Raw genomic sequence first — 72,089 nt, forward strand, 5'->3', positions numbered from 1 at the left:
AAAGAGAAGAGCGAAAAAGGTGGCTTAAATCTCAACATTCAGAAAATGAAGATCATGGCATCTGGTCCCATCACTCCATGGAAAATAGATGGGGAAACAGTGGAAACAGTGTCAGACTTTATTTGGGGGGGCTCCAGAATCACTGCAGATGGTGATTGCAGCCATGAAATTAAAAGATGCTTACTCCTTGGAAGAAAAGTTATGACCAACCTAGATAGTATATTCAAAAGCAGAGACATTACTTTGCCAGCTAAGGTCTGTCTAGTCAAGGCTGTGGTTTTTCCTGTGGTCATGTATGGATGTGAGAGTTGGACTGTGATGAAGGCTGAGTGCTGAAGAATTGATGCTTTTGAACTTTGGTGTTGGAGAAGACTCTTGAGAGTCCCTTGGACTGCAAGGAAATCCAACCAGTCCATTCTGAAGGAGATCAACCCTGGGATTTCTTTGGAAGGAATGATGCTAAAGCTGAAACTCCAGTACTTTGGCTACCTCATGAGAAGAATTGATTCATCGGAAAAGACTCTGATGCTGGGAGGGATTGGGGGCAGGAGGAGAAGGGAACGACAGAGGATGAGATGGCTGGATGGCATCACGGACTCGATGGACATGAGTCTGAGTGAACTCTGGGAGTTGGTGATGGACAGGGAGGCCTGGCGTGCTGCGATTCATGGGGTCACAAAGAGTCGGACATGACTGAGCAACTGAACTGAACTGATACATGTGTATATATATATATATATATATATATTTTAAGCCATTGCTTAAAATTTTTTTAAGCATTTTTGTTTCTTTTTTTCAGCATGATTTTATTTTTAAATAATTGAGAAGCTAGTTCAAAGAGTTCCATGTACCACCTCCACCTTCACAATTCCTCTGTTATTTATACCATGCATTAGTGTGGTGTATTTGTTACAATTAATGAACGACACCAATGTATCATTAGTTTACATTAGGACCCACTCTGTGTTGTACTGTTTCGTGGGTTCTGACAAATGCATGTCATGTATCTGTCATTGCACTATCATACAGAAGAGTTTTGAAGCCCTAAACCCCTGTGCTTCAGTTATTTATCCTACCTCCCTTCCCCTCAACGGTCTTTGACATTAAAAAAAACTGCTTACTGGTTTATTTGGTTTCTCTGGGCCTTTCTTTGTGGCACACAGGCATATTTGTCACAGGATCTTCATCATATCCTGTGTACTCAGTGGTCTTGGAATGGGGTCTTAATTGCCCTGAGTCATGTGGGATTTTAACTCCCTGACCAGGGCTTGAACCCCTCCAGCCCCTGCGTTGGAAGGTAGGTTCTTAACCACTGGACTCCAGGGGAAGTCCCAAGTCCTTGATTTTTTTTTAATGTCTTTGTAGTTTTTCCTTTTTCAGAATGTATAGAGTTGAATTCATACAGTATGTGGCCCTTTCAGACTAGCTTTTTTCACTTAGCACTATGCATCTAACTTTCCTTCATATTTTTTCATGACTTTGTAGCTCACTTATTTCTTTTATCACTGAGTAATATTTCATCATATGGAATGCAGTTTGTTTATCCATGCAAATATGGAAGGACATTGTGGTTGCTTTCAGTTTTTGGCTATTGTAAATAAAGCTTCTATAATCATTCTTGCACAGGTCTTATGTGGACATAAGTTTTCAGTTCAACTGGGTAAATACCTGGGAGTGCAGTTGCTGGATCACATGGTAAAACTATATTTGGCTTTGTCAAAAATAAGAAATTGCTAATCTGTCAATCAGATTGGTTGCACTATTTTTGTTGGTGGGGAGGGGGAAGGGTGGATAAGCAAATGAACATTTGTTTCAGTTCAGTTCAGTTCAGTTCAGTCGCTCAGTCGTGTCCGACTCTTTGTGACCCCATGAATTGCAGCACGCCAGGCCTCCCTGTCCATCACCAACTCCCAGAGTTCACTCAAACTCACATCCATCGAGTCGGTGATGCCATCCAGCCATCTCATCCTCTGTCGTCCCCTTCTCCTGCTGCCCCCAATCCCTCCCAGCATCAGTCTTTTCCAATGAGTCAACTCTTTGCATGAAGTGGCCAAAGTACTGGAGATTCAGCTTTAGCATCATTCCTTCAAAGAAATCCCAGGGTTGATCCCCTTTAGAATGGACTGGTTGGATCTCCTTGCAGTCCAAGGGACTCTCAAGAGCCTTCTCCAACACCACAATTCAAAAGCATCAATTCTTCGGTGCTCAGCTTTCTTCACAGTCCAATTTATTTTCTTTAGTAATTTACATTGTGGTTTAAAAAATTTACTAAAGTATAGTTGATTTACAATTTTAGTTTCTGGTGTACAGAACAGTGATTCAATTATATATATATTCAACTATATATCTGTAATTTCAGATTTCTTTTTCATTATACTTTATTACAAGATGTTGAATATAGTTCCCTGTTCAGGTTTCTTTTCTTTTTTTATTTGATTGCTCCAGGTCTTAGCTGCGATACGTGGGATCTTTGTTGTCAAGTGTGTGATCTTTAATTGTGGCTTGTAGGCTCTCAGTTGTGGCTTGCAGAATCTAGTACCCTGACCAGGGATCAAACCTGGGCCCTCTGCATTGGGATCCCAGAATCTTAACCACAGGACCACCAGGGAAGTCCGCAGGGTTCTTTTAGACTTTAGCGATTTCTAATAGGTGTATACTGGGATCTCACCATTGTTTTAACTTGCAGTTCCCTAATGACATATGTGAGAGTTGGACTGTGAAGAAAGCTGAGCACTGAAGAATTGATGCTTTTGAACTGTGGTGTTGGAGAAGACTCTTGAGAGTCCCTTGGACTGCAAGGAGATCCAACCAGTCCATTCTAAAGGAGATCAGCCCTGGGTGTTCTTTGGAAGGACTGATACTAAAGCTGAAACTCCAGTACTTCGGCCACGTCATGTGAAGAGTTGACTCATTGGAAAAGACTGTGATGCTGGGAGGGATTGGGGGCAGGAGGAGAAGGGGACGACAGAGGATGAGATGGCTGGATGGCATCATTGGCTTGACGGATGTGAGTCTGAGTGAACTCCGGGAGGTGGTGATGGACAGGAAAGCCTGGCGTGCTGCGATTCATGGGGTCGCAAAGAGTCGGACACGACTGAGCGACTGAACTGAACTGAACTGAATGACATATGATGTTGAACATCTGTTCATATGTTTGTTTGTCATCTGTGTGTCTTCTTTGGTGAGATGTCTGTTTACATCTTTCGCCCATTTTTAAAATGGGTTGTTTGTTTTCTTACTGTTGAGCTTTAAGAGCTTTTCTTCCATTTGGGATTCAAGGCCTTTATCAGATGGTGTTTTGCAAATATATTCTCCCCATCTGTGGCTTGTCTTTCCATTTCTTAACAGTGTCTTTTGCAGATCAGTAACTCTTAATATTAATAAGGTCCAACATCAATTTTTTTCTTTAATGCATTATACATTTGGTATTGTATCTGAAAGCTCTTTTCCAAACACAAGATCACCTAAATTATCTTCCATGTTACCGTCCAGAAGTTTTATAGTTTTTCCTTTTGTATTTAGGTCTGTGATGCATTTTGAGTTAATTTTTTGTGAAAGGTAGAAAGTGTATCAGATTAAATTTTTGCATTGTTATTGTTGTTCAGTCACCCACTTGGATTTGACTTTGGTGACCCCATGGACTGCAGCATTCCTGGTTTCCCTGTCCTTCACTGTCTCCTGGAGTTTGCTAAAATTCGTGTCTATTGAGCCAGTGAGGCTATCTGACCTTCTCATCCTCTGTTGCCCTCTTCTACTTTTTCCTTCAATCTTTCCCAGCATCAGGGTCTTTTCCAATCAGTAGGGTTTTTTTCCAGTCAGTTGGCTCTTCCCATTAGGTGGTCAAAATATTAGCCCTTCAGCTTCAGCATCAACCCTTCCAATAAATATTCAGGGTTGATTTCCTTTAGGATTGACTGATTGAATCTCCTTGCTGTCTAAGGGACTCTCAAGAGTCTTCTCTAGGACCACAGTTTGAGAGCATCAGTTCTTCAGTGCTCAGCCTTCTTTATGGTTCAACTCTCAAGTTCCATACATGGCTACTGGAAAAACCATAGCTTTGACAATATGGACCTTTGTTGGCAAAGTGATGTCTCTGCTTTTTAAATTTTTACAAAAGGATGTCTAGTTGTTCCAGGACCATTTGTTGAAGAGACTATCATTCATTTTAACTCCTTTGGTCCTTTGCCAAAGACCATTGGCCTATATATGTGTGGGCCTGTTTCCGAACTCTGTTACATTTCATTGATTTAATTGTCTATTTTTCTTCCAGAACTACATTTTCTTGATTACTGTAACTTTAGAGTAGTCTTGAAGTCAGAAAACATTAGTCTTTTGACTTTGTTCTTCAATATTGTGTTGACTAGTCTGTGTCTTTTGTTTTCTTTTTTTAAAAAATATTTACTTATTTATTTGGTTGCATCAGGCATTAGTTGCAGGATCTTCATTGCAGCATGAGAGATATTTTGTTGCAGTGCTTGAGTGTCTCTCTATTTGTGGCGAGTGGGCTCAGTGGTTTCGGTGTGCATGGTGGCATGTGGGATCTTAGTTCCCCTCAGTTCAGTTCAGTTCAGTTCAGTCGCTCAGTCATGTCTGACTCCTTGTGACCCCATGAACTGCAGCACGCCAGGCCTCCCTGTCCATCACCAACTCCCGGAGTTCACTCAGACTCAAGTCCATTGAGTCGGTGATGCCATCCAGCCATCTCATCCTCTGTCATCCCCTTCTGCTCCTGCCCCCAATCCCTTCCAGCATCAGAGTCTTTTCCAATGAGTCAGCTCTTCACATGAGGTGGCCAAAGTATTGGAGTTTCAGCTTTAGTATCAGTCCTTCCAGAGAACATGCAGGACTGATTTCTTTTAGAATGGACTGGTTGGATCTCCTTGCAGTCCAAGGGACTCTCAAGAATCTTCTCCAACACCAAAGTTCAAAAGCATCAATTCTTCAGCGCTCAGCTTTCTTCACAGTCCAACTCTCACATCCATACATGACCACAGGAAGAACCATAGCCTTGACTAGACGGACCTTAGTTGGCAAAGTAATGTCTCTGCTTTTGAATATGCTATCTAGATTGATCATAACTTTTCTTCCAAGGAGTAAGCGTCTTCTAATTTCATGGCTGCAATCACCATCTGCAGTGTCTTTGGAGCCCCCCAAAATAAAGTCTGACACTATTTCCACTGTTTCCCCATCTAGTTCCCATGAAGTGATGGGACAAGATGCTATGATCCTAGTTTTCTGAATGTTGAGCTTTAAGCCAACTTTTTCACTCTCCTCTTTCACTTTCATCAAGAGGCTTTTTAGTTCCTCTTCACTTTCTGCCATAAGGATGGTGTCATCTTCATATCTGAGGTGACTGATATTTCTCCTGGCAATCTTGATTCCAGCTTGTGCTTCTTCCAGCCCAGAGTTTCTCATGATGTACTCTGCATAGAAGTTAAATAAGCAGGGTGACAATATACAGCCTTGACATACTCCTTTTCCTATTTGGAACCAGTCTGTTGTTCCATGTTCAGTTCTAACTGTGCTTCCTGACTTGCATATAGGTTTCTCAAGAGGCAGGTCAGGTGCTCTGGTATTCCCATCTCTTTCAGAATTTTCCACAGTTTATTGTGATCCACACAGTCAAAGGCTTTGGCATAGTCAATAAAGCAGAAATAGATGTGTTTCTGGAACTCTTTTGCTTTTTCCATGATCCAGCGGATGTTGGCAATTTGATCTCTGGTTCCTCTGCCTTTTCTAAATCCAGCTTGAACATCTGGAAGTTCACGGTTCATGTACTGCTGAAGCCTGACTTGGAGAATTTTGAGCATTACTTTACTAGCGTGTGAGATGAGTGGAGTTGTGCGATAGTTTGAGCATTCTTTGGCATTGCCTTTCTTTGGGATTGGAATGAAAACTGACCTTTTCCAGTCCTGTGGCCACTGCTGAGTTTTCCACCTTTGCTGGCATTTTGAGTGCAACACTTTCACAGCATCATCTTTCAGGATTTAAAATAGTTCAACTGGAATTTCATCACCTCCACTAGCTTTGTTCATAGTGATGCTTTCTAAGGCCCTCTTGACTTCACCTTCCAGGATGTCTGGCTCTAGGTGAGTGATCACACCATCGTGATTATGTTGGTTGTGAAGATCTTTTTTACACAGTTCTTCTGTGTATTCTTGCCACCTCTTCTTAATATCTTCTGCTTCTGTTAGGTCCATACCATTTTTGTCTTTATCGAGCCCATCTTTGCATGAAATGGGTATCTCTAGTTTTCTTGAAGAGATCTCTAGTCTTTCCCATTCTGTTGTTTTCCTCTTTCTTTGATTTGATTGCTGAGGAAGGCTTTCTTATCTCTTCTTGCTATTCTTTGGAACTTTGCATTCAGATGCTTATATCTTTCCTTTTCTCCTTTGCTTTTCGCCTCTCTTCTTTTCACAGCTATTTGTAAGGCCTCCTCAGGCAGCTATTTTGCTTTTTTGCATTTTTTTTTCCCATGGGGATGGTCTTGATCCCTGTCTCCTGTACAATGTCATGAACCTCATTCCATAGTTCATCAGGCACTCTATCTATCAAATCTAGTGCCTTAAATCTATTTCTCACTTCCACTGTATAATCATAAGGGATTTGGTTTAGGTCATACCTGAATGGTCTAGTGGTTTTCCCTACTTTCTTCAATTTAAGTCTGATATTGGCAATAAGGAGCTCATGATCTGAGCCACAGTCAGCACCCAGCCTTGTGTTCCCTTACCAGGGATCAAACCTGCATCCCCTGAATTGGAAGGTGGATTCTTAATCATTGGACCACCAGGGAGGTCCCTCCTTTGCTTTCTGTATAAACTTTATAATCATTTTGTTGATAATTATTTTATTGATATCCACAAAATAGCTGGCTAGAATTTTGAGTAGGACTGCATAAAAACTGTGGTCACGTTGGGAAGAACTGACATCTTAACAATATTGACTCATTCCAATTTGTGAACATGGAGTATTTCTCTCTTTATTTAGATCTTTGATTTATTTCATCAGGATTTTATAGTCCCCCCCGCCCCCCGGTTGCTCAAATGGTAAATAATCTACCAGCAATGTGGGAGACCCTGGATTGGGAAGACCACCCAGAGGAGAGCCTGGCAACCCACTCCAGTATTCTTACCTGAAGAATCCCCATGGATGGAGGAGCCTGGCAGGCTATAGTCCATGGGTTGCAAAGAATCGGACACAATGGAGTGACTGAGCACAGCACATATAGGTTCTGTGCTTGTTTTGTTAGATTTATACCTAAGTATTTAAACTTTTCTGCTTTGAATTTCAAATTTCAGTTCTTCCTTCTTGGTATATAGGAAAACAACTTTTGTATATTAGCCTGCTATCCTGAACCCTTGCTATGATTGCTTACTAGTTTCAGAGATAGTTTTTTTGTTGTTGTTTTTTGGATTTTTTCAAGTTCTTTGGAATTTTCTACATGGACAATTATGTCATCTCCAAACAATGACAGTTTTATTTCTTCCTTTTCTCTCCCTATAAATCTGGTGTCCTTTTATTGACTTATTTTATTAGCCGAGACTTCTAATATGATGCTGAATAGAGTGGTGAGAAGAGACATCCTTTTCTTGCCCCTAATCTTAGGGGAAAGGCTTCTAGTTTCTTACTGTTAAGTACAATATTAATTGTAGGCATTTGTAGATATTCTTTATCAAGTTAAGGAAGTTATCCTCTCTTCTTACTTTGCTGAGGCTTTCTATTCTGAATGGGTGTTGGATTTTTGTCAAATGCATATTTTGCTTTTATTGATATGATCGTATAATTTTTCTTCTTTAGCCTGTTTATGTTTACGTTTGTTGATTGCATTGATTGATTTTCAAATGTTGAACCAGGCTTGCCTATCTGGAACAAGTTGCATTTGATTATGTGTATAATTCTTTCTTATAGTTTTGGATTTGGTTTTTGAATATTTTTGCATCTATTTTCATGAGTCATATTTGTCTTAAGTTTTCCTTTCTTATGCATATATGTTCAGTCATTTAGTCGTGTCCAACTCTTTGTGACCCAAGGACTGCAGCAAGCCAGGCTTCTCTATCCTTCACCATCTCCCGGAGCTTGCTCAGACTCATCTGCATTGAATCAGAGATGTCATCCAACCATTGCACCTCCCTTTCTTATGATGTTTATATTTGGGTTTGCTATTAGAGCAATGCTGATCTCATAGCATGAGTTAGAAAATATTCCTTCTGTTTTTATTTTCTGGAAGAGATTATAGAGAGCTGATACCTTTTCTTCCTTAAATGTTTGGTAGAATTCACCAGTGAGACCATCTGGCCCTGGTGCTTTCCTTTTTGGAAGGTTATTAATTATTCATTCAATATATTTCATTTATATGTAAGTCTGTTCATAGTATCTATTTCTCCTTGTGTGAGTTTTGGTAGTTTATATCTCTGAAGAAATTGGTCCATTTTGTATAAGTTGTAAAATTTGTGGGCATAGAGTTTTTCATAATATCTGTGTACTGCTGCTGCTAAGTCGCTTCAGTTGTGTCCAACTCTGTGTGACCCCATAGACGGCAGCCCACCAGGCTCCCCCGTCCCTGGGATTCTCCAGGCAAGAACACTGGAGTGGGTTGCCATTTCCTTCTCCAGTGCATGAAAGTGAAAAGTAAAAGTGAAGTCACTTAGTCATGTCCGACTCTTAGTGACCCCATGGACTGCAGCCTTAGTGACCCCATGGACTGATCCTCCATCCATGGAATTTTCTAGGTAAGAGTACTGGAGTGGGTTGCCATTTCCTTCTCCAGGTATCATTCTAGACCTCTGTATAAAAATCAACTTCTCACATGGGTCTTCCCTGAACATTTAAAGTGGTCACTAGCACCTTTCCATCATAAAACTACATTTAAAAATTATTTATTTTATTTATCACTTATTGGGCTGGCTGCACCAGGTCTTAGGTGCAACATAGCAGATCTTCGATCTTCATTGCAGCAGGAGGAATTTTTAAGTTGTGGCATGTGGGATCTAGTTCCCTGACTAGGGATTGAACCCAGACCCCCTGCATTGGGAGCACAGAGTCTTAGCCTTTGGACCAGCAGGGAAGCCCCATAAGACTACATCTTAATGATCTGCTTATTATTACCACTATTTCACATACCTCAGTTCAGTCACTTGGGTTGCTCAGTCATGTCCGACTCTTTGCAACCCCATGGACTGCAGCATGCCAGGCTTCCCTGTTCATCATCAACTCCTGGAGAGTGCTCAAACTCATGTTCATCGAGTCGGTGATGCCATCCAACCTTCTCATCCTCTGTCGTCCCCCTCTCCTCCCACCTTCAATCTTTGCCAGCATCAGGGTCTTTTCCAATGTGTCACCTCTTCACACCAGGTGGCCAAAGTATTGGAGTTTCAGCTTCAGCATCAGTCCTTCCAATGAATATTCAGGACTGATATGCTTTAGGATGGACTGGTTGGATCTCCTTGCAGTCCAAGGGACTCTCAAGAGTCTTCTCTAACACCACATTCAAAAGCATCAATTCTTTGGTGCTCAACTTTCTTTATAGTCCAACTCACATCCATACATAACCACTGGAAAAACTATAGCCTTGACTAGACGGACCTTTGTTGGCAAAGTAATGTCTCTTCTTTTTAATATGCTATCTAGGTTGGTCATAACTTTCCTTCCAAGGAGTAAGTGTCTTTTAATTTCATGGCTGCAGTCACCATGAGCAGTGATTTTGGAGCCCAAAATAAAGTCTCTCACTGTTTCCATTGTTTCCCCATCTATCTGCCATGAAGTGATGGGACCAGATTCCATGAACTTAGTTTTCTGAATGTTGAGTTTAAGCCAACTATTTCACTCTCCTCTTTCACTTTCATCAAGAGGCTCTTTAGTTCCTCTTTGCTTTCTTCCATAAGGGTGGTATCATCTGCATATCTGAGGTTATTGATATTTCTCCCAGCAATCTTGATTCCAGCTTGTGCTTCATCCAGCCCAGCATTTCCCATGATGTACTTTACATAGAAGTTAAATAACTAGGGTGACAATATACAGCCTTGACGTACTCCTTTCCCTATTTGGAACCAGTCTGTTGTTCCATGCCTAGTTCTAACTGTTGCTTCCTGGCCTGCATACAGATTTCTCAAGAGGTGGGTAAAGTGGTCTGGTATTCCCATCTCTTTCAGAATCTCCTACAATTTGTTGTGATTCACACAGTCAAAGGCTTTGTCATAGTCAATAAAGCAGAAGTAGATGTTTTTCTGGAATTATCTTGCTTTTTCTATGATCTAGCAGATGTTGGCAATTTGATCTCTGGTTCCTCTGCCTTTTCTAAATCCAGCTTAAACATCTGGAAGTTCATAGTTCACGTATTGCTGAAGCCTGGCTTGGAGAATTTTGAGCATTACTTTGCTAGCATGTGAGATGAGTGCAATTGTGTGGTAGTTTGAGCATTCTTTGGCATTGCCTTTCTTTGGGATTGGAATGAAAACTGACTTTTTCCAGTCCTGTGGCCACTGCTGAGTTTTCCAAATTTGTTGGCATATTGACTGCAGCACATTCACAGTGTCATCTTTTAGGATTTGAAATAGTTCAACTGGAATTCCATCACCTCCGCTAGCTTTGTTCATAGTGATGCTTTCTAAGGCCCACTTGACTTTGCACTCCTGGATGTCTGGCTCTAGGTGAGTGATCACACCATCGTGGTTATCTGGGTCATGAAGATCTTTTTTATACAGTTCTTCTGTGTATTCTTGCCACCTCTTCTTAATATCTTCTGCTTCTGTTAGGTCTATACTGTCTCTGTCCTTTATTGTGCTCATCTTTGCATGAAATGCTCCCTTGGTATCTCTAGTTTTCTTGAAGAGATCTCTAGTCTTTCCCATTCTATTGTATTCCTCTATTTCTTTGCATTGATCACTTAGAAAAGCGTTCTTGTCTCTCCTTGCTATTTTTTGGAACTCTGCATTCAAACGGGTATATCTTTTCTTTTCTCCTTTACCTTTCACTTCTCTTCTTTTCTCAGCTATTTGTAAGGCCTCCTCAGACAACCATTTTGCCTTTTTTAATTTCTTTTTCTTAAGGATGGTGTGATACCTTCCTCCTGTACAGTGTTACAAACCTCCACCCATAGTTCTTCAGGTACTCTATTCTCTTGAACCTATTTGTCACTTCCACTGTATAAATATAAGGGATTTGATTTAGGTCATATCTGAATGCTGCTGCTGCTGCTAAGTCACGTCAGTTGTGTCTGACTCTGTGCAGCCCCACAGACGGCAGCCCACCAGGCTCCTCTGTTCCCGGGATTCTCCAGGCAAGAATACTGGAGTGGATTGCCATTTCCTTCTCCAATGCAGGCATGCATGCACGCACGCATGATAAAATGGTCTAGTGGTTTTCCCTACTTTTTTCAATTTAAGTCTGAATTTGATGACAAGGAGTTCATGATCTGAGCCACAGTCATCTCCCAGTCTTGTTTTTGCTGACTGTACAGAGTTTATACAAAGAATATAATCAATCTGATTTCAGTATTGACCATCTGGTGATGTCCATGTGGAGACTCTTTTCTTGTGTTGCTAGAAGAGGGTGTTTGCTATGACCAATGTGTTCTCTTGGCAAAAGAGAGCATCATATACCTGTTTATTCATTTATTGGTCATCTAGCTGATGAACAGTACCTGCCACATATCAGGAGCTCAATACCAATGTTGAATGAATGAATCCACTCAAGTTTCTCTGGAAACTGAGCCTAGAGGAGTAAAGTTACCCTAAAAAGGTCATGGAGTTCATCGTGGAAAAATAAGGGACTGGAAACCATGGCTCCTGACTCATCCGGTGCTTTTCCACCATACCTTCGCAGTGATAAAGTTAATAAGAGCAAATGCATCGTGAGTCCTCACTGTGTGTCAGCCACCATGCCGATTGCTCTCTACCTGCCCATCCATCCTTGCTATAGCCCTACAAGGTTGATTGAATTCACATTTTCATATATAAGAATAGAGGGTCTTTTGGACTCTAAGCAATTTGCCAGGTATCACACTGCTATAGAGAGAGCTGGGATCTAAACCCAGCTTGATCTCATTCTCAACTTTTCATACCATCTCAGCCGCATGACTCCCTTCAGATAAAATCTGCACTCCATTAGTATTTCTGTACAGTAAACCTTAGCAGTGAATAAGGAAATTTCAGGCACTGTGGCAGGCTTCCAGAAGGCTTGGGGCAGGGAGTCCCTGCAGCCTTCCCCTTGCCCTTCAAATCACACGACAGAGGTGACATCCGTCTCTTTTTCTCACAAGTGAGGTTCATGGGCTCTAGGGTGTTGGAAAGCCACTGTCACACCACATAAGCAGCCTCCAAATGTGCATAATGTCAATGGAAGCTCTGCTCAACTCTATTCCTTGGGAGGACAAAAAGTTGGGTGTATGTAACTGATGCCAAGATGGCTAGAAAATAAACGATCCCATCCAAGATTTGTGTGAGTGTGTGAGTGTATTAGTCGCTCAGTCGTGTCCGACTCTTTGCAGCCCTGTGGACTGTGGCCCACCAGGCTCCTCTTTCATAGAATTCTTCAGGCAAGAATACTGGCATGGGCTGCCATTCCTTTCTCCAGGGGATCTTCCTGACCCAGGGATTGAATCTGGGTCTCCTGCATTGCAGGCAAATTCTTTACTGTCTGAGCTAACAGGGAAGCCCAAGATTTGTACAACCTCAAAACTTGTGGACCAAAAGATATCAGATGTCATGAGACCTTGGTTTCTGCCTGCTCTGTGCAGCCTGGACCTATGATCAATCAGACTTCACCCACTCCTTGTCCTCTTGACCCTATGTTGCAGTTATTTGGCTAACTCTTGACTTTGGACAAACTCAGCCATCCCCTTTCTCTTGCTCTTTCTCCAGGCAGCAGGATATTTCTGGAGAAATCCCACAATCCATATCCTCTTGCTTCATCTGGGCCTCTGATATAGCTCTATGATCCTTTTGCTCCTTCTCGTCTTCACTGTTGTGGTAAAGATATCCATGATGTGTTCAGAAATGCTGGTCCAAATATAACACACAAGCCTGCTTTGAGAGGTTAGAGGGAGCTGTACACTAGGGGGAAGGCGTAGGTTCTGAGCATCTGTAGGTTCTTAGGTGGTGGCAGCTAAGGAGGTGCTGGCATCTTGCTCCCTGGGCCTCTATCATAAAAATCTGAAACTTGCCTTATGGGCCCAAACTCTTGTCCCCACCTCTCTGATAAAGGGCTTGAGGGTCTTCGTATTACAGAGTGTGGTCTTCTTGGTCTCTGTTCCTTTGTTATCTTCTCTTCTTTCTTTCAACAAAAGTCAGATACCCACTGTGTGCCAAGCACTGTTCTATGCTCTGAAGAGGGAAGGCTAAAACCTTTGCTATCCTGAAACTTCCATGTAAGTCAGGGTTGACATCCCTGGCACACCTTCTAAGGATGGAGTGGCTCCCGGGTCCCATCCACCCCTAGTACACATGAATGTATCTACATGCTCATTAAGCTTAGTTATATTCTTGGGCTGAACCAACCTCGTGAGGCTCCCACCTAATTCACTAGATTTCTCTTTCTGAGACTGAGAAGAACAAAGGCAAAGGCAATAAGGATGTAAGGAAGAGATACACCTGTTCAAGACAGAGACCCTCAAAGCAGCTCTTGGAGCAAACCAAACATTAAAACTAATTTTGGTTGGGCTGAGATCTCCCTGAACTCGATAGCACAGGTGTAATGAGATGAGAGGGAAGAATTATCTTGGAGACATGGTAATACGCTAATACAGTGTGCATGGCAACTCAGGGACTGAGGATTCATAAATATATTCATGTTTTCTTCCCAGTAAGGTTGATTAAATACTCAAAGTTAGACTAGACGAGAGATGGAAAGAGCAAGAAAGAGAAAGGGGGAGTGAGCTATAGAAGGTCTGGTAAAACATATCAGCTCTGGACGAAGCATACTTTGTCAAACACATAAACAGCCACTGCCTGATACACTAGAATCTGCAAGGATCATAAATTAACCTGCCAAGAAACTTTGCAAAAGGTCATATTTAACATTAATCAGGCTCTGGGAAGCAGTGTGTACTTTCAAGGTGAGAAGGAAGAAAAAAAAACTGCCCTCCTTGTATTGCATTTTCAAAATCACTTCCAAATTACTCAGTGCGAAAGGAAAAGACCATTTCCAGCTGTTTTTAGGGACAGAGAATTGTTTCTGTTGTCACCTGGACATCCCTTCATTGTGGGTGTTGGGGCATGTATGGCAAGGGAACATTGCCTGGACCTGACCGTTTACTTTCATATTATGTCTTCTCCTGCTTTCAGCAGCATGTGCTTAGATGCTCAGTCATGTCTGCCTCTTTGCAACCCCATGGATTATAGCCTGCCAGGCTCCTCTGTCCCTGGAATTCTCCAGGCCAGAAAACTGGAGTGGGTAGCCTTGCCCTCCTCGAGGGGATCTTCCCAACCCAGGGATTGAACCTGGGTCTCCCACATTGCAGGCAGATTCTTTACCAGCTAAGCTACCAGAGAAGCCCCCTTCAACAGCATGGTGGTCTTATTTTGAAAAGGGCCTACCCATAGGTTAAAGATTACTTTGAAAACTGCACAGCAAAAAAGGAGCTAAAGAACCCAGTCAATAGCAAGTTGTAGGTGGAAGAATATAGGCTATCACCACAGTGGTGGTTGGTTTGGAAAGCAAGCCTTCTTTTTTTTTTTGCTGCTGGACTTTGAGCTGCAGCCAAGTTCTACGTCATTTAGGAAGGACCACATGAGATATCGGACTCACCATTCCTGGGAGTTAGTTTCCCCACCCACTGAATGGGATGGTAACACTTACCTCCAGAGCAGGTAGAGAGTGCAACTACTCATCTGGCTGGGAAATGTGTAGCTTGAATTTATACCATTCATTTTCTCTCCTCTCTCAAAATTTCCGTTTTCTTGATCCGACTTGACACCAGTGCTTCAGGCTTTCCTGCTGGTTGCTTTGGACTCTCATCCTATTCCTTTCCTGTCAACTGCCTTTTCTAATTGGCAAGTCTAATTTGCCCCAAGATAGGACTACATCAACATGTACATTTAGTCAACAAATATTTATGAGGCATTTGCTATGTGGTCAGGCACTGTTCTAGGTGCTGACGGTATAACTGTGAAAAAAACAGACCCAAAGTCCCTGCCCTCCCCATGTACATAAACAGGTGAACACAAGAAATCAGTGAATAGTGCAGTGATGTGATAGACATAATAAATAAATGAAGTGCACGGTGAGAAGACGATGAGCACTAGGTGGGGCTGGAAAAGGGTGACGGTTGGAGTGCCAAGCTGTGTACCGTTGTAAATGGAGTGGTCAGTACAGGCTTTGTTGAGAGAATAATATTTTAAACAAAGCCTTGCAGGAAGTGAGGGAGGAGCCAGTTGGCTATCCGAGGAAAGAGGGGTCCAGATAAGAGGACAGCAGTGCAAAGACCCTGAGGTAGAGACGAGCCTGGCGTGTTTGAACAGCACCAAGGGGGCTGTCGTGGTAGGAATAGAGTTGAGTGCAGGGGATGGGGAGAAGGCAAGGGAAGCTAGAGTCTCGGGCCTCACAGTTCAGCAGGAAAGACTTTGGCTTTTCTTGTGCAAGAAATGGACCATCTTTGGAGGGTCTGGAGCAACAGAGACACAATTTCATTTGCACATTGGTTCACAAAGTTGACACCTGTGTTGCTCAGGTCTGCTCTAATCAGAGAGAGGAAAAGGAATTTAATCTCTAAACCCATGTGTGTGCTAAGTCGCTTCAGTCGTGTCTGACTCTTTGTGACCCCATGGACTGTAGCCCGTCAGGCATCTCTGTTCATGGAATTTTCTGGGCAAGGATACTGGAGTAGGTTGCCACTTCCTCCTCCAGAGGATCTTCCTGACCCAAGGATCGAACCCATGTCTCTTAAGTCCCCTGCTTTGGCAGGTGGGTTCTTTACCACTAGCACCACCTGGGAAGCTCCAGGCCCCAAGGTAAGTGATGGGTGGTGCAGAGCCCACTCAGAGTAGCTCTTCCTTCATTCACTCTTTCCCTCTACAAAGTCCTTGTTGTAATTTAAGCTTTCATCTTCTCTGTCCACCTTGAGGAGAGCATCTCAGACAGCTGAGGAAGCAGCCTGAGACAGGGAGCATAGAGTATTGAGACCCATTCTGCAGGGGCCCCCCTGTCCCAGCCCACCCCTGCCGGCTGGAGAACCTTCTGTCAGCAGCAGAACCTTCTGTCAGCAGCAGAGATGGCCCGCTGGGGGAGGCGGCATCTCCACACAGCCAGACTGTCTGTCTGTTCTGATGGTCCAGGAGGGATGTGGGCAGAGCAGCAGCCAAGAGCCTTCCCGGGGGCACTCAGGAGAGGAGGGCTCCTGGCAAAACGTGAAGAGCAAGTGCTGTGCTGTGTAAATACATTTGCGGGGATGGAGCTGTTCCTGGGCCCACAGGGGCCCATTTCTTGACTGTGTAGCAGGAACTGTCTCCGTTGGGATGATTGACAGGGCCAGTGGGGAAAGCTAAGCAGCTCTTGATTTCTTTTCTTGTGTTGGCACATTTAACTAATGAGCGGGAGGAACAGGCCTGGAGAGGCACTGAAGCTGCGGCCACAGGTGGTCTTGGAGCGGAAAACTTGCTCTTCTCGTTGAGTGGAAAACCCTGTGTGGTCCACCTCCACGTTCTAGTTCTCTGGTCCAAGTCCTGTAGGATCTTCATTTCCTTTCTTGAGGCAGACAGGAAACTCCCTTCGGGACCTACCTGGGTTGGGGTCTTGTTGTTTGACCGCCGCAGTTAAGAAGCTCTGTCCAGGGGCTTCCCTGGTGGTCCAGTGGCTAAGACCGCATGCTTCTGATACAGGGTTCGATCCCTGGTCAGGAAACTAGCTCCCACATCCCGCAACTAAGAGTTCACACGCTGCAACTAAAAATCCTGCATGCTGTCACTAAGATCCAGCACAGCCAAATAAATGAATGAATATTTAAAAAAGTAAAAATAAAAAAGAAGCGCTGTCTGTCCGGCTCTTCTGGGAGAAGCTACAGTCGGGTCCAGGGTGACGGGTGTGAGGCGGCAGTGCTGATGATGCAGGCCTGGTGGCAGCTCCATTCCTGTGGCCCAGAACCAGCCTCTCTGGTTTAGATGGTGGGATTCTGGGGGCTCTTAACAGGTGCAGCTCAGCCGCTAAGCCTCTCTCAGCAGGTCTCAAAGGAAGAACGTGGCCCCTTAGCAATGGGTGTCGAGGGCACTCAACCAGCCCAGCATACTGAAATATGTCAGATTCAGTCCATGTGTCTGGGAGGTGTGCAAACATCCCTCCAGTCCAGCTCAGAGAAGGAAGAGGACTCAGGACCCGGTGCTCCCAGGAGCCAAAGTTGTCACAGTGTGAGGGTCTCTGAGTCCTATTCTTGCCTCCTCTGGGGATGGGAATGGTGTTTTGTGCTTCCCAGGTGGTCCTAGTGGTAAAGAACCCACCTGCCAATGCAGGAGATGCAAGAGATACGGGCTTGATCCCTAGGTTGGAGAGATTCCCTGGAGAAGGGAATGGCAACCCACTCCAGTATTCTTGCCTGGAGAATCCCATGGACAGAGGAGCCTGGTGGGCTACATAGGGTTGCAAAGAGTCAGATGTGACTGAAGCAACTTTGCACACATGCACACGCTGCCCTTGGATTGTGCTTGACTCCCTACTCATGGGTGGGCCTGTGACCCCCACTTCTTTGGTGTCTCTCTTGCCGATGTGGGAGAATGCAGCTCTCAGCAAACCTATAGGAACAGCTGGCTGGAAACCGCTGCTCGGCAGGAGGGCTGTGCTTTGGTTGATGTGCTTCTTTCTCTGAGGTGAGCAGCCCTTCTCTTTGGTATCCTGGGAAGGAAGGATTTCTGGTACCGAGACGTTTAGGCTGCAGATTTCTGCCCCCGGGAAAAGTAGGAGAGGTGCCAGCCTCCGAGTCCCTCCAAGAGGGGTTGGCATGATCCCTGGAGAGGAGAGTGGGGATGCACCCTCCCCTGCCAGTTTCCCTGGGGAGAAGGTGCCTGACCTACTGGGCTGTTTCTACCTTGAATTTCTAAAACTCATCAGTTTGGTCTCTAGGGGAAAGAAGCCAGACAGCTAGGATTCTCTGAGCAGCGGCCCTTGGGACAGCTACTGCTATGATTTTGGCATCTTCATTCACAGCTTTTCAAGTGTTTGGCCTTTTGACTACCCAGCTTCCCAATCATCTCTCAGCCCCAAGGACAGCTGGTGTGCAAAGCTTTGGAGGTCACCATCCCCTAGGGGATTCTCTTCTCTTAGCTGATGCTGGAGGCACTTGAGAAAAGATGGATTTTACTCCAAACCTCAAGCCCAGCTTGAATTTCTTCTAGTTTAGAGGTTCACATTGCTGAGGGATTGTAACTGGGCACGTGGTAAATCCATGGAGGACACCTTGTGAGCGTGTGGAGTGTGTCCAGGGAGTGAGTCAGCATGAGCCCAGAATGGAGGGAGCAAGTTCTACCCCTGATGACAAAAGAGCTGGCGAGTCCTTCCACCTGCTTCCCCCTTCCCCTACCCACAAGCCATAGGCATATTTTACAAGCCTCCTCTATAGAGACAGGCTGGACTTGATTCCCTCGCTAGTGCCTGCTTCTGAACTGATGCTCAGAGACCAGACACAGTGTTGGATTCCCAGCCCAGTCTACATTAAGCAACATAGCAGGAAAGGATTGCAATATCCTCTTTCTCCAACATCCTTATTTTACAGATTAGGAAACTGAGTCCCAGTGAAAATATTAATAAAAACAAAAATAATAGCTGGTGTCGTTGCATTGTTTACTCTCTGCCTATCCCTGTTAGTTACAAGGACTTCCACGTTTCACCCTCACAAACTCTACGAGGTAGGTATTGTCGCTCTATCTGTGTTACAGACGAGAAAACTGGGGCAACAGAGGCTAAGTTTCTTGCCCAAGGACATGTAGCTGGCTTGTGGTGCAACTGGCATTCAAAGCCAGGACAGTTTGTTTCCAGGGTCTAGGTTCTCAACCATTAAAGTGGCCTTGGTAGGTTTTCAGAATTAGGACCTCAATCCAAGCATTCCAAGCCTCCATCTGTGCAATTTTCTTCTAGACCCATGCTGTCCTGTATGGTAGCCACTAACCACATGTGTGTCTTGAGCATTTGAAATGTGGCTTCTCCAAACTGGGGATGTGTTCCAAGTGTAAAATACACTATAGATTTCAGGGACCTAACAACAGAAAAAGATATGTGCTGTATCATTATTCTTTTTATATTGGTTACATGTTGAAATGATAATTTATCAGATGTATTGCTTTAGATGAAACATATTTAACTAACAGCAACAATCTTTTTTTTTAACTCAGTTTTTGTAATTGCCGGAACTTTAGGATTACCTCTGTGACTTGCATCCATGACTGCAGTGCCTCGCAAAGAAGGCATCTCACCTGTACTTGGCCTTGTCTGCATCTGTGACTTGCATTTTGCTCCAGTGATGAGCTGGAACCTTCCTAGCTACCATTGCGATTATGTCATCAGGGGAAGGGCACAACATCAAACTCCTCAGAGACTGTTGTTGTTTGGTTGCTAAGCTGTGTCTGACTCTCTTGCGACCCCATGGACAGGCTCCTCTGTCCATGGGATTTTCCAGGCAAAGTTAGTGAGGCTTAATGGAAAGGGCAGGAGCTCACAGGTACACATTTGAAATCCAGGTTTTGTTATGTATTTGCTCTGCTATTTAAACTCTGAGCTTCTCTTTCCTTATCTGTAGAATGGGGGTAAGAATGCCTATGCCTTTGAGTTGTGGGGATAAATGAGATGATGCATATGAAGTATGCAAAGCAGAGTAAGGTACCCACTAAAGCCACTGGTCCTCTTTCTTCCAACCCCTATTACCAGAGGCTGGATTTTTTTTCTACCACTTGTAATATCTTGTTCTAGGGACCAAAACCTACATTAGAAAAAACATCAGAGAAAATGGTCCTTAGTACTTTTTTACTTTCTGATTTCCTCGGTAACTTGGGACAAGTCTGAACCTTGGTTTCTCTCTGTGTGAAGAATGTCAGGCCCCTGAAAGACAGGCCCTACTCATGCTGCCCAGTGATGGTCAGAACTCTCAAATGCCAAAGAGCAGTGCTCAGAGTGGGTGGGAAAAGGGTGCACTGGGGCAGCCTCCAGGCTATCACCTTCCCATTCTTCCCCTGCTCATAGAACTCAGCCTGCTCTGCTACTAGCTCAGGCCTGGGGCAGACACAGGTGGGAATCTGGCACCAAGGAGACCTCAACGATCCTGGACACACAGTGACTTGACAGCTCAGCCATTTCCAGTGGGTCTGTCCAGGGAGAACGGAGTGACATCAGCACTCACCCTGGTCTGCTATTTGGAATCTCTGTGGGAGGGGGCGGAGCCCCAGGTTGGCTCTAGCTTTCTGAAATGTCTCTAGGCTATGACTCTAAGACCCCTGTCGTGTGCCTGCCTAGTGAAGTCTTGTCAGTGTGACAAAGTGGGAGTGCACAGCTGTTGAAAGGAGTACAACCATACTCAGATCCAGAGCCTGAACTTGTTAGAGGACCATGGGCAAGCCATCCCATCTCTCTGAGCCTCTTTCATCTTTATAAGGAAATAATGCCTCACATAGTAGTTGTAAGATAAGTGGCAAAATGCATTGAAGTGGACATTAAACTGTGCATTGTGGGCAGTCATTCCGTGTCAGCTGTTGTGGAGCCCCGACAGCAGGAAAGTTTTCCCCTCTTTGTTGCTGACAGCCCTGGATCTGTCCTTAAGAACACTACCAGCAGCAGGCCACTGAAGGGAAAAAGAGAAATGCCACAAGCTTACTAACCTCTTCCCTTCCACAGTTCATCCCCCACTGTCCTGAATTGCAAACATAAGGCTGAGAAACAGAATCATTTCCTTTTCAGAATTTTATAGGAAAAATCAGCAAGCACAAGGACAATTTGGGACTAATTTCAGTCCCTACATGGTTCTGAGCAAACAAATGAGTCATAGTATGCCCTTGGCCAGCTCATGTATCCTCTTGGGACATCTGCTTCCTCTTTAATAAAATGGGATGAGTGATCCTCGCCTCTCCTTCATTTTACAACCGTGTAACAAGGATGAATCCAGTAGCTGCTGCAGAATCCTTTGAGGTCCTTGGAGAAATAGTTGCTATATAAATGCAAAGTATGATGTCCATTTCTATTACATTGTGTTTTGCAAATAAATATGTAAGCCTGCATCATATGCATCTCAATGCCAGTCTGGCCAGCTATGCACCATGTGCATTTTTTCAGTGAGATAATCACCTCTACGTGTTATTCCTTGAAAACATAACTCCAAATTTATAAAGTGTGAGATTGTTATTACTATTTTTCTTTTTGGAAGCCCACCTATTCTGCCCCTGTCAGCTTCTGGTGTTTCTGACAGATCAGTCATGGTGATGGGTGCGTGAGGGTTTCTCAGTACCTTCAAGGACCTGGGTCAGGACCAAGGAGGGTTTCCAGTTCACTGCTTTTCCCGTTCATTCCCCTGACCCTCTTAATTGAGTTGTTCGGAAGAGAAGCCCTGTCATTCATTTGAAAAATGGCCTGCTAGTCCCTTCCTAAAAACTTTAACCAGGTTGCTCTCTGATTCAGGAAATAAAATAACAGATTGCAGGACGCACTTTGAATTGTATTAACACTTTACAGGCCTTCAGGTGTCATCACTGGTCTCGATAATGCTGACTCTGCGTGGCCTTGGTGAATGAGCTGAAAGATGTGTGAGGTGGCAGTTTCCTAGTCATAATTCCAAAGCTTCAGAGCTCACACTTAGGTGAATCACAATTCTCAGGGCTGAGTTTTCCTTCTTTTTAATACAAATACACAGAAATCTGGCCCATGAGGAAAAGTGAGTATTGATCCTGAATCGAAGGGGAAACACTTCTGTGTTTAAGAGTCTCCTGGGTCTTGTCCTGAAATGTAGACAGTTGGGAGTCCTCTGGGTTTCTGTCTCCCAGCATCACTCATATCCATCGCTTGTCGGCCCTTCTCCAAAAAGATTCGTGAAACTTGATTCATGTTCACAAAATCCCTATGGCAGCTGACGAATTGGAACTTCTGAATCTTCTACCTTTACAGAAAGTATAAAGGAAATTCTAGTTCACTGTTTCCCAGAAAGGCTTGGCCTCAAGTGTCCTGCTGCTCAATCCACGGTGTAATTGTTTTGACTAGATGTTGGCACACGTTGGGTGAGCACTTGACCATTCAAATTCAAAGTCTCCCTTATTGGGGGCCTCATCTTCCTCCCTCTTCCCTGTTTTAAATGTAGGTTCTTTTCTCAGCTTTCCTTTCTCTTCATTCAAACCAGCCTCTGCCAGTAGCTTACACTCTTTCACTACCAATGTTATTTTTCTGATTTATTTTTCTTTCCTTAGCTCCAGATCTGTGTTTCTAACTGCCCATTGTGCATCTCTCCCTGTATGTCCTGTATGACCAAAGGATCAAAATCAGTCTCTCCATCTTTTCTTCACATCAGTTCCACTGCCTATGTTCTTTGTCTTGGCTTGTGGCAGCTAGTAAACAAACTAAGCCAGAAATGCATGCATTGTTTTATATTCTCCCCTTTATTCCATTCTGTTATGAAATCCTGTCCATTTCTCTCGAATTCTTTTTTCTACCCTCTCAACTGCTCTTGGAAGAGTTCCAGGTCTTGGATCATCTTCCTTGGACTCTTGCAGTGGTTTTAAATTCACCACCTTTTCCAAGTCTCACTGCCACCTCCTATCCTCCTCAGTGCACCCTGTTTAAGATCTGTATAAGTCCAATCTGATCATTGGATTGTGCGCTTTAACAGATCCACTGTATTTTTAGGATTCGGCTCCCTCAAGGTTGTGGCATCGTTTGTTTTTTTTTCCCCTTTGGATATCTTTGTTTTATTTGTTTGTTTTGGTGCCTCACTTACTTTGTGTGTGTGTGTGTGTGGCCTTTGTTTTTTATCTCTACAACTTGATCGTGAGATCCCTGAGGACAGGGACTCTGGGTTATGCTAACCCAGATTTCAGTACAGAGTTAGCACTCAAGAATCAAAGGGTTTAGCTCAAAATACTGTGACAAAGGCCTCGGGGCTGCTGCTAATGGTGTTCATTCCTTGATACTTTCACCCTTACCTTGGCCTCCATGTCAGAAGGAGAATTCTATCTGATATATGTTTGTACTATTTAACTCTGCAGAGTAAAGTGAAAAAAGTGAGTGTTAGTTGCTCAGTCATCTCTGACTCTTGTGGGTAGCCATTCTCTTTTCCAGGGGATCTTCCCAATCCAGGGATTGAACCTGGGTCTCCTGTATTGCAGGCTGATTCCTTACCATTTGAGCCACCAGGGAAACCCAACTCTGCAGAGTAAAAATTGCATATTGTCTATATTCTGCCTTCCATCCCCACCTCTCCAAATCTCATGAAATCTTCTTGTAAAATGAACCTGTGTTCTCTGCACCAAAGGACACAATCAACAGAGTGAAAAAGTAACCTATGAAATGGGAGAAAATATTTGTGAATCATATATTTGATGGGGTTAGTATTCAGAATATATAAAGAACTCCGACAACTCAACAATAAACAACAGCAACAACAAAATGCAACTCCAAACCACCTCACACACATTAGAATGGCTACCATACAACCAAAAATAACAAGTGTTGGTGAGAATGTAGAGAAACTAAACCCACGTGCCGTTTGTGGGAATGTAAAATGCCACTGCAGAAAACAGCGTAGAAGTTGCTCAAAAGTGCCCAGAAGTGGAATTTATGGATCACATGGTAATCTATTTTTTAATTTTTTTGTACCCATATTCACAGCAACATTATACACAATAGCCAAAACATGGTAGCAGCCCAAGGGTCCATCAATAAGGGGATGTATAAACAAAATGTGTACTCTACTTATGAAATGGAATATCATTCATCCCTGAAAAGGCAGGCAATCCTGACACATGCTACAATATAGATGAACCCTACAGACATTATGCTAAGTGAACTAAGTGAACCAAGGAGAAATATTGTGTGATTCCTTTTATATGAGGACTTAGAGCACTCGGATCCATAGAGACAGAGAGCTGAACTATACTTGCTAGGGACCCAGGGGTAAGGAGTCCGTAGTTTCGTTTTACAAGATGAAGCAGATTCTGGAAACGGATGGTGGTGATAATGTGTGATAATGTTGGGATAATTCACAACAATGTGAATGCACTTAATACCACTGAACTGTGCATTTACAAATGGTTAAGACGGTAAATTTTATGTTATGTGTATTTTACTGCAGTTAAAGAATGTTAAAAAAGAATTCAGATATTCTGGTGAAACAGTAATGGGCCAGAATTTAGGAGCCTTGTTTTCAAGTACCGGTTTTACTTTCAATGAACTCTAGGTCTCAGGATTCTAATTTAGCAGACAGTTGGGTTAGATGATGGCCCATGTTCCCTCTGAAATTCTGTGATTTGGAGTGTGGATCACTGGCCTCAGGAAGAGCCAGATGGAGGGCTATGGAAATTTACTGAGAAAATGGCCATGAGCACACACACACCAAATATTTTCTTCTGTAGCTTGCCTCGTCATTTTCTTAGCTGTGTCAAAGAACAGAAGTTAAAAATCTTGATAATGTTTAATTTGCCAATTTTTTGAGAGTCATGCTTTCTGTGTCACATGGAATCTTTACCCCCCAAACAAAGGTTTTTGTCCTAAATTTTCTTCCAGCTGTTTTGTAGTTTAACTTTTATGCTTAGGTCTGTGATCAGTTCCAAGTCAAAGTTGTATACGGCATGAGGAACAGGCCATGGTTTATTTTTTTCTATGAACATTCAATTATCCCAAACCATTTATGAAAAGACTATCCTTTCTCTATTAAATTATGTTTTTACCTTTGTTAAAAAAATCAGCTGACCATATATTCCTGGGTCTCTTTCTGGATTTGCCCTTTCGGTCCATTGACCTATATACCTATGAATTGAAGTGAAGTGAAGTCACTCAGTCGTGTCTGACTTTGCAACCCCATGGACTGTAGCCTACAAGGCTCCTCTATCCATGGAATTTTCCAGGCAAGAGTACTGGAGTGGGTTGCCATTTCCTTTTCCAGGGGATCTTCCTGACCCAGGGATTGAACCCCGGTCTCCCGCACTGCAGGCAGATGCCTTACTGTCTGAGCCACCAGGGAGGCCCCTGTATACCTATACATAGGCTAATAAACGTGGCTTTGATTATTGTAGTCTTATGGAAAATCTTGAAATCAGTCAGCATGAAACCTCTAAGTTTATTCTTTTTCAAAATTGTTTCAGCTTTTTTAGATCCTTTGCATTTCCATATGAATTTTAGAATCAGCTTGTCAATTTCCACAGAATAAGCCTGCTGAGATTTTTTATTGAGAATGCATTGACACTACAGATTAATTTGGGGAGAATTGATACATTAACAACATTGAGTATTCCAAACTGAATATGGGTCAGCTCCATTTATTTAGGTCTTATTTACTTTATTTCACAGTGTTTTGTAATTTTCAAGGGGGTGGCTTAGATGACTTTTACTAGATTTATTCCCAGTATTTTATGTTTTTGGTGCTATTTACATAGGATTATTTTAAAATTTCATTTTCCAATTGACTGCTGCTAATACAGACGAATACAGCTGATTTTTAATACCAACCTTGAATTTTATGGCTTTGTTAAACTCGCATAATATTTCCATTACCTGACGTGAGATTTCTATGTTTCTCACAATAGTGAGAAATTTATAGCTTTCAAGATACAGATCTTTGCACATATTTTAGATTTATCCCTGAGTATATTTTTTGATAAACTACTGTAAATAATCTTTTAAAATCACTTTCTTTTCCAATTATTTTTTTGCCCAGGCACCAGTGGTTTTCTTTTTTTTTTAGCTTCTCAGCTACTCCTTTTTTTTTAAAAGCTTTTCTTGATCTTTGTGTAGCTGAGGCTCAGAACCACTGGTCCTGAGACTCTGATCATGGTCCCTGCTGGAGGTGGGACCACAAGTGATATTTGGTTTCCTTCCTTTGTTGTGATGCACATGGATGCCTCAGATCACTTAAGTAACTGAGAGTCCCTTCAACAAGCAGAATCATTTCCACCTGTGGCAGAGTGGCATCCTTGTGATGCCTCTTAATGGAAAGCACTATTGGGCTCTAAAGATAACAGGCTCTTAAAAGGGACTTAATGGATCTCCAAGTATGTTATTGACCTAGTGTGGACCTGACTGTGCTGATGGGCTAGATTTGAACATCACCACCCCACCATATGTGCTGGGCATGAGTGTTAGGAGGCGAATTTTGTAGCTCTGTGGGCGGCCTGTTTTCCCTGAAGTTATTTATATGTGTTGTAGGAAGTGGGGATAGATTGGGGAGGACATGCGGGTTTGTTTTGTTTTGGTAGTTTTTTTCCCTTCATTAGAAGAAACGAGATGGACGCTGGGAAGTGAGACTGCAACCCATTCTTCATTTTTCCCAGTGCTCCAGGTAATGGTATTTAACAGGAAGAAAATCCATTCATCTTGCCAGCTTCCTGGCACATGGAGGCCATGAGGGCTGCAGTCAGACGAGATACGAGGGGCTATAAAGAGCCATTCGATCTCCTCCCCTCCTTATTCCCCCTTTGTAACCCCTTTCCCAGGGAGATTGGTATTGTGCTTGCTGACTCTCCATCACCTGGAAGTCTTAGGCCTCATGGGCGTTTTATCGAGATTTAGATTGGCTTTACCATCCCATTCTTCTTTCTTTTATCTTCATCATTTCTCTGCCAGGGGTAGTAGCAACACCATGGAAGGATTTGTCTTTTCTGCTTTATTCTGCTGATTTTTAAAAGAGCTGGTTGGTATGCCACTGGGCATAGGGGAGCAAACTCGCCCCTCAAGACAGGTGGGAGCTGAAGTGATGCGTCTAGCCTCAGGGCCCAGGTGTTTCAGAGCCAGGCTTAGGGAAACAGGAATCCCTTGCCTCTCTCCTGTGCTTTTGTTTTCAGCTTTGGCATCTGTACCTCATCTCATCTCCCATTAGTTCTTGTGCCAGGGTGGAGCTAGATTAGTTGGGCAGCATTTGTCCCCTTTGATCATAAAATTGTCCTGGAGGAGAGATACATTTCCAAAGGATGTTCTCCCCCTGCTCCTGTTCTTTCATTCTCTCAGATTGCTGTGTCCCCCTACGCTTCTGCTTACACCTCTCCTCTCCCATTTTCATTTGTTTTTCACTGCAGGTTTAGAAAATTCAATTCCACACCCATTTACTGAGCACTGATTCCATGCCAGGGACTGTGGTGGGCAGGAAGTTTACAGTAGGAAACAAGTCTGGTCTCTGCTCACAAGAAGCAAGTCTACTGGAAGAGACAGACATACATAGATGCAAATAGCTGTCCCTCCAGGTCAGGAATTACACACTCACAACAGAAGAATGAGTAAAGCACTTTGCATGATGACCTCCAGGAAGGGCAAGCTTCATATACATGCTGCCTTCTATCTGGGTTTTGAAGATCAGGTGAGGTTTCAACTATCACAGAAGATGTGAGGACAGGCAGGCTGTGGTAGGACATTTAAACAAAGGGAACTGAGTTAGCAAAGGCCCAGAGGGGTGAATTTGCATGTTGGGAGCCTGTGAGTGTCATGTTCAATTGGAAGGCAGCACATATTACTTGGGAGGAATAAAGAGCCTGAGCTGAGACTAGAAAGGCAAGTTGAAGCTGTTGAGAATGGCCTTGTGGCATACTAAGGAGCCTACATGCATGTTCTAGAATATGATGGGGAGCTGGCAAGGTTGATGAACAGGAAATGGCTTGGTCAGAGCTGGACTTTAGGAAGCTCTGTCTAACAGAACTATGAATGATGATTTGGAGAGGTCGAGGATGGGATGGGGAGCAGAGAGGACCCTTCATCAGGTTAGCTCAGATTAGCAATGACAGGGGCCCAGATGTGGGCATCAGTCTCAAGACCTGGAAAGGAGAGAACCTTTCTCTGAGAAAAGTTTCAGGTATGGGTCAGACAAGATTCAGTGGAAACAGAGAAGAAACCAAGTTGACAACTAGGTAAACAAGAAGAGGACAAAGTCATGAATAAATCATGAGAACAGGGTGCTAGAGAGGACAGGGTGGGCTTCAGGAAGGGCATATAGTTAAATTCTTGGGTTGCAAGCAACAGGAAATGGCATTAGCTAGTTGAAATACAACCTAGACAGCATATTAAAAAGCAGAGACATTACTTTGCCAACAAAGGTCCGTCTAGTCAAGGCTATGGTTTTTCCAGTGGTCACGTATGGATGTGAGAGTTGGACCATAAAGAAAGCTGAGCCCTAAAGAATTGATGCTTTTGAACTGTAGTGTTGGAGAAGACTCTTGAGAGTCCGTTGGATTGCAAGATCCAACCAGTCCATCCTAAAGGAGATCAGTCCTGACTGTTCATTGGAAGGATTGATGTTGAAGCTGAAACTCCAATACTTTGGCTACCTGATGTGAAGAACTGACTCATTGGAAAAGACCCTGATGCTGGGAAAGATTGAAGGCAGAAGGAGAAGGGAACGACAGAGGATGAGATGGTTGGATGGCATCACTGACTCAATGGACATGAGTTTGGGTAAACTCCAGGAGTTGATGATGGACAGGGAGGCCTGGTGTGCTGAGGTCCATGGGGTTGCAAAGAGTTGCAAGTGACTAAGTGACTGAACTGAACTGAACTGAAATACAAAATGACATTTAATGCAAGAATATAGAGTAGAGGGAGTTACCTGGTGGTTCAGGAGTTAAGATTTTGCCTTCCAACGCAGGGGGGATATGAGTCCAATCCCTGCTCAGGGATATAAGATCCCACATGCCAAGGCCAAAAAAACAAAACATGGTTGATTCAAATTCAATAAAGACTCTAAAAACAGTGCAAGTCCAAAAAGAAAATCTTAAAACAAAAAAGGAATATTGAGTAGGAATCCTTCCAACCATAAGGAACTGAATACCCAAGGGGACCACTGAAGGAAATTTCTGATGCTTGAGTGAAGAGGACTTGTGGATCTTTCTTCTGTGACATTATCTTCAGTGCCTTAGGAACTCCTAGGCTCTCAGTGCAAATTTTAAATTCACAGGAGAGAGAATCTGGCCCAGCTTAGCGGAGGTGCCTCCTCCTGTGTCAGGAGCTGTGGGGTGGGTTAGATTCGTGGCTACAGACTTATTCTCTAGAGACTCAGTCCTGAGCATTAGAGGCGTTCCCAGAGAAGGGGAAACAGTGTTGTTGCAGAAACCAGTGCTCGAGAGACCAAGCACCACCCTTGGAGAGTTGGAGGACTCAGGTTTTAGCCAGCGGGCCCAGAGGAGTTAATGCTCCAAGCTCTGAGCCCTGAACAAAGGGATTACAGAGTTTTTATAGACAGACTGTACAGCAGTCAAGATGGAGAGGCGGATGCCTGGCCTGGACAGGCATGATTAAGCAGGTTTGCAGGGGCTGGACGATTGCAAAGAGCAGGACAAGGGTCAGTGAGACAAACTCCAGTTCCTAGTATTGCAAGTCCCCACTTTCTGAGACTACGTGACCTATGTGATCTAGACTTTGTAAGGGACAAGCTGAGCTACAGAGGCAGAATGAGAAGGAGGTTATGTAACATTTAAAATTTTCCTCTTTGGTGTGAGCCAGGGAGCCACACTGCTCGATGCCTGCTCTGAAGAGTGCTGAGGGGGAGGATGAGGCTGTGTTTTGTTTGGGATAAGTTGTGGTGTGGGTGAGATGCAGGACATGTACATCCTGATGGAATGAACTTGACTGAGCTCTTCTAGAGAGTTGCAAATGCTTGGGCTCCCCAGATGGGGTGATAGTTGAAGCTTTTAGAGTAGGGGAGCTTGAGAAAGTGAAGCAAAGAGGCAAAGAGAACAAGATGTGAAGGAAGAGCCCCTACAAGGTTGGGAAAGCCTTAACTATCATCTAGTCCAATGCTTTCATTGTATTTAATTTGCATTCATTTATTTTTTATGGAGCTTGCTGGTTGTTGTTGTCCTCAACTCTTTGTGACCCCATGGACTGTATAGCTCACCAGGCTCCTCTGTCCCTGGGATTTCCCAGGTATAAATACTGGAGTGGGTTGCCATGCCCTCCTCCAGGGGATCTTCCCAACCCAGGGATCAAGCGTGCATTTCCTTTTTTTGTTGTTATTATATATTACTGCTGCTGCTGCTGCTAAGTCACTTCAGTCATGTCCTACTCTGTGCAACCCCATAGACGGCAGCCCACCAGGCTCCCCCGGCCCTGGGATTCTCCAGGCAAGAACACTGGAGTGGGTTGCCATTTCCTTCTCCAATGCATGAAAGTGAAAGGGAAGTCACTCAGTCGTGTCCGACTCTTCACGACCCCATGGACCGCAGCCTACCAGGCTCCTCTGTCCATGGGATTTTCCAGGCAAGAGTACTGGAGTGGGGTGCCATTGCCTTCTCCAATTATATATTACTACAGTTTATTAAATAATGAAACAAGGCTTATGCCACATTTTCCAGCAATGTTTAAATAAAGAGCTCCAAATATAAAGGCTTATGAAAACTTTTATAGTCTTTATGTAATAATATATACTATTTCTAGTCCATGAATAAATACAGAAAACAGAAGCTGTTCTTTATATCACAATCAGCCAATACTTAGCCATCAATGATTACACAAATCCACAAGCAAACAAAAAAATCCACTTTCTTCATTTGGGTTATAAAAGCTAAAAATCCCTTTGCTACATTTAACAATACCCAAGGGGGTGGGGGGAGGGAATTTATAGTCACAGCCCTGAAGACAAAGGGACCAAGTCTCCCAGTCCTTCAAATTCTTTCTTGGTTAGAAGCTTCAACAACTGCATTACTCTTTCAGGAAACAGAAAAAAAAAAATTAAAACAGGTTAAGACTCGTTCTATAAGGTATTTAATAAGTCTGCACTGAAGAGAAACAACATTTTTGTCTTAAAAATATGCTAACCTTTTACAAGGAGGTTTGGTTTTCTTTTCTTCCTGGTATGAACATGTACATATTTGAATAAACTTATATAATGAATATTGCATGACATTCAATCTTTTCATGGTCTTCAAAATGAACTTTCTTCTACTGTTGTAGGAATTATATGTACACTTACAACATTTTCTACATTAAGGGGAAAAAAACAAAGAGTGGCTCACGAAAAGTCATCCTTTACACTCAAGGAACTCAAAAGTGAAAGTCTTTCTGTAGAAAGCCCTTACATCAATGGAATGTTCTGGTAAGAAGAGAAGTCTCCTCTCTAAAGATCTGGTTCAGTATGAGGAACGAGGCCTGAAGGGGCTCAGCTCTCTACTGTCACATCTGGAACTGCTCAGTGAGAACCAGACTCCATCTGAGTCTTGAAGCAATCAACACCTCTGACCTCTGTTCCTGCCTTAGCTCTTTTTTTCAGAATGGAAATCCTGCTCCACAAAATCTTATTTTCAAAGTCAGCATTAATAAAGAAGGCAAGCTGAGGGAGACCGGGAGGAAAACTGCCCAACCCCCAAGAAAAATCTGTGTGCCTTCTATTTTGCTTCAAAGGAGGAAGCAGTCCAGGGGCTGGACAGACTGGGAACATGCGTATACCACAAAGGTGACTGTCCTGGAGCCCCAATGAACAGGTATTTAATTTACTATCACAGGGCTTCCCAGCTGGCTCAGTGGTCAAGAATCTGCCAGCTAAAGCAGGAGACACAAGAGACATGGGTTCAAATCCTGGGTCAGGGAGATCCCCTGGAGAAGGAAATGGCAGCCTACTCCAGTATTCTTGCCTGGGGAATCCCATAGACCGAGGAGCCTGGTGGGCTACAGTCCATGGGGTGGCTAAGAACTGGACACGACTGAGTGACTGAGCACACTCTAAGGCTTGAGCCAAAGTTACCCAAGTGAATGTTAAATATATTTCCTTTCCTAGGGATGTCTTCTAGAAGTATAAAGGTCCTGGGACTCTCTCAGAGTCACTTTCTATTCTGCAAGAGTAAGATGAAGATGAGAAAGAAGAATGATATCCTGTCTTTGAAAGAAAAGAAAGAAGATATTTTATACCTCTTATCAGACTCTAGGTATACAAAAATATTGCTTTTCAAATTTCAAGCAAGTATTTTCCATCCAAACTGATAAGGAAGTCCAAGACAGGAAATATTTTAACAAACGTGACCAGAACTAAAGTAAAACCCAGAAAATCTGGAAAAATCAACTCTTCGATTCACTTGCCACATTTCACTAAGGGAAACAGAACGTTAGCCTCTTTCTTTCACAAGAGTTTTATCACAGGACCCCGCTTGGGAGAAGTCCATGATAAAATGACTCTTTATACTCAGGGTCTATTCTGGAATTACGGCTGTATGACACCATGATGTAAAGACACTTATCCTACAAGTCTAGCAGTAGGAACTACTGTTTTCCTCACCTGACACTCAGTATCAATAGATTTCATTATCCCCATTTTACAGATTGGGAGATAGAAACTTTGTTAATATCACAGAACAAATTATTGACTTGGCCAAAGAGTTTGTTCAGAATTTTCCTAAGCTTCTACAACCTGAACAAACTTTTTGGCTAACCCAGTACTACCATTAGGTAGGACAGAACTGAAGTTGCTTAAACACCCCCCCCCACAACACAGACTTTGCTACCTTCCAAGCCAACCTCTCACACCATCATAAGTTTAGATAGTAATACTTTGTAACAAGTCCTCACAAAGGTCGAGTGGTCAAAGGCTTAAAAGTCACTTATTATAAAGTGAAAGAATCCTGCCAAAATAGGAAATTACAAAGCAGTGCAATGTTCCAGGGATCTCTATCCTGCCCTGTTTATACTTGGGATACACCAGGTCTCCATGTGTGAATTTCTTCAGCGGACATGAAGCCAAAGCTCCCCCAAAAGCTCAGGAACAGTAACACCGTCTCAGGTTCTATTCCAGGGTTCCAAAGAGCTTCTTTAGAACAGTCTGGGAGTCTTGGCTATGAACTGAGACGCACCAGGAGTTACTCTTCTCCCGAAGGAAATGGTGCACAGTTCCTGATCTTCAGGCAATTTTTCTTTAACAAGAAACATGCATTTCCTATTATCTTTGGTGTCAAAGGGCACTTGAATGGTAAGGACTAGTGTCTGCATGTTACAGTTAAACGTTTGGTGCAGAGCGTCCGATGCCAGGACACAGTGATCTGAGCTAACCCTGTCCTCACCTGTTGCTCACACCTCAATCTGTGGTGGGCCAAGCAGTGAGAAGCAGTGGGAAAGACAGGAAGCTTCACTATTTCAGAAGTGAGCATTTTCAGTAGATGTCTCATGCAGTCTTGACTTGTCACAAATCCAGTTTCTTCAACTGCTCATATGTCACAAAGAAAATAAGATTCCAAGGACCAACTCCCAACCAATTTAGCCAAAACCGTTTATATAGAGCAAAAACCTCTTCATTCTTCCATGTCTATAACAAGCAGTCCAGGGTATCTTTGTAGCCAGGGCATCTGTCATCGCAGAGGACTCTGATTCATTCTACATGTTCTCACCACATTGACAGGGTTTGAGGCCAGGGCTCCCGCCAGTCCACAGGTGAAGCTTGAGAGGAAATGGGTATACACGGTGTCTCCCATCAGGTCTGAGAGAATCAGATGCTTCTTGGTGAGGTCGTAGACCGGCAGCTCCATGACGCCCACAATAGCTGCCCTTTGAGTGGTAAGGGATACACCCTTCCACAGTCCTCTCTTTCCCTCTTGCTGGTAAATGTTAATGAAGTTGCCTGTCTTTCTTCCTTGCAGGGTGCTGCTTTAAGCTTGCATCCATATCTTCAAAACATCCGTTGGATTAGCAATGCTTAAGGATATGACTCCAGAGAACCCCACAGACCACATTTATCAGAAGGGTTTCATCTTCTGGACGCTCAACAAATAACCGCTTCAAGCTCTGATAGGTGCCTTATCTTGATGGTGCCATAGGAAGCCTGGTGTAACATCGCTGGGGCAATCCCCGAATACAGCGCTTTCAGGCCTTCCTCTCTGCCCATCCTCACTAATGCATGCAACATTCCTTCATACCTGATTTCTTTAAAGTTTGCATCGTTCTTCTGGCCTTGAATCTGGAGCTGTGTCTTGGTTAAATCAATTGGAAAGGTACTGCACTCTGCCGTGATGGAGGCCAGGTCTCCATATACAAAGGGCTTCAGGCCAGGCCTTCATACACGATATGCTCACCACTGTCCCTTCTTTTCGTTCACAGAAGCATAGCTTCTAACAGGGTTTTCTGGGGTGGTGGTGGCCCTGTGTCTTCTCTAGTTCTGGGTCAGCAGCAGATGGAACCGGCAGCTTTGAGAAAACTGAAAAAGAGGCTGAACCCACATTTCTTGCATTTCCTGCATTGGCAGATGAATTGTTTACTGCTGAAGCACCTGGGAAGCACATGGAGCTTATAACATGCTTATAGGGAAGTGCACACACCTTAGGTAGATAGCTCAGTGAAGTTTTTCGTGTTTCCACCTTTGTAACAACCAGCAGGAGCAGGACACAGAGCATGAACTGACCCCAGAAGCTTCTTTCCTCACGCCCCTTCTTAGTCCCTGCCATCAACATCCTTACCAGAAGTAACTACTGTTCTGACTTTACCACCAGAGGTTCGTTTTGCCTGTTGAACTTTATACAAATCTCATCTGTCAGTATGTGTCCCTTGGAGTCTCGCTTCTTTTCATTGACTTTGTGTCTGAGAGCTTTACCCATGCATTAAGCACAACTGATTTGTTATCCTATTGGTACACATATGAGTTTCTCAAATTTTTGGCTATTAGGAATAAAACTGCTATGAAATTTCTTGTATGCGCCTTTTAATGATATACTATTTACTGATTTTTTTTCTAGAGTATATGTGTCCCTAGGGTTAGGATTGCTGAGTCCAAGTCCATTGCATTTTAACAGATACTTCTGATTTCCCAAAGTGACTGTTCCATTTTACACTTCCTCTGGCAATGGAAAAGAGTGCTTGTTGCTCCACCTTCTCACAAACATTGTCAGTCTTATTTATTTTATCCATTTTGTTAGATGTATAGTGGTATCTTGTGTACTGTTAGTTTGCTTTCCTGTATGACTAACAGTATTGAGCACATTTTTGTCTGCATGATGGCGATTTGAATATTTATCTCTGTGTGTGTGTGTGTGTATGAAGTGAATGTTCATATCTTTCGTCTGCTTTATTGCTTGTTTTCTTCTTATTTTTAGGAATTCTGGATACAAGTCCTTAGTTGAATACATGTTTTATGATTACCTTCTTTCAGTCTGTGGTTTGTCTTCTTTCTTAACAATGTCTTTTAACGAACACAGGTTTTTATTTTCAATTATCTATTGTTTATTTTATGGTTAGTGCCTCTTTTTCTCTGTGCAGAAAATATTTACCTACTATAAGTCACTACTCTCATTTTGGAGATTAAACAGTATTTAAAGAGGGAAAGTGACTCAAGGTTACACATCAAGTGACTGGACCAGGACAAGGACCCATGACTTCTTTAGTCCTCTGTTCCTTTCAGTGGGAATTCATATAAACTTCTCTTCACTAACAAAGGAGCTGTGGAAAAAGTGACCACCCTCCTTCAATCACTGTGACTTCCTACCCCCACAGTTAAGGGAATCAGATTTAAGAAGACGTTCTTCCAAATGTATTGAAAATACCCGTACTCTTTGACCCAACAGTTGCTTCTCTAGGAATCGAAAACACAAAGTTTCCAGCACACAGATGTTTGTTGCAATGTTGTTTTCAGTAGCAAAAAACAAAACAAAGCAAAACTTAAATATCCAGCTACCATGGACTGGCTAATTAAGTTGTAGCACATCTCTAACACTGAATAGTACAGCTACATAATACTCAAACTAAGGTACTTTTGAAAAGTATTTAATGGCCCACAAAAATGTGCACAGTACAATATATATATATTTCCATTTTAAAAGCTCAACTTAATTGAGTCACAATTTACATAGAAAAAAAGTGCACCTACTTTAAGTGTATGGTTTGATGAGTTTTCTCTTTTTGCAAAAAAATTAGGCTCATTGAAAAGGTAAAATTTAACAATTTTAAGTATACAATATGATGAGCTTAGAAAAACGTGTACGTTGTGTAACCACAACCACAATCAATATTTCCATTACTCCCCCAATGTCCTCATGCTTCTTTTCCTTCCATTGCTTTCCCCCCACCCTCAGGTCCAGGTGGTCATTGATCTTTTTTCTGTTGTGATAGATTCGATTTCCTTTTTCTAGGATTTCATATAAATGGAACAATACAGTCTTATCTGTAGAGCTTCTTTCAGGCAGCATAATGGTTTTGAGATTCAAGTCTGCTGTTGCTGCTATTGGTAATTCTTTTACGTTGCTACAAAGTATTCTACTGAATAAGCATTCCAATTGGTTTATCTCTTGTCCTGTTGATGAACTTTCCTGTTCTTGCCAGTTTGGGGTTAATATGAATGAAGCTGTTATGAACATTTGTGTGCAGGTTTTTGTGTGGCTGTTTTGTGTCATTTCTTCTGGGTAAATACCTAGGAGTAGGCTTGTCAGGTACTACAGGAAGCACACGTTTAACTTTGTAAGAAACTGTCAAATCCTTTTCTAAACTGGCTGCACCATTTTGTATTCCCACCAAGATTCTCATTGTTCCACATCCTTACTAGTATTTGGAATTTTCAGGGTTTAAAAAAACCATTTATTTTTTGTTTTTAATACTACCCATTCTAAAAGATATATAGTGGTAACTCATTATGATTTTTTAAAAAGCAGCTTTATTGGCCTGTAGTTTACATACTGTGGAGTTCACCTGTTTAGAATATATGCATGCATGCATGCTAAGTCACTTCAGCCGTGTTCCACTCTTTGTGACCCTATGAACTGTAGCCTGCCAGGTTCCTTTGTCCATGGGATTCTCCGGGCAAGAATACTGGAGTGGATTTCTTTCTCCAGCTGATCTTCTTGACCTAGGGATGGAACTGGCATCTCTTACGTCTCTTGCATTGGCAGGCGTGTCCTTTACCAGCAGCGCCATCTGGAAAGCTAGCGTTTCTCCTCATACTTCTCATGCTATATAATACTAGGTAGAAAAAACATTATTCAAATATATATTTCATATATGTATGAAAAAAGACTAGAAAGAAATACATAAAAAACAGGCCTTAGTTGTCTCTTGGTGGTTGCATTTATAAACGTCGTTATTTTCTCTTCTGTACCTTTTAGAATTTTGAGATTCCTCATGGTGAGCACATATTAGTTTTGTAATTTAAAAAGAGTCATGATTTGTATGAAAAATGTAACAGAATTTTTTTCAGGCTACATCGATGAAGAGGGTGCAGTACCATACCAGCTTCTAACACTCTGTGTTTTCAGTCTGATTTCCTTTGGGAAGAGAATGTGTAAAATCTTATTCTTCTGGGTTTCCACAGTGAGTTGGCGGTATAAACTCGCTGTGTGCAATATTTACGTGCATTGCCTGGGGGAGTCCTGTAAACTACTCTATGAGTGGGTTTCTCTATTGACAGACTGTTGAATGCTTCGGAAATGTGCTCTGGAAAGTGAATCCATAAGGGAGCTGACTCAAGGGGTACACATGTCTTGTGATAGATTGCAAGAAGTGAAAAGAAGTTGCTATATACTTGGGAATCATTTCCTAGTTTGTAAAGTATGGTGTGGCCACTTATGTGTGAGAGCTCATGAATGCATATTTGTGTGAGTGTGTGGCACACATTTACACGATATGGTACTCTGGGTGTGAAGGGCTAAGTGCATCGACTCTCTAGTTCTAGTTTTTAAAATTTGATTAATTAATTAAATTAAGCTGTGCCAGTGTATGTGTGTGTGTGTATAGGAGGACTAGGAGGAAATATGTAAGATGTTTGTTATTTTGCACGTGAGATCCTTACTTGTCAGCATGCGGCAGTTTTTGCTATAACATGTGGGATCTAGTTCCCCGACCAGGGATTGAACCTGGACTCTTGCACTGGGAGCCCAGAGTCTTAGCCACTGGACCACCGGGGAAGTCCCTCTAGTTCTAGTTTAGCGGCCTCTGTGCAGTTTGCTGGAGAAGTCAAATTCCCATTTCCATAATTTCATTTCCCTCTTAGTTCGCTTAGACAACTCTGAAAGTGGAAGTGTTAGTCACTCAGTCACGTCTGACCCTTTGTGACCCCGTGGACTGTAGCCCGCCAGGCTCCTCTGTCCATGAAATTCTCCAGGCAAGACTACTGGAGTGGGTAGCCATTCCCTTCTCTAGGGGATCTTCCTGACTCAGGGATTGAACCCAGGTCTCTTGCATTGCAGGCAGATAGATTCTTTTATCATCTGAGCCACCAGGGAAGCCAACTCTAACCCCATCTCAATACAGGCCTACAGAAATGCATTGAATGGCACCTGTGCTTTGAAAAAAAAAAATGTGCCTTGCTCTGCACACAGTTTGCTATCTCAAAGGTCAATTTCTGGGGTGAGATTGAACTGATTATATTAGTTATTTTCCAGAAGAAGAAACAGACTGGGAAGGACTTGGCTGAGGCAGACTTTGATGGCTCAGAAACAAAGTCCACTCAGGCTGACCCAGTGGAGGGTGGGAGGGCGCCCTGCAGAGATGGAATAAACAGGTAAGGGTGAAAGGAGGCCAGGCTCCCTGCTTCTGTCTCTGCTGGGCCTCACGACCTCTCGTCCTTGCCCATCTGCACGCAAGTCTTTCTGGCCTCTCTCCTGCAGGCCGGCTCCTTCTGCTCACGCCTGGCTCCCATCCTCTGGTAATTGCAGTCTGAGGGGGGCTTTGTTCGGTTTGTCCTCCGGCTCTGGCCTTGCTTCTGCTTGACCATTCAATTTAACTTTGTTTTGTATCCTAAATTAGGGGTCCCCAACCCCTGGGACCTAATGCCTGGTGATCTGAGGTGGAGCTGATGTAATAGTATTAGAAAAAAAGTGCACGATAAGTGTGATGCAGCTGAATCATCCTGAAACCACCCCCCTTCACTGTCCATGGAAGTATTTTCTCCCATGGAACAGGTTCCTGGTACCAAAAATGCTGGGGACTGCTTTCCTAGTTGATTCATTCCCTGGAGAGGAATATGATTGGCCCATCTTTGGTTAGATTTCCCAGCAGATGTGGTGTGAAGGGAGGTCAAATATACAGACATGGCCACTGGGGCCTACCTACCCCTTGAGCACAAGCTTAGTGGGGGCGGTTGACTACTGCAAAGATAGACAGAATCTGATTAAAGAGTTTTTGTTTTTTTCTTACTTTGGACAATCACCGTAGCAGAGACATGTAAATGAAGATGATATTAGGTAAGGTGGTCTGTGGTAAGCCCCCTCCACTGCGGCCCCCAAATGACCTCCATCTGCTGGATTCATGTCCTTCTGAATTCCCTCCCTTAGAGCATGGGAGCGCTTAGCCCTTTACTTCTTCTATTTGCTTTTTAAAAAAGTTTTATTTATTTATTTGACAGCATCAAGTTTTAGTTGTGGCATGCAAGATCTTTTTTTAAGTTGTGGCATATGAATCCTTAATTGTGGCATGTGGGATCTAGTTTCTTGATCAGGGATTGAACCTGGGCGCCCTGCATTGGGCGTGTGGAGTCTTAGCCACTGGACCACCAATTTGCTTCTAGTGAGCAGATCGCAACACAGCTAATGGGATGTCACTTCTGAGTTAAGTCACCAAAGGCTGTGGTTTCCAGCTCCTGAATTTTCTTTAAGGCTGTCATTTGCTCACTCTGACGGAAACAATGCTGTGTTGTAAGCGGCTCTCTGGTGGGGCCCCTGGGGCCAGAAACTAGGGGAGGCTTCTGGCCAATAGCCAACCAGGAACGCACTCCAATAGTCTCAAGGAAGGAGTCTAGCCAACAACCACATGAGTCAACTTGGGAAGCAGGGCACACTCCCTGGCTGGGCCCTGAGATGCTGCAACCCTGGTGATACCCCAACTGTACCCTGTGGACATCTTGAGGCAGAAACACCCAGCAAAGCCATGCCTGGATTATTGACCCACACAAACTGAGATACTGTTTAAAGCTGCTAAGTTGGGGGGTAATTTGGAAATAGTAGGTAACAGATAGGTAGATGGTCTCCTAAATAATGCTGTTTTTGAAGCACAGAACGCAGACTCACTTCAAAACAAATTGTAAGAGGTGATGTGACCCAAGGAGCCCTTCTGGAGAACTTGTTTAGGCCAAACTTCCTCCAGCATGGTGGGCAAGTTCAAGTTAGGCAGTGGCATGTCTCCCATGGGGCCAGCTAGACAGAAATTAGGTTCTAACAGTGACAGCCTAACTGTATAAAATGCAAACATTGTGGAGAACAATAGGTTACAGCCAAATGTTTCAACCTGTGCTATTATATATAGGATATGTAGAGGGTTGCATTTGGAGAATCTGGTGGCCTTTTCAACTCCAAATGGTGATAAATCTGAGCATGTGCCTGTGGACACCAAGCCCCTATGGTTGGTTCCCCATGTGATGGTGTGGACCAGAAGAATATCCTAAGATTATCTCGGTCTTCTGGAATGTCCCTGGGATGAGAGATCAGACATGGGAGACTGTTGCATCTCAGTCTCTCTGCTGGCGTGACGAGGCTCAGAGGCTGGAGACCATTCATGTGGTCCAGCTACTTCCTGAAGCCATTTCACAGGGAGGGCCTCTCAGCAGGTCTCCACGAACCAGGACTCCTCAAAATTGTGTATTTCCCAATAGATCTGTTGTTCAGTTGCTCAGTCATGTCTGACTCTTTGTGACCCCATGGACTACAGCACACCAGGCTTCCCTGTCCTTTACTATCTCTCAGAGCTTGCTCAAACTCATATCCATTGAGCCAGTGATGGCATCCAACCATCTCACCCTCTGTCATCCCCTTTTCCTCCCACCTTCAATCTTCCCCAGCATTAGGGTCTTTTCAAATGACTCAGCTCTTTGCATCAGGTGGCCAAAGTATTGGAGCTTCAGCTTCAGCATCAGTCCTTCCAATGAATATTCAGGACTGATTTCCTTTAGGGTGGACTGGTTGAATCGCCTTGCGGTCCAAGGAACTCTCAAGAGTCTTCTCTAGCACCACAGTTCAAAAGCATGAATTTTGGGCCACTCAGCCTTCTTTATGGTTCAACTCTAACATCTGTATATGACAACTGGAAAAATCATAGCTTTGACTCGACGGACCTTTGTTGGCAAAGTGGTATCTCTCCTTTTTAATATGCTGTCTAGGTTTGTCATAGCTTTTCTTCCAAGGAGCAAGTATCTTTTAATTTCATGGCTGCCCAACAGATGCCACAGAATTATTTGGAAGTTCTACTGGAGAGGAAGTCCACAGTCAGAGAACATGTCCTGAGGGGATAGCTTCTTGCTGTAGCAGCCCCCAGGGTGGAATTTTCCCTCAGCATCCTTGAGTTCCAAGAACATGCTTGCTGGGCTCTTCATCCTTCCCTTCCTCAAACTTTGGCCTCAGCTTCTATGAAGCCCACATACCCAGTGCCTTCCTCTTAGACACCCTCATCTGCCTCATACCAGATGTTCCCTTCTTCTCCACCTGTGTCCATCTATAGGTCTACAGGTTGACAATGTAGATTTGAAATATTTAAGTACAGTTTTATTGACACCAACATCCTGTCCCCACAGAAAGAATTGTGAAGAAATGATGTAACACAGGAAGGGCTTTTCCTTTCTGGTTTTAAAAGCAGAATTCCTTAAGCTGCTATAGGTAAACTTTAGCTCGGGAGGCGGGTCTTTGTGAAAGGACAGATGAGAATGCTGCCTTTCTCTGCCTCGCGTGCTTCCCCCAGAAGCCAGCAGCAGCGTGGGTCAGGCAGTGATGGGTGCTGAGCTGACAGCTGGGCAGGGTCCAGCCCCGCTGGCAGCCATGACTCTGTGTGCAGAGGAGGAGGTGTTATCAGTCTCATTACAGGAAAAACGTATTAATGGAGAAGTGTGCTTTTGGAGGGATGGTGGGTTAGGGGAGAAAAACTCAGCAAAGGGACAGTTATTGTGTCTGATTTTCAAGGTTACCTGTTGAGATACGGCTGCAGCTCTCTTGTGGCTTGGAAAAGCAATTCCTTTCCGATGGCTTTATAATAAAGAAGAAAGACCCTTTTGTGAACGATAACTTGTATTTATCTCACGTCTTTCTCTAGAGAAACTGCAAGTGCTTCAGAGATTTTTATCTTTGTAAAAAGCTGATGAGGAAGTGTGAAGACCTTCTGGTGAACTCAGCCCCTCAGTCCCTAATCTGATCCTGTTGCCCATTGTCCTCTGACTTCCTTCCCGTGATGATGAAGGCCATGAGTCCGTCTGTGATCACCCGTGTCGTGGGCACTGTAGACCAGGGGGCAGGGCAGCCCACTTCTTCCCAGGACTGTGCAGTGTCTCTTGCTCACCGGTGCCCTGTCCACAATCCCCCTCCCACAGCCTTAAATTAAAAGGACTTTATTCAAAAGAATTGAGAATATTTTACAGAATTCAAGACCCATAAGAATGGTTGAATTTCACAAAGTTCTAGAACTGGGTCCTAGAAAGACAGCATTGTCTCTCTCTCTTTCTTTGAGATCACACAGTACCCTGGGGCTCCCTGCCTCTATGCACTCATTCTCACTTGCTTCTCTTTAGGGACCCCTTTGTCTGCTTGCATCTCTGGATCTATGCCCCCAGATAGCAACCTTGATACCTGAGTTACCAGGTTCAGGGAACACAGTTCCTTTAGTCTGGCTATCTTAGACAAGGAAACCCATGGGCTCCCTGTACTGCCTAGACTGGTATCCACCTGGTCCAGTTATTTCTGCTGGTAGAAAGAGCTCCCTCCTCAAGGGTGTAGAAGGATTTGGCCCTGGTAGTTGCACTTAGGTTGTTCCCTTTGCTTACAATGACCTTAACCTTGACTCCCCAGGGGATCCTTAACCTACATGTATTTCTCTGAGAGGCCACCCCCAAGCCACCTTCATCACCTCTTCAACCCCTACCTGCTCTGCGCAACCTGTGGATCCCTTTTCTCCTCCACTCTCTGTTTGCCTGTTTGCGCCCTTGACTCTGTGACCTTCTAGCATGTGAGTGCCTTGAGGGCAAGCCTTTTGGTCTTTCTCCTTTGTGTATCTTGAAAGCTAGAAAAGTGCCCTTCAAATGCCTGGGAGTGAATGAATGTATAAAAAGCCATAGATCTTAAACAAAAGCTTTGCAATTTTTGTCTTTATGCTTATGGTTTGTTAGTAGCAAAACAAATGATCCTCTTTTTAAATAAGCATCTATTATGTTGAATAAGGAGACTTGGGAATAAATTGCATTTACCACTAGGCCCTATCACGTTGGGTTTAAAGGAAGAACCCTGAGGCAGCAGCCACAGGGTGCAGGATCCTGTGTGTGGTTCAGGAACCATGATCCTTTTCTTGCCATCTGTGCTCCAGCTACTGCAGGGTGGAGAACTGGTATTTGTGTCAGGTACAATCTTAGGAAATCAACCCTGAACGTTCATTGGAAGGACTGTTGCTGAAGCTGAAGCTCCAATACTTTGGCCACCTGATGCTAAGAGCCGACTCATTCGGAAAAGACTCTGATGTTGGGAAAGGTTGAAGGGAAAAGGAGAAGGGGGCGGCAGAGGACGAGATGGTTAGATAGCACCGCTGACTCAGTGGATGTGAATTTAAGCAAACCCTGGGAGATGGTGGAGGACAGAGGAGCCTGGTGTGCTGCAGTCCACAAGGTCGCAAAGAGCTGGACAGGGCTTAGCGACTGAACACCACCACCACTACAGTCTTTCGCTTTATTTCATCGTGTATCTATAGATTCATGATTATATTACGTGTGGCACTGTTGATTTGTGATCATGTGTCTCACACATTTTGTGAGCATCATTTGCCTTTAAGTTTCCAGCAATAACTAAACAGGGCAATGCCACTGTACGACAATAGGTGGGTGGCTGGGGGGAGGGGGAGGAGGTAGTGTGGCAAAACTGAATCACCTGCAGAGTTTTCCAAATATCCTATCTGCCCCCTTCACCTGACACCCATGCTGATCTTGTTCCCCAGGTGATGCTTGCCCTAGGTGACACCTGCCTCTCTTTGCTCAATGTTTCTGGCTCACTCTCCCAGACTCTGGTGGAAATGATGTGAAAGATGGAAAGGATGAGGAACAGGGTGGGTGAGCTCGCTCCCTCTCCTGTTTCTTCCCCCAGCACTTTACCCCCTGGTCCCGTGCTGTGAGAACCTCTTCCTAGGTCTCCAAGTCACCCATCCTCTTCCTTAGCAACCAGCCAGTGTCTTTGCTTGTGTGTGGCAGCTGTGGAGCCCACATCAAGGTGTTTGGACATAAACACCTCCTAATCCACTATTAAGTCCTTCAGTCTGTGCTCTCATAACATTAACCATAATGAACTCTTCACATACTGATGTCAGTTTAATATTGCCTGCTTCCCCCGGCAGGGCCTAGTCATTTAGCGTTAATTAACGATGACTTATTGCAAATGATGTTACTGACTTAGGGACGCTCCTGGGTGACACACACATCTTTCAGATGAAGCCATAACGTTATTACTTAGCGTTCTCATAGCACTTCACGCGGTAAGGATGTTTGGTAATTGAATTGGCTGCTTTGTCACTATTCCTCATGCTGATCCTGTCATGCGGGTTCGTGGAGGTGTCTCTCATTACAGGTAAACTTGACATGCTGAGTTTTAAACTTGCCATGTTGCTGACATGGAGGAATGACATTTTACTGATCATAGAGTCTGGGGCTCATCAGGAGTTCAGTGGCGACAGTAACTGTGAAGCACAAAACTGGAGAGTGGCTCCATCAGGCACTTAAAAAGCTTCTGAGCTGCGCTGGGTCTTCGTTGCAGCATGGGGAATCTTCACTGTGTTGTATGAGGTCTTTTGTCATGGCTCAGGGGCTCTCTAGTTGTGGCGAGTGGGCTTAGTGGCTCTGCAGCATGCAGGATCTTAGTTCCCCCACCAGGGATCGAACCTGCGTCCCCTGCATTGCAAGGCAGGTTGTTAACCACTGGACCACCAGGGAAGTCCCTCCATCAGGCATTTTTAATACCCAGAAAGAACCAACAGGGAAGTTGGTCTAGGGCACATGCAGTCAGATGTTTAGACATGAGAGGAGGCTAGGGAAGATGGCAGACCATGGTCAAGGTGAGTCTGAGATACAGACAAGACCCCAGAGGGAAAATAAGCCACTCAGGTGGACCATACTGCTCATAGATATGATCAAAGTCATAAGTTTCTGTTGTCAGAATTGTACAGGGTGGGGTTTCCAGTGGGATACATCTTAGTTACTACACAACCAAAATCACTTGAATCACTGGACATTTACTTTATAAAGTAAATGTTAAAAATCAATGCTGTTGGACCACACCTATGCTGTAGAGTTAGGGAAGGAAATCCTCCTGTTACTTTCTCCATTTTCAGGATTAAGGAAATTCAAGAATAAGAAGATGACCAATGAGCCAAGCCTCATGGAATGAAGTGGGAGAGACTGGAGAGAAACCTTTGGCTATGTGATTCAGGATCTTTTTTCATCTCCTTTCTACTCCCTGTTGCCTGCCTACCAATGTTGCCCTTTTGTTCTGGACACATTATATTGTCTGAAATATTAAACACATCCATTTGAAACAATATTTTGATTTCTAATAAATGATAAGGAAAGGGGAAATGAGATTCCCCTCTGGCCTGAAAAAGGGAAATCTTTACTCTTCATGGAAGAAAGATAAGCCCAGCCGATTTGTGGAGACAGTCTCAAAATTAAATTATTTCTCCAGAAACTTTATATATATATATATATTCCAACTAGTCTTTTTTAGAAGAAGCACTATTACCATCTTTCCTTTATCCCCATTCTGTGGCAAACTCCAGGACTTTAATTAATCCCCGCTCTTGATTTTATTGGTTCATTTCTGTCTTGTCCTTGTCTTGCTTGCCAACCCCATTTAAAAAAAGAAGAAAAAAAGAAAGAAATTGGCTCCCTTAACAAACAACTAAGAATTCATGTCAAGCTCAAGTATTAGTAGAACTCATATCAGAAACTTTATATATTATTGCTCGACTCTTGTATCAAAACCTTTAGATGAAGCCCAAGTAAACCAATGACCCATTCAGATCAGATTAGCAATTTGCACCTTCATGGAGAGCTTAGCAGAGCAGCTTTATTCTGATATTTAAAAAAAAATCCACTTGTATTTGTCAGGAAAATGAAACCTTATTTGTGTCTGGGACTGTGTCCCTAGGCTGGTAATGATGATAAATAAACTCAGATCTGATAGGCTGGTGGTGCTCAAAACATCACGTTCACTTGGAGGTGAGAGGATGTGTCCTTGGGGGTGGCCTCCACCTCCCTGCCCCATCCTCTTGCAGAAACTTCTAGGTTGAGAAGAAGCAGAGCTCCTGGGGAGGAGAGGCAGTGAGGTAAGTGGGCAGCAGAGGCAACCCTAGAGTCTACATGAAATTCACATTCTGACCATCCACTTTCTATATGTATTGGCTTGGGCAAGTCAGCTGGACCTCGTTGATCCTTGATTTTCTCACCAGGAAAATGGACATAATGGTATCAACCCTGTAAGGCTGATGTAAAGATTCAATTAAATGATATGATACACTTAAGGCACTTGCCATGTGGTGAGCACTTGCTTGAGGGTCTCTTTTATCTTGACATATAGAGTTAAAATGCGGTGAGAGAAACAGGCAGAGGTATAAGTAGAAGTCAGGGCACCAGTTATTTATGAACTGGACATGGAAAAAGTTTCACCTGATGACATCTTGTTTGATACCCTTTGAAGCATATACATGAAACCTCCATGCCATCCCCATCCACTAGGTTCATGGGCAGGGTACTAGGGCTCTTCTCCAGGCAGACCACTGAGTGGGGCCGGGGGTGTGGGCAGTGGAAGAGGCTAGGTAAGTTTTCCCCACTCACCAGCTGGTTAGTGGTAAAGCTGGGATTTGTATCCAGGTTGTCTGACTCCAGAACCACCATTCTCAACCTTGTCTGCAATTAAGGTCACCTTCAGAGCTTCTAAGGGCTTCACTGGTGGCTCAGACGGTAAAGAATCCACCTACCAATGTGGGACATGCAGGTTTGATCCCTAGGTCAGGGAGATCCCCTGGAGGAGGACATGGCAACCCACTCTAATATTCTTGCCTGGGAAATCCCATGGACCGAGGAGCCTGACGGGCTACAGTCCACGTGCTCACAAAGAGTCAGACACTACTGAGCGACTAAACATCAACAAAAAAAAAGCTTCTCAGTGTTCAAATGCCCCGGCTAGGCTTGAGCCTAATGAATCCAGAGCTTCTGATACCCAGACAGCAGTAGCTTTTAAAGGCTTTTAGATGATGACTGTGTGCAGCCAGGCTGAGAAAATCTGCTCTAGATTAGGGCAGTGGTTTTCAGAGTGTGGTCCCTGAGTCATCAGCATCCCTGGGAAAACTGGAAAAAACACAGGGCTGAGTTCCACCCCAGACCACCTGAATCAGAAACTGTGGGGCTGAGGTCCAGCAATTTGCATTTTAACAGGCTCTGCGGTGATTCCGACTCATACTATTGGAACTGTGGCTTCAGAGCTGTTCTCCTTCAATGTGCTTGCATAGATTCAGACTCGGTGGGATTGGAGTGGGGCCAGGGCTTTGAATTGATGATGTCTATGCTGCTTGTGCACTGACCACGTTGTCGGAGCTGGGGAGCTCTGTGTTACTCAACACGCTGCCTCCAGAGCCCCCAGACCCCCTGTGTCAGAGTTACCTGGGATGTTTGTTAACAGGCAAACACCTTGGCCCTGCTCCAGACCTCCTGAATTCTGATCTCTGAGGATGGAACCTGGCAGTGCATATTTACACAGACACCAGGTAATTTTTTTAAAGTCCTGGTATGTTTGGGACCATAAAGAAGGCAGAGCCCTGAATAAGTGATTCTTTTGAATTGTGGCACTGGAGAACTCTTGAGAGGCCCCTAGACAGCAAGGAGATCAAATCAGTCCATCCTAAAGAAAATCAACCCTGAATATTCATTGACGAACTAATGCTGAAGCTGAAGCTCCCGTACTTTGGCCATCTGATGAGAAGAGCTGACTCACTGGAAAAGACCTTGATGATGGGAAAGATGGAAGGTAGGAGGAGAAGAGGAAAACAGAGGATGAGATGGTTGGATGGTGTCATGATTCAGTGGACATGAACTTGAGCAAACTCTGAGAGATGATGAGGGACAGGGAGGCCTGGTGTGCTGCAGTTCATGGGATCACAAAAAGTTGTATACAACTTGGTGATTGAAGACACAAGTTTGGAAAGCTGTGTTCCCAACATGCTGATCATGATTGGTACCTGTTCCTCTCCCAGCAAGTCCCTTTCAATCTCCAGGACCGGCTGGCCAGCCAGCTAGCCAGGTAGGGTCTGGATAGCAGGCCATGGGTAATATAGCCTTTTTTTTTTTTTTTTTAAGAAAAGGATCCAGCAACAGAAGCCCTCAGGCTGCTGTCAGTGTGTCCAGCTTAGGACCACATCTTGATGTGTCCACAGGCTGCAGAGCAAAAGGCTGTATTAATCCCTTGGGTTCTGATGCTGCCCTGACTACACTCCTTGGGCCCTGAGGATGGAAAGACAACAACTCTCCTTCTTCTTTTGGATGCAGGGTGCCTGCCTGGCCTCCCCAACCACCTCTCTGACCCAGCGACCTTTGGCCAACCCACAGGCTAGTAGACTAGGAGCTGGTATGACCCTCCCTGGATGGCTGCCGCCTCACACATGGTACCAGCCCCTTTATCTTAATGAGCACGAGAACATCGAGAACCCAAAAAGCGGGTCCCATTTCAAGTGGAGGAAGAATTATGTTCATGTGGGTAGTGTGCAGACCCAGAAGCCGACTCTTCAGAGGTAGACAGTGCTTCCTCTGGGGCCTTTGAGACTGGTGCTACCACAGGGTGCACAAATATCCCTGAATCCGTGTTCACATAAGCGTTGCAGTGCTGAGAGGCCAGGGTGGGTAGGGCCACCATTGGCCAGCAAGGAGTCACCCTTCTCAGAACCCCCAACCATCTCTCCTGAAATATATCATCCCCAAGAAAAAGCCATCCCCAAGAAAAATAAGTGGAAAAAGGCAAAATGGTTTTCTGAGGAGGCCTTACAAATAGCTGAAAAAAGAAGAGAAGCTAAAGGCAAAGGAGAAAAGGAAAGATATATCCATCTGAATGCAGAGTTCCAAAGAATAGCAAGGAGAGATAGGAAAGCCTTCCTCAGTGATCAATGCAATGACGTAGAGGAAAACAACAGAATGTAAAAGACTAGAGATCTCTTCAAGAAAATTAGAGATACCAAGGGAATATTTCATGCAAAGATAGGCACACAATAAAAGACAGAAATGGTATGACCTAACATAACAGAAGCAGAAGAGATTAAGGAGAGGTGGCAAGAATGCACAGAAGAACTATACCAAAAAAGATCTTCATGACCCAGATAACCACAATGGTGTGATCACTCACCTAGAGCCAGACATCCTGGAGTGCGACGTCAAGTGGACCTTAGGAAGACTCACTATGAACAAAGCTAGCAGAGGTGATAGAATTCCAGTTGAACTATTTCAAATCCTGAAAGATGATGCTGTGAAAGTGCTGCACTCAACATGCCAGCAAATTTGGAAAACTCAGCAGTGGCCACAGGACTGCAAAAGGTCAGTTTTCATTCCAATCCCAAAGAAAGGCAATGCCAAAGAATGCTCAAACTGCCTCACAATTGCACTCATCTCACATGCTAGTAAAGTAATGCTCAAAATTCTCCAAACCAGGCTTCAGCAATACATGAACTGTGAACTTCCAGATGTTCAAGCTGGTTTTAGAAAAGGCAGAGGAACCAGAGATCAAATTGCCAACATCCGCTGGATGATAGAAAAAGCAAGAGAGTTCCAGAAAAACATCTACTTCTGTTTCATTGACTATGTTAAAGCCTTTGACTGTGTAGATCACAACAAACTGTGGAAAATTCTGAAAGAGATGGGAATACCAGAGCACCTGACCTGCCTCTTGAGAAACCTGTATGCAGGTTGAGAAGCAGCAGTTAAAACCAGATATGGAACAATGGACTGTTTCCTAATTGGGAAAATAATAAGTCAAGGCTGTATATTGTCACCCTGCTTATTTAACTTCTATACAGAATATATCATGTGAAATGCCGGGATGGGTGAAGCACAAGCTGGAATCAAGATTGCCAGGAGAAATATCAATAATCTCAGATATGCAGATGACACTACCCTTATGGCAGAAAGTGAAGAGAAACTAAAGAGCCTCTTGATGAAAATGAAAGAAGAGAATGAAAAAGCTGGCTCAAAATTCAAGTTTCAAAGAACGAAGATCTTGGCACCTACTCCCATCACTTCATAGCAAATAGATGGGGAACAATGGAAACTGTGAGAGACTTTATTTTCTTTGGGCTCCAAAATCACTGCAGATGGTGACTGCAGCCATGAAATTGAAAGATGGTTGCTTCTTGGAAGAAAAGCTATGACCAACCTAGAAAGAAGAGACATTACTTTTCTGACAAAGGTCCGTCTAGTCAAAGCTATGGTTTTTCCAGAAATCATGTATGGGTGTGAGAGTTGGACCATAAAGAAAGCTGAGCGCTGAAGAATTGATACTTCTGAACTGTGGTATTGGAGAAGACTCTTGAGAGTCCCTTGGACTCCAAGGAGATCAAACCAGTCAATCGTAAAAGAAATCAGTCCTGAATATTCATTGGAAGGGCTGATGCTGAAGTTGAAACTGCAATACTTTGGCCACCTGATTTGAAGAACTGACTCACTGGAAAAGGCCCTGATGCTGGGAAAGATCGAAGGTGGGATGAGAAGGGGATAACGGAGGATGAGATGTTTGGATGGCATCACTGACTAGATGGGCATGAGTTTGAGCAAACTCACCTAGCTAGGAGCTTGGAACTCCACCCTTGGCTGCTTATTCCTTTAGGTCTCTTGGGTTTCTTGCTCATAGAATCCCCTCTGAAAATCTGAAATATACATATTCCTGAAGTGGGCAGCCATCATTTAGGTTGGAGTGAGGATTACATTGTTAACATATGGAATGAAGAACAGAACAGAAGAAAGCCTGGTACAGGGTAAAGGCTATATAAGTGTTAGCTACTTATATTGCTTTTAGTACCAGGTAAAGTTCTTGAGAGTCCCTTGGACTGCAATATCAAGCCAGTCGATCCTAAAGGGAATCAACACTGAATATTCATTGGAAGGACTGATGCTGAAGCTGAAGCTCCAATACTTGGCAACCTGATGGGAAAAGCCAACTCATTGGAAAAGACCCTGATGCTGGGCAAGACTGAAGGCAATAGAAGAAGGGAGCAACAGAGGATGAGGTGGTTAGATAGCGTTACCTACTCAATGGACATAAATTTGAGCAAACTCCAGGAGATAGTGAAGGACAGGGCAGCGTGGCGTGCTGCAACCCATGGGGTCACAATGAGTCGGACATGATTAAGTCGTGGCCAACTCAATGACTGAACAGTGTAAGTTAAAAACTGATATCTTTTTGGGAGAAATGTTACGTGCTTTTCATCTAGATCATTGCTAAACATGCCACCAAGTAGACAGCCTGAGGCCTGAAGTTCCCAAATCATTCTGATCATCAGGAGGCTGGGTGCAGAGGGAAGGGGCAATTCAGTAACACAGGAATATCCCTTCCTTCCACATGAGTGAGGACTGCCAATGCCTCTGTCATCTAGAAAACAAAACTAAATGTAGTAACATGACCTGTCTAGGAGTCTTTTCTAACAGATGAACAGAAATGACCAGCTGGTTGACCTGAATTACAACAACCCCCTGTAGACTAGCCTCAGACAAGTCTGTGGGTTTGCAGGCAGCTTGACATTGTCTGCTGCTGCTAAGTCGCTTCAGTCGTGTCCGACTCTGTGCGACCCCATAGATGGCAGCCCACCAGGCCCCCCCATCCCTGGGATTCTCCAGGCAAGAACACTGGAGTGGGTTACCATTGCCTTCTCCAGTGCATAAAAGTGAAAAGTGAAAGTGAAGTCGCTCAGTCCTGTCTGACTCAGTGACCCCATGGACTGCAGCCCACCAGGCTCCTCCGTCCATGGGATTATCCAGGCAAGAGTACTGGAGCGGGGTGCCATTGCCTTCTCCGTGGTATTGTCTAGGGGGGGCCCTTTATGATGGAGCACAAGGCCCCTTCCTCCTTGCTCTGCTCTGGATGGAATAATAGCCATTAGAAAGCCATTTTTGAGGGTTTAGTCAAGGTCTCGCTATTGAAGTGCAGTGAAACAGGAGGGACAAGTTACAGCTCCAGGGTGTGTCTGTAGTGATGCTGGTCTTCCTGTATAGCCCTTATTTGAACACAAAGGACCACAGATCTGCTAGCCCTGCTTCTGCTCATCCTTTGCAGGCTGGCAGGGAGGAGATGTGCTCTCTTTCACCTCTCCTCCCCTCTCCAATTTCATTTATGGGGAACCGGAGGCTCAGAGAGGTTATGTGACTTAGCTAAGGTCGCTGGTCAGATCCTGACTAATACAACTCATTAATAACATGCTTATCAGGACAAGATATATTTCTTGTGTATCAACTCTGTCTATCAGAGCTTAGTGTAAGTACCTCATGGGTGGACTTAGCAACTTAAAAGAGATTTGCTTGTTGATTGAAATACTCCAGCATTTTTATTTTCTTCCATTTTCCTAATTTTATATGTTTGGCTCTTGAGTGAGAGAGAAGAGGATGTGTGATGGACTATGAAGATAGTGGATTTTAATGAAAATTAAAAAGCTTGAGGTTTTGCTTTACTTTTTCTGACATAAGGCAGGCTCTGAGAAAGCCTAGAAGATCTCAGAACAGATGGAGCCTCGTTCTTCTGTCATTTCATGGGGCCCATTTCCTTGTCCCTCTCCAGTTCACTTCCATGGTGTCCTTCCCAGAGGTCAGGGAAGCAGACAAGAGGGAGGGTCAGAGTTGGGGAAGGAGGAGAGGAATGAGCCCAGGAGAAGGGGGAGGACAGTGAGTTACACTGTGTGTTTAGAGAAAACCAAGATGCTAAACTAGAGACCATTCATGAGGAATTTTAGAATTTCTTGCATCAGTCCCCAAAGCATGACTGTGTGACCTTCTTGTGTCAGCAATAGGAGCTCAGGGTTTCCATCAGAACAATTTGCCTGAGAAAAATTCCTTCTCCCAGTTTTCAGAGCTTCATATACTCTATCCCATTTGAGCATGATCTGTTGGCCCATGGCTGCCATTTCCCTCTGGCCTTTCAACCTCTCCCCTCTCCTTTCTCAGAGAAGGCTCTGCTCCAGGGATTTATTTTCGCGTTGTCTTCATCCTGAGCTAACAGGGTGGGATGGATGCTCCTTGAGGAAGAACTATCTGTGGTCCTTCCTCAGCTACTTCAAGCTGTGAGGCCTGAAGACAGAAAGCCACATATATGCCAAGGACATGGGGATTGAACTGTATTATGTTGCCCATGGCAACAGATTCTAAGGCTGCTTCTCCTGACTTTGTCACGCCTGTGTTGGAGAACTATTGCACTTACTTTGGGGTTTGAGAGTCTGTGGGTTTTTCCCTCTGTGCACCTGAAGTGGTAATTTTCTTTTTTGACAGTACTCACACGTGCGCTCGTGCATGTGCACGCGCACGTGTGCACACACACACACACTCACGTACTCACAAGCAGCCACTTTCCAAGCCTTGGTTGACATGTGAATACGTATCCTTAGCTGTTGATGTTGGAGGGGCTTATGGAACACTGCCTGGTAGTCTGGGTCTGAGCAGTTGAGTTCTGGGTCTACAGGTCAGTAAGGAAACTGAGGTATTATGGTGGAAATAATACTCAGTTGGAGTTGGAGACTTGAGGTCCCCCCCTACTTTTGTATCCAGTTAGCTGTGGGAAAGTCACGGAATGTTGGTAAGTCTCACTTTCCTTATCTATTTATTAGGTTAAAATACTTACCTCGCAAGGTTACTGTGAGGATTAAACCACATTAAATAAGATAATGGCTGTGGAAATGTCTACAATGACTGATAAAAATGTTTTGATGAAGAATGGGTACCATTCATGTGCATGGTGCACCATTCATGCACATGGGGAAACCTACAAAAAATGCAGATAACATGGACCGTTTATTTTAAAATGTAAAATATACAAAACAGAAAACATTTACCTTCTTAACCATTTTAAAATGTATAATTCAGTTGATGCATTCATGTTGCTGTATTACCAGTTTTGCCAAACTTTTTCATTTCACAAAACTGAAACTTTGAATGACTCTCCACTTCTCCCATATGCAGCTCTTGGCAACCATCATTTTACTCTGTTTCTATGACTCCACCTACTCTAGATACATCAGACAAGTGGAGTGGTACAGTATTTGTCTTTTTGAGTCTGATTATTTCACTTAGGGTTATGTCTTCAAGGTTCATCTATGTTGTGCCAGGATTATGAATTCCCTTCCTTTTTAAGGCTGCATACTATTCCAAGGACGTGGATCTTTTAAAAATGTCTGGATAATGTGAAAAACAGCATATAGGCAGAGCCCTGAGGAATAACAGAGCAGCCTGTTACACAAGGCATCCAAAGCACAACAATAGAAGAGGAGAGAATTTTCAGGAAGCTCCTGTCCTCCTTGCTGGACCTGGCTTTGCATCTTAGGACTGATCATTCCTAAATGACAGCATTGGGGTCCGGTTGGATATAGTCATCAGAACCCTGTGGTTCAGGACAGTGATTCTCAAACAAATGGTGTGAAGGGTGGTGAATAGTTTAGACCTGCTCTGGGTCTCCAGGCGTGAGGAGCAGTAGGAGTGAGGGACAGGAGAAGGGCCAGTGTCTGAAGTAGGGGCAGTCTTTGGGACAAAGCCCTTAAATCTGTGAAGTTTGAGGTAGTTGGTGGCAAAATTGAATTCAATCGTCAGACTCCTAACTGGTGTTGAAGAAACAGAATTGGTTGCTTTGGGGAAAAAAATCACTCAGTGGCTTAATCCTTGAACTCTCCTACCGCAAATAAAAGCACTCCCTACTGGAAGTTACTAGAATTGCAAGCTTTGTGTTAAAAAACAACCACCAGAAGACTTGCTTGGTAAAACAAGTGAGAAGTTCTAAGTGACAGCAGACATAATAGGTGATTTCAGAAAAATGGCTCAGTTTGGAGTGAGACTAGAATCAGAGCTGAGCTAGAAGGAAAATAAGCCAGGAGAGAAGATATTTCCTTGCGTGTAATCCATGAAGGGTAATATCCAGAGTATAGTCGGCTCTCTGTACCCACAGGTTCCACATCTGTGGATTTAACCAACTGCAAATCAAAAATAGTTTTAAAATATTGCACAAAGTTCCAAAAGGTAAAACTTGAAATTTGCTGTGCATCAGCAAGTATTTACATAGCATTTACACTGTATTTACAACTATTTACATAGTATTTGCATTGTATTTGGTATTATAAATAATCTAGCGATGATTTAAAGTGTACAGGAGGATATGCATGCATTCTATGCAAATATTACACCATTTTATATAAGGAACTTGAGCATCCCCCTGGAGTTTGGTATCTGCAGGAGGTTCTGGAAGCAACCCCCGGGAATGCTGAGGGGCAACTGGACATGAGAATTCCACAAATCAGTGAGAAAAAGATAAATGAGCCACTGAAAATGGACAAAGGATAAATAGGAAGCAATTCACAGTTGAGGAATCCTGCTCATATATTTATTTATAGCCAATAAATATATGAAAATTGTTCAGCCCTACCTGTATCCGGAAAGCAAAAAAAAAAAAAAAAAAAAAAAAATCCCTCAAGGAGATGCCATTCTGTGCCCTTTAGTTTAGCAATCAAGTTTAAAAATTTATTAGTATCAGCAAGGATGTGGGATACTGGGAACCGTCTTACAGTGCTGGTGGGTACAGCCTACCAGGCAGTATGTAGTAAAATGTAAGATACAAAGACTGATCCAGCAGCTTCACGTCTAGGTGTAGATACTCTAGAGACAGTTGTGTGCAGACAAGGAGATGTGTGCAAGGATGCTTGTGTCAGCCTTGTTCATGATGGTCTCCTAAGTAAGCAATTACAGAATATTATAAATAGCATGAAGCCATTTCCATAAATATTAAAAACACATAAAATAATACTGCATACTTTTAAGGAAACACATACAGTAAGACTCAGATACAAAGACAAGAAGGGTATACACTGATTTCAGAGACTTGTTTCTTACAGGAAATGGGATAGAGTAGGGGTAAGGACTCTAACCATACCTGTCATGCTTTATTTTGCTTTGAAAATCTTATGCAATATGAAAAGGTTTAGCAGTTAATTCTCAGTGGTGGCCAGATGGGTATTTGTGTTAATCTTCTCTGTAATTTTTGGGTATGTTTGAAATATTTCGTAGATGCATTCTTTTAAGTAAAAAAGATAATGAAATCGTTCCTAATCTGGGAAAAAAACTAGATTTTATAATTACTCTTTGTTCTTGCACTCACCTACAGTGTATTGTTTCTTCCCCAAATCTGTGATTGAAGAAGCTTGCTTGGGACTGGGCAGAAAGGAATGAGAGATCTTAAAGCTTCAGCCACTGATCACATCGGAGAGTGAAAAGTCACCCCAGGCAAGTGGTCTATCTACTCCATGCCTGCGAAGGGGCCACTAAACGTCTGCTAGTATGAATTGAGCAGCAGCAAGCTCGCTACACCTGCACGCCTGACCTTTCCTCTGCTGGGGACATCCTCAGGGTGATGAATATGAGCTTTTCCCTACACAGGCTGGACAGCGGTAACTTTTTTCTTGCTCCACCACAAGAACAATCACAGCATGGATGCCTCTTTGTCCAGACCTTGAATGAGAAGCTTCCCACACGTCTCACCAATTTGTTGATCCTTCTTTAGAAGCTCTGAGACATGGCGGTGTGACATCCAAAGATGAAGCAAGTGCTATGAATGTGATCAGATTATAGCAGAGCACAGGGAACTCGTAATTCACCTTGAACTGCATATTGTACCTTAATATGTTTGCATTGGCTCTTTTAAATGGTCACATCATATTATTGCTTCATGTTAGGTTTATGATCAATGACTGCCTAACTGCCTCTCTTGTGCCACAAAATCCTTTTCACACAAACAGCTGGCAAGTCACTGTTTCCTCTGCAATCATTCTGCATTTGTGCAAGTGAATTTCAGAGACTGCTGCTGGGCTACGCATTCGTCCTTGTTAAATTTTATCTTCTTGGCTGGGGCCATGCATTCTAGACTTGAGACCATGCTGAATTTTGATTACATCATCTACGGCATGTGCTCTTGCCACCAGCTTGGTGTTATCTGAATAATTAATTGACATATTTTCAAAGGGCCAGGGCCAGGGCCAGAATCCTGTAGCAAAGCAGTGAAAACTTTTCTCTGGGTTGACACAGAAACATTAATCAGCAATCTTTGATTACAGTGGTTCAGTTGGTCATAAATCTGCCTCAAATTATTATCATCTGATGCTGGGGGAGTGCAAGACACAGGGTGGTTAGGAAGACTCGCTGTTGTAAAGATGTCAATTATCTCCAGCTGAATCCATAAACTGAATACAATTTAAGGCAAAATTCCAACAACTTTTTTTTTTCATAGAACCTAGTAAGCTGCATCTAAAATTTACCTGGGAGAACAAAGGAAGGACCAGGAATATCCAAGATAATTTTGAGGAAAAACGACAAGAATTAGGGACATCAGTTTACCAGAAATCAAGCTTTATCATAAAATTGCCCAAGTGATTAGGGCAATTTGGTTTTGAAAAGGAAAAACACAAAAGAGATCAAAGAAACAGAAAAGAGAGCCCAGAAATAAAATCCCAGATATATGGAATTTAATATGTGACAAGATATACTGTAGATCTGTTAGGAATGCATAGGATATTTTAAAAATGGCAATGGTAATCCATAATGGGAAAAAATTCTATTTCTCTTTCCAACCTATACAAAAATAGATTTCAGGACCTTTAAAGACATAAATGAGTGGAAGGAAATTTCAGAATATTGGAAGAATTGGAAGGAAATATTTTCATGACCCTGGATGTAGGGAGGGTTTCTTAAAGTGCCAGAAGCATAGCCAAAATAAGAAGCTTGATAGGTTTGCCTATGTGAAAACAAAAAATACTTGTGTATCAAGATACAAGTTAAAAGTCAAATTACAGGCTCAGAAAAGATGATTGTAAAGCTTATAAAAGATAAATAATTAGTAACCAGAATATGAGAAAGCCTCTTACAAATCAGTGTGAAAAATACAAATAACATAACAGAAAAAAAGATGGGATATGATCAGAGAGTTTTATAAAACGGATGTCTAAATAACTGGTGAAGATATGAGAAAATGTTCAGCCTCATTAGTAAACAGGCAAGTAAAAATTAAAAATTACAGTGAGATACAAATTTCTGATCTGTCAGACTGGCAAAATTTAGGAAATCTTATAATAGCAAGAACGGGTAATAATGTGGAGCCAAGGGGAGCCATCATATGCTGATGGAAGGTTTCATTGGTACAGTCATGGAGAGAAAGTTTGGAAACAGCTAGTAAAACTGAAAATGCACATGCCTTGTGGATACAGTGATTTCATTCCCAGGTGTGAATTCTAGAGAAACTCACACATGCCTTAGGAGACAGTGACATGGCGTGCATTGTAACACTGTTTGTGAGAAGGGTATGATTAGAAACAATCTGAATGACCAACAGAGGAATGAATGAGTAAATTATGAAACAGTCATTCAATGTTCTAGCTTCTGGTGATGGAAATGACTGAACTAAATCTACATATATAACATGGAGAAATGCCAAAAACGTAATGTTGAGCAAAGACAGTAAGTAGCGGAAGGATACATGGAGTGTGATGCCATTTACATAAAGTCTAAAAATGTGTCAGTGCTACTGCGGATCCGGGGTAGCAAACTGTAGCCTGTGGGCCAAATCTGATGAAAGAATGTCTATTTTCATACAGTTTTGTTGGAACATAGCCACACCCATTTGTAATCTCTGGCTGGTTTTGTGCTCCAAAGGCAGAGGTGAATAGTTGCAACAAAGACTGTATGGTCTGCAGAATCGGAAGCATAGGCTGTCTGGACCCTGATATGTATCTGTATTAGCTAGGCTTGTATGTAATATTAGAGACGAAATTTTCTTTTTCCCATTGGAATGACTAGGTGGGTTTTCCAGGTCTTCTGGGGGTAGCTAAGCAGTCATTGGAGACCCAAGATCCTTTGCTGTGGGTTCTTTGTCATTCTTAGGATTCAAGATAGCATCATCTTATGATCCAAGATGGTGCCTAGCTCTCCTCGTCACATCCCCCTTCCAGCCAGTGTGAGGAGGCCAAAACGGAAGGGTTACACCATCACCTTTATTTACTTTATTTTTTGAAATTTCTGTTACCTTACCAGTATTTAAAAAAAATTATTATTAATTTATTTATTCTGGGCTGTGTCCGGCCCCAGTGTTGGCACTCAGGGTCTTCACTGTTGCATGTGGGATCTTTCCTTGTAGCGCACACGTGTCTCTCTAGTTATGGCATGTGGGCTTAGTTGCCCTGGGGCATGTGGGATCTTAGTTCCCTGACCAGGGATCAAACCTGCCTCCCTTGCACTGGAAGGTGGATTCTTAACCACCGGATCATCAGGGAAGTCCTGGCACTTTTATTTTAAGCATGTGGCCTAGGAGTTACACACATCCCATTGATAATAATTTTTTCCTACAAGAAAACTAGGAAGTATAGACTTCATCTGGGCTACCTACCATGGGCTAGCTCCAAATCCCATTGCCCTGAAAACATGAAGAATGGATGTGGTGGAACAACCAGAAGCCTCTGCAACAAGCTCATTTGTAATCAAGATGTAAAAAGGAATGCGGAACGCCGGCTGTTTCTCCATCTTTAAACAGGATGATGGTCACTTTTAGGCAGGATGAAATGCAATCAGAGAGAAGTGCAATAAAAAGAGGTAAGAAAAAATGTATGTGCCCCAGGAATAGAGATTTGAGACATAGTTTTACGCCTTAAGTTCTTGGCAGCCAAGTCAAATCTATAGATCCTGCGATTATTCATTTACACATATACATATATTAGAAGAAAGAATAATAAAAGGAAAATGTCAATGGCGGAATAAGAAAGACATGGGAAGATCACTCATTATAAGAAAGACAACCAAATATACTAAATGAAAGGCCAATGTAAAGCACGGTGTATTGGCACAGAATCTTACTGGACTCACAAAGCCATGGTTGATGTAGTATAGATTTTTGAATAGTCACTTTATTATGGTGTTTATGGATGTTGGCAGCTGGAGCCAATAGGTCAAGGGCCTTGGGATGGGCTTGAAACACATTGCCTAAAAATACACCTTCGTTCTTTCATGCTTTGATATCCTGACAATAAAGAGGGAATATTTAGGGAGGGGCTGGAAGAATTTCACAGCTGTGGGCAAGCAAGCATTGTCTCTTAGAATACTTATGTGGTCACCTGGGGAAGAAGTGGGTAACTCCTCTTGCATGGGGCTCTGCCTGACTGATAATTAGGTGCCTGGTACACAAAGAGAAGAGTTGAAAGAGGCTGAGCCCCAGACCTTCAAAGGAAAACCGTCTGATAGAGGAATTGCCTGGCCCTGGTGGGTGCTTAGGGTGTGCAACCCTTAAGAAAGCCATGTCCCAGTGTTTAGTTAAATGAAGAATGTATTTCCCATGTGACTCAGTAATTTCATTCCTGGGCACAAATCCCAAAGAAATTCTTTCACAGGTCCCTAGTGGCATGGGCAAGGAGGTTCATAGCCCCATTGTTTCATGGTGGTGAGAAGTTGGAGGCAGTCTAGGCTACCATCATCAGGGGAGTCTAGGTCACAATGTGGTGGGTACTCTCTGCAGACCAGAAACAGTGGTTAGAAGCAGAGATTGGATATACCCATTGCAGTGGGAGGATCTTAAACAGAGTGCTCACGAGAAGAGTTAAGAAAAAGGGAATGAGATCTCCAGCACAATAATTTATATCAATGAAAAATGCAGGCACACAAAGCCACAGTATGCATTTTCCAGGAACATATGCAAATTGAAGGAGGCACATTAACACATTAAAATGGGTGCTGATGAGGGGGTGAGAGAGACCAGCCCCCTCAGTATTGACTCTGTCGAGTTTACTTGGACTGCCTTTCCATTCCATCTCAATGCCTTGCAGTCTTTCCAGCTCCTGCCTAGATGCGCCAGTTGGATTCTCATACCCTTACTGGATTCGGCATCTCTCACTTTGCTCTCTTGGTGTTTAACCATGGCCATACTCCGAAGTCCACTCTGCTTTAACATCTTGCTATTGCTCTTTCAGTTTCTGACCATACTGCTCACCTTCTGGTCTTGCTTTCATCATGCCCAGCTCAGTGATGACAGCTTGTCGTGGTCTTGCTCTAGTACACGGCCATGCAGGTCAACTGGTGTGTAGAGGATGGACTTGCTTGAACTTGTGTGATGGATCAGTGGTGACCAAATATAGCCATGCTTGCTTCCATCTGTCGTCTCCCCAGACCATTTGTCTGCCCTCCACCCTCTCTTTCCCCAGGCTTATAGCTCTTGCTCTGGAGGACATGGACTCTGTCTTTAACTCAACATGGTGCCTTTGATTTTTATTTAATACCTTGACATGTGCTGATAATATTTTAATATAAACTTCCTTTTCAAATGCAAAAGGCTAAGTAATTTTATATATATCAAAATACATGAGTTATTGGAGAGTGGGTGAAACAGCCTGGCACTCTAGGCCACACATCCAATGACCCTCGTGTCATGAGACTGGGACAGCTTTCAGGAAGCTGGTGATATCAATTAAAGGCTCAATGGCCAATGGGTTACCTGGAGGGCAGATGAAAGTATTAGTTGACTCTTTGCAACCCCAGGGACTGTAGCCCAGCAGGCTCCTCTGTCCATGGGATTCTCCAGGCAAGAATACTGGAGTGGACTGCTATTTCCTTCTCCAGGGGATCTTCCTGACCCAGGGAGGGCAGATAGTTAGGAGATATATACAAATGGCTTCCTTTCACCTGCCTTCAACTGAGAATCAATCATTCGGAACCATCAGTCTCTGTGGCTCTTGGCCAAGGATATTTTCCTGGTTTCTTGGACATGACACAGGGGAGGGTTGTACAAACACATGTGTATGGGATGGGTGGGTGGGTGGGGGTGTGTGCAGTCTATAAACCCCAGGACAAACAGAATGCCTGGCCACATGTGTTCCTGGCACCGGCCGGGCTGTGTGATCTGGCCAGGTCTGCACAGGGCTCGGTGCCATGGCGTAGCAGCATGATACAGGGAGCGGTGAGGACTTGCATCAGTGCTTTAGGACAATCTGCTGGCTGTTCTCTAGGGGAGAGAATCAGGCTGCTGGAAAACAGTTGTGCTACCACCAGAGGTCTGTATGAATAAGAATTGGCTCGGGATGATGATGGCAGTCAATAGGTATATGGAGGCTAATTAAACACCAGCGCCTGTGGCTGGGAGCCGCTCTGGCTCAGCTGTGGTGGTGATACCACGTGGCATAATGGTGTTGCTGAAGTGTAAATAGCCTCAGCCAGGAGTAAGAAGTGAGCTAAAACTCCTCCATCCATAGGATTCCAGGGCTGTGTTTTCAGAGCCCAAGGAATTTTGACAAAGGAAATCTGACAAAGGAATCTGGGACGCCTTTGGATGTGAGAAAGAGTGGGGAAGCTCTTTTGGCTGTGAACACATCGTAATTCCTCTAACTTTTTGTGGTTTCTGTAGAAAATAGGTCACACTATTGAGTAATCAAGATTACTCTGGAAAATCCAGACTGTGTGGGCATTATAGTATTATAGAACAGTCGACATGAGATGTTTTGGGAGAAAGCGGTAAGAGCAATATATAAATGCCAGCAATAGGCCAATAGTCTACTGTTTGATGAGTCCAATAAAACAATGGTTCTTTTAGCTATTGGTGATTCTCTGAAAGCAGCCCAAGAAGAGGATATGCCAAGAAGATACACTTTGATTCTGGTGGTGAGATGAATTGTAGTGTAGGAGGTGGTCGAAAGTATTGCAAGTTCAGGCTCTCTGGCTTCATATACAGACTATGGCACTTAATTAGTTGATCTTAGGCAAATCACTCAGCTTCTCTCTGTTTTCTTTTCTATAATAGATTTTATTAGTACCTTCCTCATAGGGTTGTTGAAAACATTAAATGAGATAATTCATGTAAGGCAGTTAGTGGCTGAAAGAAAGTGCTAAATAAAATTTGCTATTTTAATCATATTAGTCTTATACCATCTCGTTAAATATCTTAACACACTAGGTATATTTTTTAAAATCTAGATGGACTTCAAAATGAATAAAACTTCAACCTCAACAAGGACAAAGATAGTCTATGTTAAATTTTTTCCTATTTTATTAATTTTTAAATCTGAAGTATAGTTATTTACAATGCTTCAGGTGTACCATAAAGTGATTCAGTTATACATTTATATACATGTCCTGGGCTTCCCAGGTGGTGCTAGTGGGAGGAGCGCCAAGGCAGGAGACACAGAAGATGTGGGTTTGATCCTTGGGTCGGGAAGGTCCTGTGGAGGAGGGCACGGCAACCCACTCCAGTGTTCTTGCCTGGAGAATCCCTTGGACAGAGGCTACAGTCCATGGGGTCACAAAGAGTGGAACACGACTGAAGCAATTTAGCAGGCACAGTCATGTCCAACTCTTTGCAGCCCCATGGACTGTAACCTGCCAAGCTCCTCTGTCCATGGGATTCTCCAGGCAAGAACACTGGAGTGGGCTGTCGTGCCCTCCTCCAGGGGATCTTCCAGGGATCGAGCCCATGTCTCTTGTGGCTCCTGCATTGCAGGCAGATTCTTTACCTCTGAGCCGCTGGGGAAGCCTGTGTGTATGTGCATATACATACATGCATACATATATTCTTTTCCAGATTCTTTTCCATTATGTGTTATTATATTGAATATAGTTCCCTGTGCTATATGGTAGGTCCTTGTTGCTTATCTCTTTAATATATAGTAGTGTGTATCTGCTAATCCCAAATTCCTAATTTATCCTTCCCCCACCCCTTTTCCCTTATCTCTAATAATTAACTGAGAATTATGTGGTAATGAAGTCATATGGCCATATCTGTAGGCAGCACCTGAAAAATTTTACAATTTTTTCATTTATAAGAATTTAGAAGTTTCTAGCATTTTCTAGAGTAAATGCTCTAAGTGAAGGACGATGGGGCTACAGGCAAGAAGAAACCTGTCAGAATTCAGCCAAGCAAAGCGAACACTGATGCCATCTGGGACACGTGCTATCGGAGGTGAGGCCTGTAGGGGGCACTATTCTAGCATCTTCCTAGGGGCAGTGGCTTTTCTCCCCAGCTTTGCTGAGAGGTGACGCCACGCTCCACGCCTACAGCAGGCCAATGCCTTCCCTCCTCACTCAGGTCCTCCACGGGTGCGAAGACAGTTTCGGCATCTCTCTTGGCTTCTCCAAGAACGGCCGTCCACCTATTCTCTACCCTCAGCTTATGGTTCTCTCTGACCATCTCTGAATTCTCAGTCTTCAGCTCCGAGGCTGCTTTCCCGTCCCCGCAGGCCTCCCAAGAGGTTTGGCATCAGTGAGCTTTTATGAGTCTTTATTGCAGGGCTAAGAGCCTGCTGCCCCTGATGGGTCCTTGGCTGCCAGGAGCTGACGTCTGGAGGAGGCAGTTTGTATGCTAATGCCGCTGATTGCCCGCATCGTCTGAGGATTCTGCTTTAGGCTTTCTATCTGCCCCTGGAGAGAGACTCAGGAGTTGTTATCCCGTCTACCCTCCCCCTGCCCGGCCCCTCTGTCCCAGCGCCCCTCCCGGCACCCCTCCCGGCCTTCCCAGAGAGACTCATAAAATTGTAGTCAACTCATTATATCCCAGGCAATGCCTGATCCTTCATTTTGAGAATAATAACCAAATGTCCAGATTCAAATGTGGTATCTGAGGCTGCCTTGGGGACACTGATGAAGGCCTGATAGGAGCTGCCTGGAGGGCAGTGCTTGTGGCTGTTTCTAGGAAACTACGTGAGGAGTGTATAGGGAAAGCCCAGGCTCCCATGGACCATTCTCTCTGTGGGGAGGGAGGCAAAGCCTCGATTTTAAAAAAAGAAATCTTAATATTTTAATTTATTTGTAAAAACCTTTATTTTTATGTTATCCATATTTACCATTTTCCCAGCTTTATGGATATATTATTGACATAACATCGTATATGTTTAAAGTGTGCATTACTATGTGGCAGAACAAGTACCACGTAGCTTCTTCAGCTAACATCTGAATCACATCACATCCATCACATTTTTTATTTGTGGTGAGAACGTTTAAACCAATGCTCTTAGCAACTTTCAAGTATACACAGTATTAAATAGAATCACCATGCTGCACATTAGATCTCTGGAACTTACTCATCATGTAGGGGGAAGTTTGAACTCTTTGATTACCATGTTTTCTTTCCCTCCACCATCCAGCATCTGGTAACTGGTAACTGGTTCTAGTTTCTGCTTCTCCAAGTTCCACTTTCTTTTAGGTTCCACACACAAATGATATCATACAGTATTTTTCTTTCTCTGTCTGACATATTTCATTCAGCATAATGCTCTCAAGTTCCATCCATGATGTCACAAATAGCATGTCCTTCTTTCTCCTGCAAAGCCTTAATTTTGAGCTGAGTGTTTATCCCCTGTCCCCTGCTCTGAGACTTGGGAAGGGAGATGCTATTGTCATTGGGAATACACTTTGTCATGGTGGCTAGGCCAGAACTTCAGATGTTGTAGAATCAGATGCTTAATACTATGAGAGTCTGTTAGATTCAGCTTTGCTGAACCATCCGGTGGTTCATAGCCTTGGAGGCATTGTTGTTACTTGGGGAGATGTAAAAAATACAGATGCTTGGGTCACAGTCCCTGAGATTTGCATTTAATTGGTCCAGAGGGGCCATAGCACTGGGATTTTTAAATCTAATGTGCAGCCCAAACTGTGAACCCCTAATACCACTGGAGTCATAAGACGTGGTGGTGGTTTCATTGCTAAGTCATGTCAGACTCTGGTGACCCCATGGACTGTACCCCACCAGTCTCCTCTCTCCATGGGATTTCCCAGGCAAGAATACTGGAGTGGATTGCCATTTCCTTCTCCTGGGGATCTTCCTGACCCAGGGATTGAACCTGGGTCTCCTGCACTGCAGGCGGATTCTTTACTGACTGAGCTACCAAGAGACTGCCGCATAAATCCAGACACTCCTGTATTAATTCAAAGTGGGATGGAATTGCCAATGGGGAGAGCCATTCCACTGTCCATGAGTTCTCTCCCTGGTAGAAAAGTCAACATGGAGAGACAGAACAGTCCCGGTAAGGTGTGTGTCATGCCTAGGAGCGGTGGGCTTTGTGGTAGTTAAGAACCCAGGCTCTGGGGACTTCCTGGCAGTCCAGTGGTTAAACTTCTCCTTCCAATGCAGGGGACGTGGGTTTGATTCTTGGTCAGGAAACTAAGGTTTCACATGCCTCATGGCCAAAATACTAAAACATAAAACAGGCAATATTGTAAGAAATTCAATAAAGACTCTTAACAACGGTCAGGGTCTGGAATCACATGAACTTGATTCATGTCCTGGTTCCCCTGCTTTGGGCTGTGTGGCAGGGAGCAAGTCACTTAATCTTTCTAAGCTTCGTCATCATCTGTAAGAAGGGGATAAGAATATTTAGCTACCCCCAAAGAGTTGCTGTGGGGATTCAGGAACTAGTAGAATGGATGTAAAGAGGCTGATAGAATGTGCTTGTAGTGACTGAGATTCTCTTTAAAAGGTAGTTATTATTATCACAGTAACACCTGGTGTCTAAAGGAGCCTGGGTGGGCTGGTGTTCAAGTCTCTCCTATGGGGTGATAATTAATAATGCTGCCTAGTAATGCACTTATTACTTGCTGAGCAGGATTATATGCCCTTTACCTGTATTAACTGAGGCACGGAGAGGCTAAGAAGCATGCCCAGGGCCCACAGCTAATGGATGGGGGGTGGGGAGGGCAGAATTGAAAACAGCCAGACTGATTCCGGAGAAGGCAATGGCAACCCACTCTAGTACTCTTGCCTGGAAAATCCCATGGATGGAGGAGCCTGGTATGCTGCAGTCCATGGGGTCGCTAAGTCAGGCATGACTGAGAGACTTCACTTTCACTTTTCACTTTCATGCACTGGAGAAGGAAATGGCAACCCACTCCAGTGTTCTTGCCTGGAGAATCCCAGGGATGGGGGAGCCTGGTGGGCTGCTGTCTATGGGGTCGCACAGAGTCAGACACGACTGAAGCGACTTAACAGCAGGAGCAGACTGATTCCAGGGCTTGTCCCTGACAACCACACTCTGCAGCAGGTGGACCAGAACACTTGGTCATGATCTCAGCCCCTCCTCCCTGGTCAGTGGTGGCAGAAGCCTTGAAGAAGGGAGGTGTTCACAGAAACACGATCCTGCATGGAGAAACTAGAAAAGGAGCACGGCTTTTGATGGCAGCATTCTGCCAAGCCATTGATTAGATCACAGCCTTTGTTAGCTGCATGGATATCCTGAGGACTGCTCTGGTCACCTTGATCAGACCTGGTTGTTTTCCAGTCTCCATGCTGTTGCTCCAGGCATGTACATTTATATAAGCTGATGGTTAGGCTTGTCCTCTTTCTGGCAATCTTCATGTGGCAACCTGACTTAGACTTTTTGACACTGATAATTTTAATGCTAATAATCAGCTCTGTAGTAGATGGTTCCTGATAAGGGTATCTCCATGCTGATTGCCCACTGTGATCAGCCCTCTTGGGAGTGTTAATTTTAGGACCTCTTGAATGCTCACCACCTCTGAAGTGTACTGAGAAATAGTTTACATGCATCCCATCTTGTTTATACTGACATGTTTGAAAGCAAATTACCTTATACATGATATAACACTCTTCTGGGAGGAAGATCTTTTCCTTGAACTTATTGCCAAATATTTTTATAGACATATAGGCAAACAGAAAAGTCTTCCCAGGAGGCTCAGTGGTAAAGAATCCACCTACCAATGTAGGAGACGCAGGATACACGAGTTCGATCTCTGCATCGGGAAGGTCCCCTAGAGGAGGACAGGGCAACCCACGTCAGTGTTCTTGCCTGGGAGATCCCATGGACAGAAGAGCCTGGTGTGCTGCAGTCCACAGAGTCACAAAGAGTCGGACACGACTGAACACGCACACATGCATGCAAACGGGAGCCCCATAGGCTCTACAGAAAAGTGTGGATAAATGAGATCCCTACAGGAGAGCTCTGTGTAATCTACTTTATCAGAAAGGCCTGGAGCCTTTTTGCTATACATGGGCCATTTCACATTAATGGTCCAAGTTTTGTTCTACCAGGGCTGGCAGAGGGGATCGAGAAGATTCTTCATGCCAACTCTCAACCCTGCCCTCAGATCTCCCCTCCCTGCTCCTCAGGACCCTTTGCAGAAGAGGGTGAGTGAGGAGGGCAGGACAGAAGGACGCCTCTGCTGCTGCTGGGCAGAAGGAAGGGACCGCGAGGAGAACTGAGCATGCGCCTGCCTCTTGTCACTTTCCCATCCACATCCTGCACTTGGCTTTATCACTGCATCTGCCAGCAAATATTCTAACTGAAAACTGTCTCTTTCGAGTCTTCTAGAATTTCATAGAAAATTTCATAGACACCCAGGATGGGTTAGGTGCTGTCTTTCTACTTAACTTCTGTCCTACTCTCTCTTGCCTTTGTCTGTCTGTGTGGTTGTCCCAGCTGCTCCTTCCCAGTCCTCTGAGAGCTGAAGGCCAACCCTTCATCCAAGGCACACTTGTAGGTAGCACAGAAGAAGGACCAAATATTTCCGTAAGCCCATCATGCACCAGGTGCTGCTAGAAGATCTCTTGTGCATTATATTAGTCCGTAAACTGGTTATAGCTGACAAAACCAAATCTCCAAGAGGTCTAAACATTTCTCCAAGGCAAACAGCTATTTTCAGTAGAACCTGCACTCCAAGCCAGGTCTTTGGGTTTCACATCTGGTGCTCTTTTCCGCTCACCACGTGGTGTCTGAGTTCTGGCTACTGATGCTAAATGTGCTGGTGTTCAGTTGTTAAGTCATGTCTGAATCTTTGCAATCACATGGTCTGCAGCAGGCCAGGCTTTCCTGTCTTCCACTATCTCCTGGAGTTTGCTCAAATTCATGTCCATTGAGTCGGTGTTAAACATTAGAGGATTCTTAACGGATGCTTTCTGGTCTGCCCCCCCATCTTCTATCTACCTGAGGCCACCTCCATGTCTCCCCAACTCCTGTTAACATCCTTTCCCCTTGTGGCCCAAGGAGGAGGGACCCAGCGGGGAAAGCATGGGGAGAGTTTGCTGTCCATCAGAGCTGGGGACCCTGGCTGGGACACTCATGGGGCCAGGGTGTAATTGGCTGGGAATCTAGCATTGCCCGCTCCAGCCAGCGTGGTTTCCTGTCTGCCTCCTTTAGCTTTGCAGGGAATTCCAGGAGCTCCAAGTAACAAATGACAGCAAATTAGGAGCTGAGTAACATAGCAACTGCAAATGTTATCAGTCAGGTGACCCTCAGCGGCTGGCTGCCATTTAGGGGAGATTATTGTTTATCCAAGTAAATACCAAGCCCTCACCATGATGGTCTGTGTGGCAGAGAATGAAGAAGCTCTATCATTCCTGCCTAGGAGCACTCAGAGCTGTGGAGGTTAGGGATTTTTACTCCTTTATTAAAAATTCAGGTGCTTTTGCATATGTGTGTGTATGTGTGCGTATTTATTAGGTAGTACTGACTCTTTTTGGTGCAAGTCCTTTGTTCTTTTGTGAGGAAGCTGGTGGAACAGAATTAGCACAGAACTGAGAGCAGGCCTTTGTTTTCTTTCTAGTTCTGAGCAAGCTGTGTGACCTGGGACAAGTAACTTACCCTCTCTGGGCTCTAGTGTGGGGATTGTAGTAAGAATGAAGGATGATGTATTAGGCTGCTCAGGCTGCCATAACAAAATACCACACACTGGGTGGCTTTAACAACAGAATTTTATTTTCTTGCATTTCTGGAGACTAGAAGTCCAAGGTCAAGGCTTGTTTTTTCCTGAGGCCTTTCTTCCTGGCTTGCAGATGGCCCTCTTCTCACTGTATCCTCATGTGACCTTTCCTCTTGTGTGCATATGTGGTGTCTCTTCCTTTTCTTATAAGGACACCAGTCATATTGGATCATCGGATCATATTGAACCTCATCCGGTCTTAGTTACTTCCTTAAGGGTTTTGTCTCCAAATAGAGTCATGTTGGGGATTCGGGTTTCAACGCATGAATTTTGGGGAGACACAGTTCAGCCCATGGTAGATGGTTAGTGACTCTCTCCCTCTTATACTTCAGACCTCTTTTCTGAGGACTGGCAAAGCTCTCTGACTAATTCCAGAAAACTGACACAAGAACCAGTGACTTCATCCTGTCCCTCAAGGGCTCAGCACCCGTCTTGGCTCTCTCTCCTGAGCTGGGGCCCCTCTCAGAGTCTGGGACAGGAAGCCCAGCGGGCAGCAGGATCCCTCCCCGCAGGGCGGCTTGCTCTGTGCCTGTCAGCCTGCCCAGACCCCTCCCCAGAGTCCTCTGCTGCCCTCCCCTGCCCTCATTGTCAGGTGTGTCTGACACTCACACTCAGAGCCCACGCCCCCAGGTCAGGGGTGGGCTCCTCCCACTGCCTGTCATTTCCTAGTTGGCAATTTTTTGTCCTGGCCTCCCCTCGTCTGTTCTGAGCATGGGCCAGGAACATCCTCTTTTATGGGCAGTTTTCAAAGCTGGGATCTGACCAGAAAGGGCTGGGATCAGGGAATCTCCTACTGTCTTCGGGCAGGGCGATGGCAGGAAGATCTCATTAACACCTTTCCACAAAGGGGAAAAATAATATTTCAGCATGTTCCCTTTGTGTCTTCAAGCGGTGATAAGGTGCCACCAAAGTGCCAGTCTGAGCTGCGTTCAAATGAAGGATTACTCTGATAAGATGGAGAGGGGAGATGCTCGGGGGTGGGAGGACCCTCTAGAGGGGGGCGAGGCTGACTTAAGGTTATTAAACAGGAAATGCCTGGTCGCGGCGGATCAAGGGGAAATTACACATTCTGTCACATTTGCTTATTGAATCCCAGTTCTATCGCAGCTCGAAAGGAGGAAAAAAATAACGCCACCCCCATCAACCTCCTTGTAGCTCTTATTACATTTCGCAACCTTTCAATATTAAAATGCTAGTGCCGGTGGCAAAATTCCTTGTCAGTTTTTAATATCAGTAAGGGATTGTGGTATTAGGCTTAAGGGGGATGGAAATGGGAGGGGCAGGGGGGTACAGACCGTCCGCCGAGTCCCTTGTGTCTACAGCCGCAGCTGTCCTTGCTTCTCAGAGCGCCTTGCAAGCCTAGTAGGTCCTGTCCTCACACTTTGAGAGGAGGCTGCGGAGATGAGGGTGACCATCTCAGCGGGGAGCACACGCCCCTCTGAGCTTCACAGCCAGAGCCACAGAGCCCCACACTCAGGTTTATCCTCCCCTCAAACTATCGTTAGGGGCTGCTCTAACAAAAGGCTGCAGACTGGTGGGTTAAACAACAGGAGATTATTGTCGCATGGTTCTGGAGGCCAGACATCCAGAATCAAGGAGCTGGCAGGGCCATGCTCTCTCTGAAACTGGTAGGGGAGAGTCTTTACTGGACTTCCGTAGCTTCTGGTGTTTGTCGGCATCCCTCGGCCTGTCGTTGTATCACCGTAATCGCTCTTCTATCCATCACATACCTATTTTCTGCCTCTGTGTCACTCCGCTCCTCCTCTTAAAGGGATATCAGTTGTATTAGACTACAGACCACCTGACTCCAGTATCACCTAATCTTAATTAATCACACCAGAAATGGAATTATTTTTTAAAATAATATTATTTGTTTATTTATTTTGGGGGGTGCCGAGTCTTTGTTGCTACGTGGGCTTTTGTCTAGTTGCGACTTGTAGGCTCAGCAGTTGCTGCTCCCGGGCTCTGGAGCCCAAGCTCAGCAGGTGCGGTACACGGGCTTAGCTGCCCTGCGGCAAGGGGGTTACGTCCCGGACCAGGGATCGAACCTGTTTCTCCGGTGTTGCCAAGTGGATTCTTACCATTGGAGCACCAGGGAAGCCTCCGCTGTGGCTGCTGCTGCTAAGTCACTTCAGTATTTTTAAATAGGGTCACATTCTGAGGTCCTGGGGCCTCC

At 44.0% G+C, this 72,089-nt stretch overlaps 1 pseudogene; it reads right to left on the bottom strand.

Annotated features, from left to right (window-relative positions):
• Positions 1 to 33,241: 33,241 nt before the first annotated feature.
• LOC128046911 (kidney mitochondrial carrier protein 1-like) lies at positions 33,242 to 34,090 on the bottom strand (annotated as a pseudogene).
• Between the last annotated feature and the right edge of the window lie 37,999 nt (positions 34,091 to 72,089).

The sequence above is a fragment of the Budorcas taxicolor genome, chromosome 4 (assembly GCF_023091745.1).
Source record: "Budorcas taxicolor isolate Tak-1 chromosome 4, Takin1.1, whole genome shotgun sequence".
Classification (NCBI taxonomy): domain Eukaryota; kingdom Metazoa; phylum Chordata; class Mammalia; order Artiodactyla; family Bovidae; genus Budorcas; species Budorcas taxicolor.